This window comes from Mesoplodon densirostris, chromosome 16 (assembly GCF_025265405.1).
Source record: "Mesoplodon densirostris isolate mMesDen1 chromosome 16, mMesDen1 primary haplotype, whole genome shotgun sequence".
NCBI classification, from domain to species: Eukaryota; Metazoa; Chordata; class Mammalia; order Artiodactyla; family Ziphiidae; genus Mesoplodon; species Mesoplodon densirostris.
Window position 1 is genome coordinate 26,139,877 of NC_082676.1, and position 71,305 is coordinate 26,211,181.

A 71,305-nucleotide genomic window follows, 5' to 3' on the forward strand; every position below is an offset into this window, starting at 1 on the left:
GGATATTGCCGTGAACATGACAGAATGTGTCGCTGCTCTCAGGGAGCTGAATGTCTAGGAAATAGGCAATGGCAAGTAAACAAAAAATGCTATCATTTTGGATAGTGACAAATACTGAGAAGAAAATGATGTGATAGTGATGGGAGCCTTTTACATGGGGTGGTCAGAGAGGGCCTCTCTGGAGAGCTGATATTTAAGCTGAGACATGAAGGATGAGAAGGCACCAGCCTTGAAACAATTTGGGGGGACATTCCAGAGAGAATGTTCAAAGTACAAAGGCTCTGAGATAAACATGTGCTTGGGGTATTGAAGGAGCAAAATAAAATTGTGTAGTTGAAATATAGTTAATTAGAGAGAACATGCTAGGAGAAGTAAATAGTAAGAAATAAGTAAGTTGGAGAAGTAAAAAGTAAGCAGTAGCCAGATCATGCAGGTCCTAGGACACAGCAGGAAATCTGGATTTTATTGCAAAGGCAATGGCAAGCCACTGGGAGTTTTCAGCAGAGGAATGATGTGATCTGAGTTAAGTCTTGTTTTTTGTTTGTTTGTTTGTTTTGTTTTGTTTTGTTTTCTTCCTGCTGCACTGCACAGCTTTTAGGATCTTAGTTCCCCAACCAAGGGTGGAGATCGAATCTGGGCCCACCTCAGTGAAAGTGCAGAGTCCTAACCACTGGACCGCCAGAGAATTCCCATGATCTGAGTTAAGAAAACAAACTCTCTTAGGCTCTGTGTGGGAAATAGTTGGTAGGAGACTAGGTTAAGGGCAAAAGCAAGGAGGCCAGTTAGCAGGCTATTGCTGTCCTTTCTGATGAGATGACAATGGCCTGGGCTAGAGCTGCAGCAGGAGAAGAACAGGAGAATGGGAAGTGGATAGATTTGAGACATTTTGGAGTTAGAGCTGACAAAACTTTGCTGATAGACTGAGTGTGGAGATTGAGGGAGAGGAAACAAAAAAAATGACTCAGTTTCTCCTAGTGCAACTGGGAGGATGCTTGGGTCATTTACTGAGATGGGCAAGACTGGGCAGACACAGGTTTTGGGTTAGGATGTGTACGAAGAAATGAAGAGTTCTGTATTGAGTTAGAGACGGTCGATAGGTACCCAAGGGGAGGTGCCCCATAGACAGTGGAACTTATGTCCAGGGGTTGGGAGGGGGGTTCTGTGATGGAAACGTGAATTGGGAAGTCTTTAACCTATAACGCAGCGCTGTCCAACAGAAATAGAAAGCGAGCCACGTAAATAATTAAAATTTTCCCAGTAGCCACACTGAAAAAAGTAAAAAGAAACAGATGAAACTAACTTAAATAATATACTCATTTAAACCAATAAATCCCAAATATCTCAGCACGCAGTCAATGTAAGAATTATCGAGGAGATAGCTGGCATTCTTTCTTCGACATCCGGTGTGTATTTTACATTTAGAACACATTTAGCTAGCACTCGCCACATTTCAAGCGCTCAGTTGCCACCTGCCGGCTAGGGTTTACCGCTTGGTTCCACTCACCAGTGGAGGGTTTTCAAAGCCAGGAGCTTGGACCCACCCGGACAGTAGAGAAGACGCACTTCCGCCGGATGGGGCGCCCCGGACGGAAATTGCGGCGGAACGGAAGTTGCGCGTGTGCGTGCGCAGCCGCAGACAGCTGAGCCGGGAGCTTGCCTACTGAGAGGAGCTTCAGCGGCTGGACGCCAGGCCTTCGGGCAGCGGTAGGTGAACGGAGCGCCGGCGGAGGTCGCCTGCGCCCTCTGCCACGCCCCACGTCTGGGACTGGAGGGGCGGCGGTGCCCCGGGAATGCGCGGTGTTCAAGGGGAAGATGGCGCGGTGGTTACAGCGCGGACCCTGGAGTTAGACTGTCGGGGTTCGCACTCCAGCCCCGCTTCCTACTCGTTTGTGACCTTGGACAAGTCAGCCCTCTTTCCTCCGAACCTTAGCTTTGTCACCTGTGAAGTGAGGATGATAGTAAAACCTGCCTCACAGTTGCTGTGAGGATTAAATACGGTAATCCATGGAAAGCGCTTAGCACCACGCCTGACACATTGTAATCACCCAATGAAGTGGGATGCTTTATTGTTTATGTTGAGATGAGGCTATTGTCTCATCGTTATTGTCGACTACCAATTAATGTGGGCCCCCACCGAGGCCCCCTACATTGTGCTATGCAAGCATTTTGTTCGTATTGTCACATTTGATCCTCACAACAGACATGGAGATAGGTGCTGTAATAGGTACCATTATTCCCATTTTACACATGAGGAAATGGAAGCTCCCAGAACGTAAGACGCTTCCACGTGCCCAAAGTTACCTGGCGAGGCAGCAGTTGGGTCAGACGCCGTCTCTCGCGTCTTAACCACAATGCTCTATACCCACCATCAAAGGAGGTGTGGGCTGCGATTGTGCAGTCACTGAAGACTTACTGTATGCCAAGTTAGGTTTTAACATCTTTAATTCTCACAACACCTCTGAGAGGTGGGTATTATTTTTATCCTTATTTTACACATGTGGAATTGGTGGCTCAGAGGTAGGAATTTGACTTTCCCGAGGTCACACAACAAGTAATGGGCAGAAACGGGTGACTTTAAAGTTCACACTAAAAGTCTGCTGTTCTCTGTCACTTGAAAGTAGGTTGGCATTGCTCCTGCCTAAAGTGCTGGTAGCATGTACAGCAGGTGATCGGGTTGGAGAAGTAACAGGCCATATCTGCTCATTTTACATGTATAGCACCTGCCATGTTACTAGAATGGGAGATACTAAGAATATAGAAATGAATGAGATTTGTTCCCTGCTTTCAGAGACCTCCGGCTTACAAGGGATAAGCAGTAATTAACAGCAAAGTGTGATGAGTCTTGTGATAGTCATAAGGAGGCTTTGGGAACCTAGGGGAGGACCCCTAGACTTTGGCGGTGGTGGCCAGGAAAGGCTTCCAGGAGGAAGCAGAGACCTAAAAGTAGTGTAGGAGTTGGCCATGTCAGTTAAGCGAAGATACACCAGCCAGAGAAAACAGCATGTGTAAAAGCCTAGAAGCTAGTGAAGATCAGTACAAAGTTGTCTGGTATGGCTGGAGTGAGGTAGTCAGGCTGGAGATGTGGGGTCCATTAAGAATATGTGGTGGAAAGTAAGTCTCCACCTTTTGTACTTTGAGTCACCTAGGTTCCTTCCTGGGAGGCAACCACTGTTTCTTATGCATTCTAGAGATATTGTGTGCATTTACAAATATGTACCTGAATATTCATGTCTTCTTTCCTACACAGGTTTGTGGATGGCCCGCTATATCTAGTATAGCACTTTGCTTCTTTGCTTTTTTGTCATGTATAGATTCGACCTAACTTTCTAACGGTTGCATCTTATTCCATTGTATGGATGTACTGTGACTTATTTAACTAGTCCCCTATGGATGACATTTAGATCTTTCCCGTTTCTTTGCTATTAGAAACACTGCTGTATCAAATATCCTTATGCATAGGTTATTTTGCACATGAGTCTATCTGTAGGATAAATACCTAGCAATGGAACTGCTTGGTCAAAGGGTTTTTGTATGTTTTTTTTAAAATTAATTTTTATTGGAGTATAGTTGACTTACAGTATTGTGTTAGTTTCTGCTGTATAGCAAAGTGAATCTGTTATACATATACATATATTCACTCTCTTTTAGATTCTTTTCCCATGTAGGTCATTACAGAGTACTGAGTAGAGTTCCCTGTGTTATACAGTAGGTTCTTATTAGTTATCTAGGGTTTGTGTGTTTGTAATTTTGACGGAAGGTGGCAAATTGCTCTCTGTAAAGGTTGTGCCATTTTCCATCTCTCTCCCCCAGCCATATGTGAGAGAGTCTGGGTGGGAAGTTTGAAGGGCAGTAATCTGAGACTCTTGGAGGTCGAAAGTAGTCACCGACCAGGCATATGGTGCCCCCATGTTAGATACTTTCCTTTTGAAGGAACCCAAAAGAAGATGCCCTCAGTAAATTGTTTTCACAGTGTGGGGAGGCGGTGTAGCAAGGTGGCTAGGGACACAGGCTTTGTTTTAATAGAGACCTTTATTTGAATCACGACTCTGCTGCTTACTGGCTGTGGGAGCTTAGGTAAGTCCCTCAGCCTTTCTGTCTATTTCCTCCTGTCTGAATGGGGATAATAATAGTGTCTGTTGCCTATGTTACTCAGGATGCTGTGAAGGTTTAAAGAGCTGATACACTTAAAACCCTTGGAACTGTTCCTGGCACAAGGTGCTACTTTGTTATTTTGTCAGGGCTTCTCATTTCATCTCTACCACCCCTTTGTTTTGAAAACAGACTACCTGGATTTGCGTCTCATCTCTGGCACTTCTTTGTGTGATATTTGGCAAGTTGCCTCAGTTTTTTCACCTGTAAAATATTATAAACGGGACAATATTATTAAGAGTACCTTCTTGGGTTTTTGTGAGGATTAAATGTATTAATACACTTGGAAGTGCTTAGAGCAGTGCCCTGTATATAGTGTTCAATAAATGTTGGTGATGTCTGTCATTCTCTTGCAGTCTTTGGGCTGTTTTAGTGCCATGCATCCTTTACAGTGTGTCCTCAAAGCGCAGAGATGTCTGAGGTGGGGGCCCTTGGCCTCTGTGTCCTGGCTGCTGCTCAGGACCTGCAGGGCACACAGTGGTGTCCGCAGCTCTGCAGGTCCCAGTCCAGAGAGGCGGCAGGAGGATGGAGTTTGGAAGGATTTCAGCTCCAGGCTGGCCACTGGACCGACTTTTCAGCATTTTTTAAGAAGTGCTTCAGTTCCTCTAGAGAAACCGTCTACTCCAGATGTGGAGGACCCACCCCCATATCTCACAGTGGATGATCTTTTAGGAAGGCAGAGAAAAGGTTGGTTTTACTTTACTTCTTTTTGAACTTCCTGCTTTACTCCTTTCCAGTATCCATAGTCTGATTCCATCTTTCTTTATTTTTTTGGCTACGTTGGGTCTTCATTTCTGCACTCGGGCTTTCTGGGCTACTCTTGATTGCGGGGTGCGGGCTTCTGATTGCAGTGGCTTCTCTTTGTTGCAGAGCATGGGCTCTAGGCATGCGGGCTTTGGTAGTTGCAGCACGCGGGCTTCAGTAGTTGTGGCACGTGGGCTCAGTAGTTGCAGCGTGAGGGCTCCAGGGCATGCAGGCTTCAGTAGTTGTGACGCATGGGCTTAGTTGCTCCGTGGCATGTGGGATCTTCGCGGACCAGAGCTCGAACCCATGTCCCCTGCGTTGGCAGGCAGATTCTTAACCACAGCGCCACCAGGGACGTCCCATAGTCTGATTCTTAACAGGTCTTTTATTACAGACCTGGCTTTGGAGGGTTAACAGAGTGGGAAGGCTGCTAAGTTATGGAATTGTCAGACTCTACCAAGTAACAATAATATAAAGGAATTATAGTTTTGGTACACGCAACTTGTGGGTAGAAGTCCTGGGTAGTCCTCTTTTTGGTTACCTTTGGAAACCCTTATGATCTCTATTCTGATTTTTAGATCATCCTAAGTTATAAGGTAGGTTTCATAATTGGTGCTGTAGAAAATCATTATGCTTAGGCAGAGGTTTTCTGAGAAACATAATGCACTCAGTTAAAATGCCTTAAAAAAATGTTTGAGGGCTTCCCTGGTGGCACAGTGGTTAAGCATCCGCCTGCCAATGCAAGGGACATGGGTTCGAGCCCTGGCCTGGGAAGATCCCACATGCTGCGGAGCAACTAAGCCCATGCACCACTACTACTGAGCCTGTGCTCTAGAGCCCGCGAGCCACAACTACTGAGCCTGCGTGCCACAGCTACTGAAGCCTGCATGCCTAGAGCCTGTGCTCCGCAGCAAGAGAAGCCACGACAATGAGAAGCCCGCGCACCACAACGAAGAGTAGCCCCTGCTCACTGCAACTAGAGGAAGCCCGCACACAGCAATGAAGACCCAACACAGCCAAAACAAACAAACAAACAAAATTTTGAAGAGACATTAAGAGACAACCAAACCTCTCCCATTTTGCACTGTTTCAAAAAACAATTTCCCTTTATAATTCTTAATGATTTGGTTGCAGTCATATGGTGCAAATTATTTGTAATGTACTATTTTCATTTAATATTCTTCCAAATAGTAGTCTTCATAATTAAATTTAGAAACATTGGTGCAAAATATCACATGCTGTACCATGATGTTTTCCAGTTGTTGGGACATTAGGTTGTTTCAAAAATTTTTATATTATAAATAACACTATAATAAGTGCCTCATATATATGTATACAGATACATGCATATATAGATAGCTTTGCTTCTTTAAAAATTTTTTTCTGGAATAAATTTCTAGGAGTTGAATTGGTAAATCAAGGAGTCTGTATACCTTGTGACTCCTGCTCGGTATTTTGTAGTCCTTTAAAATTTGTTGTTCCCTTCAGTCTCTCCCTGACATAAGTTTGGTGTTTTCTTTTTTTAGACAAGGGAAGTGAGCCAAGGAAGGTTTAAAAAAAAATCCTGATTGTTTCTTTTTTTAAAAAAATTACTGCTCTTTTCTATTGGTTTTCATGTGATTATCCTTCAACTTTTAACTCCATTTAGAATTTATTTGGGTTTGTGGATTAAAATGCGTTGGTGGGCGCAGGGGTTGAAATAGGAATTTAGTTTGAAGGGTCTTGCTATGGTGTGAAATTGAGGTTCTTATAACTTTATGCAAATGTGTTTTATGTCATGTTAGCCATGCTTGCTTTCATTTAAGACATTTGAAGTTACTGTAGGAAGTTGCCTCATTTTTATTTTGTGGCTTTATGTACCCTCTGGCCACTGCTGCTCCCTCCAGAGTCTGGAGAACCTCATTTTGAGAAGGAGGAGTGTAACATATGGATTTTTTTAAATAAATTTATTTGTTTTATTTATTTATTATTTTTGTCTGCGTTGGGTCTTCGTTGCTATGCATGGGCTTCTCATTACAGTGGCTCCTCTTGTTGCAGTGCACGGGCTCTAGGCACGTGGGCTTCCGTAGTTGTGGCTCGCGAGCTCTAGAGCATAGGCTCAGTAGTTGTGGCTCACGGGCTTAGTTGCTCCGCGGCAAGTGGGATCTTCCTGGACCAGGGCTCGAACCCATGTCCCCTGCATTGGCAGGCGGATTCTTAACCACTGCGCCACCAGGGAAGACCTAACATGGATTTAAATTTATTTCCCCCCAGGTTGATAATTATTGTCAACTAGTTCTCCCTTTTCTAATTGTTTTTATAACCATATTTCCTGATTCTCAGGTGCATGTTTTCTCCATTTTTAAATGATACGGCTTGTAATTGGTGTGTGTATATAATGTAGTATTTCTTTTGTTCTGAAAGGCTGTCATTAATTTGGGGGTACATCTGGCAATTAATGATGCCTTAGAATTGAGGCAACAGGGGACTTAGCGGCTAACCAGTTGCCTCAGGTGTTTCTGGGGCATTTGGGGAGGAGACCTTTTGAGACATGCGGTCCCTTTTCATCTGCCTACAGTGGAATTGCCCTCTCATTGCAGTCTACCTTGAGACGTATGGCTGCCAGATGAACGTGAATGACACAGAGATAGCCTGGTCCATCTTACAGAAGAGTGGCTACCTCCGGACCAGTAACCTTCAGGAGGTACACACATTTCCTGCTTCCCCTTGTTTCCTGGGTGAGATTCTGAATGTTTGCCAGTTCTTGGGTGGAGTTCCAGGAGCAGGCTGTGGCCTAGTGAGAGTGAGTTCCCTTGAGGAAAGTGTGCAGTGTGGGACCAAGCTGTACTTTTGTTGCAGTTATTTTTGAAACTTTTAAGGTGGTGCTCACCTTCAGGCAAGGAGCTAGGTTAAAAATGGGCCATGAGGAGGAGCGGAATGGGGAGTTAGTGTTTAATGGGTACAGGTTTTAGTTGGGGAAGTTGAAATAGTTGTGGAGGTTGATGGTGGTGATAGCTGCACAGCAGTGTGAATGTACATAATGCTACTGAACTGTACACTTAAAAATGGTTAAAATGGTAAATTTTATGCTATGTGTGTTTCACCACAATCTGAGAAAAAAAAAAAGGGCTGTGGGCAGTGATTCTAAAAGGTTAATTTCAAAGATCATAATTTTCTTTTTTTTCCTTGCTCTCCACCCAGGCTGATGTGGTCCTCCTTGTCACATGTTCTATCAGGTGGGAATTTGTTCTTTACCTAGAGAGTGAATATATCTTATATAATAATGCCAGAGCCAACGGTGCCAGGCTGGCCCTACCTATGGAGATGAGCCAGTGGATTTGCAGTTTTACACCAGTGGAGATAGTAATGATAGAACGGTCAGCATTTGCTAAGCGTGTACTGTGTGTCAGGTCTTGTACTGAGTACTATACGTGCACTAACTAATTCTCACAACAACCCTATGAGGTAGGTGCTGTTATCAAACTCATTTTATTGATGAGGAAACCGAGAGTGTGCTGAGTTGCCCAGCTTTTCCTTGGGTTTTTCTTGTAGCCAATGGCACATGTTTATGATGTACCTCACATCATAAGGGCTAGGTACCGTCAGTGGTCAGGGACAGGGTTCTTCTGAACAGAGATGGGTGGCATCCATCAGAAGTGAGCATACCCTGTTTATTACTTGTTTCTGTGTGCAAGGCATGTTGGTGTTATGTTTCCTCAGCTGGCTATACTATCAATTAATCCAACATTTTTGTTCTAAGGGTCTTTGTTGCAAGACATTGGACTAGGTTCTTTGAGAGATTCCGAAATGAACCCTTCCTCCATGGAGCCTGACTTTAAGGAGTCTGGTCTGATATGGGAACTAAGACTCATACACAAATAGTTCTAACATCTGGCAGAAAGCACTAGGTAAAAAAAATCAAACAGTATAAAGGAGAAATTGCTGAGTACAGGGAATAGAATAGTTAAAGTGACAGGGGAACAAACTCTCCAACAGAGGAGAGTTAGGGAGGTCTTTGTGGAGTAGATTGTTTTTGAATTTGGCTTAAAGGCTTGTCAGGATTTGGAGATGTGCAGGGAGGGCATCATTCTAGGAATAGTTTTGGCCACACTGCATGGGTTTCAGGATCTTAGTTCCCCAGCCAGGGATTGAACCTGTGTCTTTGCAGTGAAAGCGTGGAGTCCTAAACACTGTACTGCCAGGGAATTCCCATTCTTCCCATTGTCTTGCTCTTTTAGATTGCTTTGTAGTTTATTTTCAGGTTCAGGTCTACCTTTTTTGACCTCTGTAGGGAGAAGGCTGAACAGACCATCTGGAATCGTTTACATCAGCTCAGATCCTTGAAGTCAAAACGGCTCCGCTCCCGAGTGCCTCTGAGGATTGGGATTCTAGGTATCTGGTAATTTGCAGATTTTGTGAGTTTTGTGAGACTTGGGCTCCATGTAGCTTTATATGCTAGGGTTTCCCTTAGAGGCTGGATTCCCAGTGGTGAAGAAATCTTATACATTCAACTCTTATACTTAATGTCAGAGGCTGTAGGATTAAATGAGATAAAGCTCATAAAAGGGCTTTTCTTAGTGCCTTAAAGTAATAGGTACTGTACTCAGAAAGTGATCTGTCCTTACTAGTCTGATGGGGCTCATGGTGGCACAGAGTAGTGGATAGGAGAGAGTTTGGAGTCTGAAGGGACAGCTTGAATTTACCACGTAGGCACCTTTTTTTTTTTTTTTCTTTTTTTTTTTGCAGTAGGCAGGCCTCTCACTGTTGTGGCCTCTCCCATTGTGGAGCACAGGCTCTGCGGCCATGGCTCAAGGGCCCAGCCACTCCATGGCATGTGGGATCTTCCCAGACCAGGGCACGAACCCGTGTCCCCTGCATCGGCAGGCGGACTCTCAACCACTGTGCCCCCAGGGAAGCCCCACGTAGGCACCTTTTATCTTGACTCCTGAAGCATGCCCAAGTGAAGATCTAATTATTCACTGACCAGTATAATAGCCACTAGCCACATGTGGTCATTTAAATTTAATCACACTTAAATAATATTAAAAATTCACTTCTTCAGTCTCACTAGCCACATATCGACTGCTCAGTAGCCACACTTGACTAGTGCTACCAGTTTGAACAGCGTGGATACAGCACATTACCATTGTCTTAGAAAGTTCTATTGGACATCTCTGGTATAGATAGCTGGGAGGCATATTTCAAAAATAAATATTCTGTACCCTCATGGTCCCAGAAGTTAGTCAATGTACTTAGCCTTAAAATAGACTGTGTCCATTGTGGAATAGTTAAATTAATTCTTCTTGATGATGGGTCAAAACACAGGTTGGAGCATATCCTTTATTACACAGATTAATGTACTAAGTGATGCAGGAGGATGGAAAGATTAGCTAGAATGTTTTGTTCCATTCCAGTTCCTTCATTATAGAAGCCCCTGGGTATATATCTGTTAGGAATATCAGAAATCCCCCAAATAGTTTTTTTCTTTTTTTTTTGCGGTACGCGGGCCTCTCACTGCTGTGGCCTCTCCCGTTGTGGAGCACAGGCTCCCGACGCGCAGGCTCAGCGGCCATGGCTCACGGGCCCAGCTGCTCTGCGGCATGTGGGATCCTCCCGGACCGGGGCACGAACCCGTGTCCCCTGCATCGGCAGGCAGACTCTCAACCACTGCGCCACCAGGGAAGCCCAGTTTTTTTCTTTTAATTGTTGTAAAGTGTATGTAACATAAAGTTTACCATTTGGACCCCTTTTAGATGTACAGTTCAGTGGTATTAAGTACATTCACATTGTTGTGCAGCCATCACCTCCGTCCATTTCAGGAATTTTTTCATCTTCCCAAACTGAAACTCCACACCAATTAAGTAATGACTCCCCATTCCTCCCTCACTTCAGTCCCTGGCAGCCACCATTCTACTCTCTGCCTTTGTGAATTTTACTGCTCTGGGTACTTCATATAAATGGAACCATACAACATTTTGGTGACTGGCTTTTTTCACTTAGCATAATATCCTCAAGGTTCATCCAGGCTGTAGCTTGTGTCAGAATTTCCTTCGTTTTTAAGGCTGAATAATATTCCATTGTATGTATATATCACATCTGTTTATGGACGCTCGGATTGCTTCCACTTTTTGGCTATTGTCAATGATGCTGCTATACACGGTTGTACATCCAAGAATAGTTTTTAAACCAGTGTTTTTAAAGGTTTTTTTTTTAATAAAATGGGTTTTTAAATTGTATAGTTTTACTAATAGTGGTATTCTTGATTATGGAAGATACCAGCGTAGATGGATAACTCATTTCTTATAGGTTTTAATAAGTATTATGGGCAACAAGAGGGATAAAGTGTGTAAGTGCAGTTGTATATAAATAAGTTTTATTTTAATAAATAAGTTCCTGACACAAAATAGTTTTTATTTGTAGCACCAAGTAATTTTCAATTGAAAAAAGAGGTGGTTCATGTCTAGAAAGGTTTTTGGATGGTGGTTTCATTTTTTCCAGGCATTTAATTGAATTGCTATAGAGCTCTTTTCCTGTGGTTTTCTTATATAGGAATACGCAGGTTCCAGAGGTATAGAAGTGTTGGGCAAATTTGAGGGATGATGCTAAACTCCTAGAGAAGTTTCTGTGACCTGGCCTCTGATCCAGCTGGAGAGAATGTGTACTAAAAAGAAGTGAGACGAGATGAATTTAGGAACAGGTCTTAGCTTATCTCTTTTCCCTCCCAGGCTGCATGGCTGAGAGATTGAAGGAGGAGATCCTCAACAGAGAGAAAACGGTGGATATTTTGGCTGGTCCAGATGCCTATAGGGACCTTCCTCGGCTGCTTGCTGTTGCCGAGTCAGGCCAGCAAGCTGCCAATGTTCTGCTCTCTCTGGATGAGACCTATGCTGATGTCTTGCCAGTCCAGATGAGCCCCAGTGCCACTTCTGCTTTTGTGTGAGTCACTGACCAAGAGATGGGGAGTCAGCTTCTCCTTTCTTACTTTTAAAATAACATGTTAATTTTATTACATTAAAAAAATTAATGCACATAGTACAAAAAACTGAAGACAAAAGATGGTATAGTAAGACTCCCTCACACCTGTCATCCTCAGTCTCCTAGGCTACCTCTCAGAGTCAGCCATGTTAGGAGTTTCTTATATAATCCTTTCAGAGGTATTCTTTGCACATGCATTCATGTATATAATATGGAATCTTTCCTACCCTCCCTTCTATACTCTTATTATTTTTTTCACTTAAAATATCTAGGGCTTTTAGGATCTTTTTTTCCCCTCCTCTGATCTTTTAAGTTAAAAAAAGAAGATCTGATGACAAAATAGTTCATGTTTGTTGAAGAATATGTGGAAAGATAGAAAAACATAAAGAAGAGAGTAAGAATTACCTATACTCCTACCAGCTAATGATAAACACTATTAGCAGTTTGGTGTGTATGACTCTGTTCTTTCTTCTGTGTTTGTATGTGTATGCTTATTTATATTTATTTATAAAAATTGGCTCTTGTTGTACTTGGTTTTATAACCTTTTCATATTTAAAATAATGTACATTTGTTATGTCATGAAATTTTCTCTAACATATTGGCAAATAGGCTTATAACCTATTTTTGTAAATGAAGTTTTATTGTAATACAGCCATACCCATTTGTTTATATATTGTCTGTGGCTGCTTTTGCCACTACAATATCAGAATTGAGTAGTTGTGAGGAGGATGAGTCTCTACTGTATAGTCTGCAAAACCTCAAATATTTACTCTCTGTTTTTTTACGGAAAAAGTTTGCCAACCTCTCATTTTAATGGCTATCCAATACTCTGTTGTTGGAATGCTTTATAAAAATTAATAGCTAACATTTATTTAACAGTCCTTCAGTGAACGTCTTTACTATACATCTTTCCATCATTTCCTTAAGATAAATTTAGGCTTTCATATACATGTGCAATGAAAGAGGGTGATGTAACTTAGATACTTAGCATTTGGATCAGGAATGAGTGAGAGATGCAGAACCTTGTGTTTTAAATCCAAGGTCTCCATTCCTAATACATTCTTTATAATATTTATTTTTTGGGTCTAGATTTAAAGAGTTCAAAAATATGTAAATATAAACAGTAGAAAGTCCAAGTGTGGTACATCTGCAACCCGTTCCTTCACCACTGCAGTCCCTTAGGGTAACCACTGCATCCACCAATTACAGTTTGGTTTATATCCTGTGATTAACACATAATAATTTTTTTTTTTTTTGGTTGTGTTGTGCAACTTGTGGGATCTCATTTCCCTGACCAGGGATTGAACCCAGGCCACGGCAGTGAAAGCCTGGAATCCAAACCACAAGGCCACGAGGGAACTCCCCATAATAGTTATTTATTTTATTTTTTTTTGTGGTACGCGGGCCTCTCACTGTTGTGGCCTCTTCCGTTGTGGAGCACAGGCTCCAGATACTCAGGCTCAGCGGCCATGGCTCATGGGCCCAGCCGCTCCGCGACATGTGGGATCCTCCCGGACCGGGGCACGAACCCATGCATTGGCAGGCGCACTCTCAACCACTGCGCCACCAGGGAAGCCCCCCATAATAGTTTTTAAAGATAAAAAATGTCTGCTTTATTGCTTCTTAGATCTCCGATTGGTCCAGTGTGAGCCTGTTGCCAAGAGAATTCAGAGCCAAAGGATAATGCCAAGGGAGCTGCTCCTTGGGTTGGACCAGGCCATCCTGCTCCTGTTACTAAGTTCTGGTGCTTTCCTCCCCAGGTCTGTCATGCGAGGCTGTGACAACATGTGCAGCTACTGCATTGTTCCTTTCACACGTGGCCGGGAGAGGAGTCGGCCTGTTGCCTCCATTCTAGAGGAAGTGAGGAAGCTTTCTGAGCAGGTGAAAAATTCTCCAGCCCTTCTTACTGTGAGCGTGTTTGTGGGAGGATGAGGACAGCCTTTTTCTAGTTTTGCAGCCTGTGCTCTCTCTAAGCTGTACAAGTTTAGAACCATACCTGGCCAGAAGGAAATACCTGGGTGTACATCTTGGGTTTGCTGCCCAGGAATTATAGGCAGATGCACTGAGAGGTTCGCTTGGGTGGCAGCACAGTAGAATGGAGAGAGCATGAATCAGATGATTGTGAATTCTGGCTCCACCATTCTCTGGCTTGATGCCCTGGCATAGGTCACTTAACTCTCTTCTTCAAAACACAGTTTCCCCATCTATGAAAAGAGGGTAGATACCTTCTTTGCTAGGTTATTGGAAGGACTGTTACTGGAAGGACAGTTGTTACTGGCACTTAGTAAGTTTTCAGAGAATGATTTATTAGTCTGTCTTTGTATTCTAGGCTATTCCCAAATCTCTTGTTCATTTTATCACTGAGCCTGCTCACTGGTTGAGGGACAGAGGTTAGGTGAGGGTAGTGAATCAGATCAGAGGCCAGAGGGGAGATACCTCCTGCCTTCCTCCTATTGGGAGCTGGTCCCTCAGCCCTTGAGGTCTCTCCCTAACCCTAGACCCTAATATTCCAGCCCTGCAAAAGAGGACAATAGGTGGGAATACAGAGCTTTTCTTCCACTTGAGTCTTTGTGTTTTCTTACTTGCTTGGCTTAGGAACCATGGGAGGCTAGCCCCTGCTCCAGTTCTAAGTCAACAGTTTGCCTTTGTTTGTGCACTCTGGCACGCTGTCTTCTCTTCTCCCGTCCCCAGATTCTCAGTTCCCTGATTTGGTCTCTGGCTGCTCACAGGCACTGTGAGTATTCTTCGTACCTTACCTCACCCAGTGCTATCCAAAGTGGTCCAAAGTGGTCTCCTTCCTCTCCCCTTCCAGCTCCCCAACAGTACCAAAACTCACTCCTTTGGGATGGAGACGGTCTGTTTAAATAGACTGAGGTGATGGCAAAAACCCCCTAACTTTTCTAGGGTATTTGCTTATAAAAGAAGGAACTTAATAACATTGAAGTGAATCTTAGTGAATTCAAAGGCATTGACTTATGAAAAATTAAGATTCTGCATTGTGTGTGTGTTTTTTGAAATTAATTAATTAATTTGGCTGCATCGGGTCTTAGTTGTGGCACTCGGGATCTTTGTTGTGGCATGCAGGATCTTTTGTTGCGGCTCGTGGGCTTAGTTGCCCCGCAGCATGTGGGATCTTAGTTCCCTGACCAGGGATCGAACCTGTGTCCCCTGCAGTGGAAGCGTGGAGTCCCACCCACTGTACTGCCCGGGAAGTCCCTGAAACTTAATAATTGTTACATTTTGCTATATTTACTTTATTTTGTTGTTGTTGTTAAGTATCTCAGAGTACAGCATGACATTTCACCCTTAAGTAATTGTGCATCCCTAAAAAAAAAAAAGGATATTTTCAATACCATTAATTCCTCTAGTAGGATTAACAAAAAATGCTAAATATCTTTTCATTTTAGTCCACTCCTATTCAGATTTTCCCAATTGTTCCATAACTCTTTTTTCATTTGGTCATTACATCTCTTTATATGTGTGTGTTTTACTTAGTTTTATATCTTACTATCTTTTAAAAAAATTTTCTGGTTTGGAATAACTTCAAACTTTTCTGTAAGAAAAGTTGCAAAGATAGTTACCTCTAATGTTAACATCTCACTTAACTTTGGTACATTTCTTACAACTAAAAGATTAGCATTGGTATATTATTGTTAACTAACTTCAGACTTTATTCTGGTTTTGCCAGTTTCCCCACTAATGTCTTCTTTCTGGATCCAATCCAGGATCCATGTTGCATTTAGTATATCCTGTTTTTTAAGCTAACATTATGTCACAACTTGTAAAAAATAGTCTTTATGGAGACTCGGGTTTTGACAGTTAAATGCATTGCATGGTCCTGGAGTGGGATTCTAATCAGGGGAAAGAAATGTTAAAAAAAAATTACATATGGGGCTTCCCCGGTGGCGCAGTGGTTGAGAGTCGGCCTGCCGATGCAGGGGACACGGGTTTGTGCCCCGGTCCGGGAAGATCCCACATGCCACGGAGTGGCTGGGCCCGTGAGCCGTGGCCGCTGAGCCTGCGCGTCTGGAGCCCGTGCTCCGCAATGGGAGAGGCCACAACAGTGAGAGGCCCGCGTACTGCAAAAAAAACAAAACAAATTACTTATTTTAATGTGATTGTGATGTCATTGCCTAAGCAAGTTTGTATCCTGTCTGTAATAGTGTGAACATTTTCTCATGTCATTAACAGCTTTTAATTTATTTTTGTAGTTGTGTGGCCTTCCTTGGTATGGATGCACTATGATTTACTTGTAGGACAGCAGCTTTCAAATTGCTTTCAGTTCTTCCTCTGTTAAAACAGTGCTTTGTAGAAGTACATCTCTATGCATTAATCTTTGTCCATCTTAATAGTTATATCCATAAGATAAATTTCTAGACATGCCGTTGATAAAGATTAAGAAAAAAGTTATGAAGGACATAGTATGGACAGTTGGTGAAAATTTGGCTTATGGAATGTGGCTTAGATAATATCAATATTTCTGATTTTGATAATTGTCCTGTGACTACTATTATATAAGAAAATATTCTTATATGCTGAAATATTTAGAAGTAAAAGAGTATGATGTTTGCAACTTATTCTCAGAAGACTTAGAAAAATTTGTGCTTGCGTGTGTGTGTGTAGAGAGAGAAAGTATATACATGAGGTGTGAATATGAATAATAAAGAAATAGGGCACAATGTTAACAGTTATTGAATCTGGGCAAATAGTATATGGGAGTTTTTTTTTTTTTGAATTAAAAAAATATTTATTTATTTATTTGGCTGTGTTGGGTCTTAGATGTGGCATGTGGGATCTTTTCATTGTGGCGCATGGGCTCTTTGTTGCGGTGCACGGGTTTCTTTCTAGTTGTGGCGCACGGGCTCCAGAGCACTTGGGCTCAGTAGTTATGGCACGCAGGCTCTTCAGTTGTGGTGCGTGGGCTCCAGAGTGCGCGAGCTCAGTAGTTGCAGTGCGGGCTTAGTTGCCCCACAGCATGTGGGATCTTAATTCCCTGACCAGGGATCGAACCTGCTTCCCTAGCATTGGAAGGCGGATTCTTAACCACTGGACCACCAGGGAAGTCCTGGGAGTTTTTTATACCATTGCAATTTTTCTGTAAGTTTGAAGTTATGTCAAAATAAAATTATAAACAATAGTCTTTATAGAAACCATTATTATTCTTCTTTCTGAACTTTTACAATGCAGATTTTCAAACAGACAGGTTGAAAGACTAGTCTAATAAACATGATTATTAACATTTTGTCATATGTCCTTTATCTGCCTATCTCTGTAGATATATAAATACATTTTTTCTGAACCATTTGAAAGTAAGTGGTAGTCATCGGGCCACTTTGCCCTGCATCCGTCAGTATGTGTCTTCTCAGAATAAAGAATTTTCCCCTTCATAACCATAATACCTTATCATTTGTAGGAAATTTAACAATTAACTAATATTCTCTAACATGCAGCCCCTATTCAAAATTTATTAATTTATCCAAAAATATCTTATTACTGTTCTGTTTTCAAACCAAGATCCCATCAAGATTTGTACAGTTTTGTTTGATTGTATTATAATATTTCTTCAAACTCTCTTAATCTAAAACAGTCCTTTCACTTTTTTGTTGTGTGTCTTAAATGATGCATTAAACATGTCTGGGTTTGTCTGATTGCTTTCTCATGTTGTCATTTAAAATATTCCCCTGGGGCTTCCCTGGTGGCGCAGTGGTTGAGAGTCCGCCTGCTGATGCAGGGGACACGGGTTCATGCCCCGGTTTGGGAAGATCCCACATGCCGCGGAGCGGCTGGGCCCGTGAGCCATGGCCACTGAGCCTGCGCATCCGGAGCCTGTGCTCCGCAGCGGGAGAGGCCACAACAGTGAGAGGCCCGCGTATCACAAAAAAAAAAAAAAAAAAAAAAAATATTCCCCTGAATTCTGGTAAACTGGAAGTTAGGTGTAAAAGCTTGATGGGATTTAGACTAAATGTTTTTGGCAAGAATACTTCATAGGTGATGGTTATATAACATTCAGTGGACAGAATGGTGTCATAATTTGATTTTGGTGTTATAAATTAACCATTATTATTGAACATGGGGCTTGAATCCAGCTTTTTTGCTATTCTAAAAAATGCTTTGAAGATTTTTTACATAAGGTTTTATTCTGAAGTTCATTTCTTCAGACAAGATGCCCAAGCATGAAATTATTGGGTTAAAGACAAGAGTACATTTATGGATGGCTCTTGGTAGGTTTAGCTAATTTTAGTCAGTGATTTGGTATGAAGCTGCCAAACATGTTTTAAAATTGCTTCCAGTGTATTTATTTTCCCTTTTTCAGGGGCTGAAAGAAGTAACACTCCTTGGTCAGAATGTGAATAGTTTTCGGGACAATTCAGAGGTCCAGTTCAACAATGCAGTGTCCACCAACCTTAGCCGTGGCTTTTCCACCAACTATAAAGCCAAGCAAGGGGGCCTTCGTTTTGCTTACCTTCTGGATCAGGTCTCCAGAATAGATCCTGAAATGAGGATTCGTTTCACCTCTCCCCACCCCAAGGACTTTCCTGATGAGGTGAGTATTGAGAGTTTAGTGTGTCGAACTGACATCAGTATCCTTAAGCATGCCAAAGGCTGCAGCCAGTAGCATGCGGCAGAGGCATCCGTCCTTAGAGGATCAGGGGATCCTGTGGTGTATTACTATATTGCCCTCTGAATCTACCCATCCTTTGGAAAGATTTGAAGTCTCCCAAGGGGGTGGCAAGTAAAGGACTGATATTAAGACCACCAGTGGGACCATGAGGGCTGTGCGGAGAGAGGTTTTATTACAGGATGTTGTGGGAAGGACAGGTAGGGGGGCAGTGTGATGCAGTGTGAAACAGTCTAGACTTTGGCCTCAGAGCTGAGTTCAGTCCTGGCTCTTCCACTGCTTTACCAGTAGGGCTGACCTTTTCAACTTGTCATCTTTGTTTGTAAAATGGTTAATAATCACTTCCTGCTTTGGGTTATTGAGAAATAGATATAACGGGTGGAACGTACTCGGCAATGTGCTTGGCATGTAGTATGTAGTTCACGTGTGAAACCTTTTTTTGGAAGGTTTTTTTGTGTTGGTGAAATGTCTGTCTTTTGGCCCCACCCCTACTTTTTCCCCTCTGTGTTATTTGTCTTATTGAGTTGTGAAAGTTCTTTATGTATTCTTTTTTTTTTTTTTTACGGTACGTGGGCCTCTCACTGCTGTGGCCTCTCCCGTTGCGGAGCACAGGCTCCAGACACGCAGGCTTAGCGGCCATGGCTCACGGGCCCAGCCGCTCCGCAGCATGTGGGATCTTCCCGGACCGGGGCATGAACCCGTGTCCCCTGCATCGGCAGGCTCTCAACCACTGCGCCACCAGGGAAGCCCTCTTTATGTATTCTTGATAGAAATCATTTGTCAGTATATTTTTTTCAGGTATTTTCTCCTAGTTTTAGTTTCTTTTTTTTTTTTTTTTTTTTTTTAAGATGTTGGGGGTAGGAGTTTATTAATTAATTTTTGGCTGTGTTGGGTCTTCGTTTCTGTGCGAGGGCTTTCTCTAGTTGTGGTGAGCGGGGGCCACTCTTCATCGCGGTGCGTGGGCCTCTCACTGTCGCGGCCTCTCTGGTTGCGGAGCACAGGCTCCAGACGCGCAGGCTCAGTAGTTATGGCTCACGGGCCCAGTTGCTCCGCGGCATGTGGGATCTTCCCGGACCAGGGCTCGAACCCGTGTTCCCTGCATTAGCAGGCAGATTCTCAACCACTGCGCCACCAGGGAAGCCCCCTAGTTTTAGTTTCTTGATGATATCTTTTAAAGTGGCTAATTAGTTGGTAAGCTGGATGAAACAAATGCTGTTTTTCCTTTCTGGTCTGTGTTGGCATTACCCCTGTATAGCCCCATGGCTTGAATCTGACCTCTGCTTACTTTCTTCACTCTTTGAAAGCAGAGATGCCATCAGGTGAAATGTCTGGGACAGACAGAACATGGGTTGAGCAAAAGTAAAGATTTTCGGTAATTTATGTGTTTGGTTTAGTCAGCCTCTTAATTCTCAAAAATTAACCTTGGTGGAAAAACAGTTGGGGATGGTATTCCTTTCTGCAAGATTCTTTGGTGAGACTTTGATGACCTTTAATGTGTTCTATTTGATCAGGTTCTGCAGCTGATTCACGAGAGGGACAATATCTGTAAACAGATCCACCTACCAGCCCAGAGTGGAAGCAGCCGTGTATTGGAGGCCATGCGGAGGGGGTCAGACTTGCTTGGGCCAGGGGGCGGGCATCCCATACCTTTCCATGTTTCCTTAAGGACCAAGCAGTGTCTAAGAACCTAGTGTAGTGTGTGGCACACAGTAGCTACTCACTAAATATTTATTACATGAGTAAACCCATGGACATTATAACTTGCTTCTGTCCATTCTGTAAGTATAGACTGAGGACTAGATCACTCATTTCATTTGTTTAGCATGTGTTTTATTAAGCACCTACTGTGTGGCACACTGAGATTTTAATCCTTTAGCTTTTAACATTAAAGTTTTTTAGGTCTTAGAATTTAAATATAGCTCCATGTGTTCACTCACTTTGGGAATAGTAAGTATAGCAAAGATAAGACTGAAAGGAGCATGTGACAAATGGCAAGCTGTATGGAACTAGTAATTTCCTTGTATTCCACATTGGCAAAGAGTTTTAGAGATATTAAATGTTAATTTGTCTTCATTTCTTAGTTAAAACATCTATTTAGAGTAATTTGTGTTCTTGAATTAAAATTTTATAGGCTCTGGATTAGGTTATAGTACAGGATTTGAATCAAAAGGACTCTTCTGGATACTTACTCTTGTACTGTCCTATGTGAATGAGAAGTAATTACATGTGATTAGTTCATAGTGTTATCTTCTTATAGCATTCATTTAAAGAAGATTGGTTCATCTAAGCTTTTTCTTTTTTTTCTTTATTGCAGATATTCAAGAGAAGCTTATGTGGAATTAATTCATCATATCAGAGAGTCTATCCCAGGTACCTTTAAGAAACATATTTTGCTGAGCACATTATTCTACCAGTGACCCCAGTCTTCTTGGTCAGATATAGGCAACACCTGTGATAGTACATTGTGTCACCTTTCTCACTTCTTTTGCTCCTCTTCATTTCTCTCTTTCTCTTCTTTCTAATTTTTTAATATCTTGGTCTTGCTAGATATACTCAGAGGTGTGGATTAGCTTGTGGCCTCAGGTACTAAAGAGATTCCTTTTCTATAGTCTTTGTGTTTCTGAACATATGAGAGAAACCTTGTTCCTGCTCATTAGCTGGCAAAGTTATAGTCTAAATTACTTCTGATTTGGGAGCAATTGATATCTTTAAAAATGTGTACTTAGAGATAATTCCTTTCTTGTTATCATAACCCTTACTCCCCTTTCTCTTTTCCCTTTCTCCAAATAAAATTACTCTGTAAGTCTTGTAGTTTAGATTTGTTGATAATGTCTACATTGTTTTACAAATTTCTAATTATTGTAACTTGTGTTCTGTACCAATACTTTCATTTGGATGGGGCAGGATAGTGTGGAGGTTCTCTGGGCTGCAGTTTCCTCATCTGTAACATGGAGTTAATAGTACTCACCTTATTGGATTGTTGGAATAATTAAATAAAGTGTGTTGGAACATTGTGTTTAACTTCAAAAGTATATGTTTGGATGAGGTACTGAAACATTCTGCATGATAGATCGCATGCTGGGTCACACAAACCACGGTAAATTTAAGAAAACTGAAGTCATATCAAGCATCTTTTCTAGCCACAACATTGTGAGATTAGAAATCAACTACAAGAAAAAAACTGTAAAAAACACAAACACATCGAGGCTAAAAAATGGATTGCCGAAGAAATCAAAGAGGAAATCCAAAAATTCCTAGATACAAATGAAAATGAAAACATGACGATCCAAAACTTTTGGGACACAGCAAAAGCAGTTCTAAGAGGGAAGTTTATTTATTTATTTAAAAATTATTTATTTATTTTTATTTGGTTGTGCTGGGGCTTAGTTGCAGCAGGTGAGCTCCTTAGTTGCGGTTCGCTGCCTCCTTAGTTGGAGCACGCGGGCTCCTTAGTTGTGGCATGCGAACTCTTAGTTGCGGCCACAACATGTGTGTGGGATCTAGTTCCCTGACCAGGGATCGAACCCAGGCCCCCTGCATTGGGAGTGCAGAGTCCTAACCACTGTGGCACCAGGGAAGTCCCTAAGAGGGAAGTTTATAGCAATATAATCTTACCTCAGGAGACAAGAAAAATCTCAAACCATCTAACCTTATACCAGAAGCAACTAGAGAAAGGAGAACAAACAAAACCCATAGTTAGTAGAAGGAAAGAAATCTTAAAGATTAGAGCAGAAATAAATGAAATAGAGACGAAGAAAACAACAGAAAAGATAAACTAAACCTGGTTCTTTGAAAAGATAAACAAAATTGATAAACCTTTGGCTTATATATAAGAATATAAGGGAAAGGGCTCAAATCAATAAAATTAGAAATGAGGGAATTCCCTGGCAATCCAGTGGTTAGGGCTCCTTGATTCCACTGCAGGGGGCACGGGTTTGTTCCTGGTTGGGGAACTAAGATCCCTAAGATTCCATATGCCATGTGGCACAGCCAAAAAAAAATGAAACTGAAGAAGTTACAACTGATACCACAGAAATACAAAGGATCATAAGAGACTACTACAAGCAACTATATGCCAATAAAATGGACAACCTAGAAGAAATGGATGAGTTCTTAGAAAGGTACAATCTTCCAAGTCTGAACCAGGAAGAAGTAAAATATGAACAGACCAATTGCAAATACTGAAATTGAAACTGTGATTTAAAAACTTCCAACAAGGGACTTCCCTGGTGGCACAGTGGTTAAGAATCCGCATACCAAAGCAGGGGATGGGGGTTTGAGCCCTGGTCCGGGAAGATCCCACATGCCCTGGAGCAACTAAGCCCATGTGCCACATCTACTGAGCCTGTGCTCTAGAGCCCGCAGGCCACAACTGCTGAGCCCATGTGCCACAGCTGCTGAAGCCCACATGCCTAGAGCCTGTGCTCCACAACAGGAGAGGGCACTGCAATGAGAAGCCCACACACTGCAACCAAGAGTAACCCCTGCTTGCCACAACTGGAGAAAGCCTGCACACAACAACGAAGACCCAAATGCAGCAATAAATAGATAGATAGACAGACAGACAAACCCACCCCCTAAACTTCCAACAAACAAAAATCCAGGACCAGCTGGCTTCACAGGCAAATTCTGTCAAACGTTTAGAGACGAGTTAACACTTATCCTTCTTATCCTTCTGAAACTATTCCAAAAATTTCCAGAGGAAGGAACACTCCCAAACTCATTCTGTGAGGCCACCATCACCCTGATTCCAAAACCAAAGATACCACAAAAAGAAAATTACAGGCCAATATCATTGATGAACATAAACGCAAAAATCCTCAACAAAATACTAGCAAACCGAATCCAACAGTACATTGAAAGGATCATATACCATGATCAAGTGGGATTTATCCCAGGGATGTAAGGATTTTTTTTCAATATCCACAAATCAATCAGTGTGATATACCACATTAAGAAACTGAAGACTAAAAACCATGTGATCATCTCAGTAGATGCAGAAAAAGCTTTTGACAAAATTCTACACCCATTTGTGATAAAAACTCCAGAAAGTGGGCATAGAGGGAACCTAACAACATAATAAAGGCTATATATGACAAACTCACAGCTAACATCATACTTAAGGGTGAAAAGCTGAAAGCATTTCCTCTGAGATCAGGAACAAGACACTTATTCAACACAGTTTTGGAAGTCCTAGCCATGGCAATCAGAGAAGAAAAAGAAATAAAAGGAATCCAGATTGGAAAAGAAGAAGTAAAACTGTCACTGTTTGCAGATGACATGATGCTATACATAGAAAATCCTAAAGATGCTACCAGAAAACTACTAGAGCTCATCAATGAATGTGGTAAAGTTGCTGGGTACAAAATTAATGTACAGAAATCTGTTGCATTTTTATACACTAAGAAAAGATCAGAAAGAGAAATTAAACAATCCCATTTACCATTGCATCAAAAAGAATAAAATACCTAGGAATAAACCTACCTAAGGGGCAAAAGACCTGTACTCTGAAAAGTACTATAAGTACTTTAAGTACTATAAGTATAAAGTACTTATATACTATAAGACACTATAAGATGAAAGTTAAGAAACTATAAGATCAAAGAAATTGGGGCTTCCCTGGTGGCGCAGTGGTTGAGAGTCCGCCTGCCGATGCAGGGGACACGGGTTCGTGCCCCGGTCTGGGAAGATCCCACATGCCGCGGAGCGGCTGGGCCCGTGAGCCATGGCCGCTGAGCCTGCGCGTCCGGAGCCTGTGCTCCACAACAGGAGAGGCCACAACAGTGAGAGGCCCGCGTACCACAAAAAAAAAAAAAAAAAAAAAAAGATCAAAGAAATTGAAGATGACACAAACAGATGGAAAGATATACCATGTTCTTGGATTGGAAGAATCAATATTGTCAAAATGATTATACTACCCAAGGCAATCTACAGATTCAGTGCAATCCCTATCAAATTACCAATGGCGTTTTTCACAGAACTAGAACAAGCAATTTTAAAATTTATAATTTAAATTTAATAATTTATAATTTAAAATTTAAAATTTATATTGAAACATAAAAGATGCCGATTAGCCAAAGCAATCCTGAGAAAGAAAAACGGAGCTGGAGGAATCAAGCTCCCTGACTTCAGACTATGCTACAAACTTACAGTCATCAAAACAGTATGGTGCTGGCACAAAAACAGAAATATAGATCATTGGAACAAGATAGAAAGCCCAGAAATAAACCCACACATCTATGGTCAATCTGTGACAAAGGAGGTAAGAATATACAATGGAGAAAAGACATTCTCTTCAATAAGTGGTGCTGGGAAAACTGGACAGCTACATGTAAAAGAATGAAATTAGAACATTCTCTAACACCATACACAAAAATAAACTCAAAATGGATTAAAGACCTAAATGTAAGACTGGATGGATACTATAAAACTCTTAGAGGAAAACATAGGGAGGACACTCTTTGACATAAATGGCAGCAGTATTTTTTTTTGGCCATGCCACATGGCTTGAGAGGTCTTAGTTCCCCAACCAAGGATTGAAACCAGGCCATGGCAGTGAAAGCACCAAGTCCTAACCACTGGACCACCAGGGAATTCCTGCAGCAATATCTTTTTTGGATCCACTTCCTAAATTAATGGGGATAAAATCAAAAGTAAACAAATGGGAGCTAATTCAATTTAAAAGCTTTTGTACAGCAAAGGAAACCGTAAACAAAAAGACAAGCCACGGAATGGGAGAAAATATTTGCAAACGAAGCGACCGACAAGGAATTAATCTCCAAGATAGGCAAACAGCTCATGCAGCTTAGTATCAAACAAACAGCCCAATCAAAAAATGGGCAGAAGACTTAAATAGACATTTCTCCATAGAAGACATACAGATGGCAAAAGAGCACATGAAAAGCTGCTCAACATTGCTAATTATCAGAGAAATGCAAATCAAAACTATGATAAGGTATCACCTTACACTGGTCAGAATGGCCATCATCAAAAAATTTTCCAACAATAAATGCTGGAGAGAGTGTGGAGAAAAGGGAACCCTCCTACACTGTTGATGATAATGTAAATTGGTACAGCCACTATGGAGACAACCATATGGAGATAGCCACTATGGAGACAACCTCCATATTGGTACAACCAGTATGGATGCTCCTTAAAAAACTATACATAGAGCTTCCATATGATCCAGCAATCTTACTCCTGGGCATATATCCCAAGAAAACCATAATTTGAAAAGATGCATGCACCCCAGTGTTCATTGCAGCATTATTTACAGTATCCAAGACATGGAAGCAACCTAAATGTCCATCGACAGGAATGGATAAAGAAGATGTGGTACATATATGGAATGGAATATTAGTCAGCCATAAAAAAGAACAAAATAATGCCATTTGCAGCAGTGTGGCTGGACCAAGAGTTTACCATACTAAGTTCAGTAAGTCAGACAAAGAGAAATAACATATGATGCCAATTATAAGTGGAATTAATAAAATAGATAATCAACAAGGACCTACTGTATAGCACAGGGAACTCTACTCAATATTCTGTAATAACCTAAATATATGGGAAAAGAATCTGAAAAAGAATGGATATATGTATATGTAAAACTGAATCACTTTGCTGTACACCTGAAACTAACGCAACATTGTAAATCAAATATACCCCAATATAAAATAAAAATTAAATTAAAAAAAAGTTAAAGCAGGACAAATTTGAAAATATGGACTCCTACTGTGTCCCTAAATCCAATATTTGAAGTGAAAAATACCTTTTCTAGCACTGAGGGGAATGTAGACTGAGAAGCCAGGCTCTGGCATGGGAACCTTGTTGATGAGCAGGCCTTTACCTCCTTGCTCTATAATAACTGTTCCGTTTTACTTGCACACGGGTTGGCTAGCTCCAGGCAAGGCCTTACAGTCTCTATCCTTCCCTCTGTAATCCACAGGTACCAAAGGCTTCTCTTAAAGGTAAGCAGCAGTGACATGCTGTCTTTTGTTGTGTGTCACAGGTGTGAGCCTCAGCAGCGATTTCATTGCTGGCTTTTGCGGTGAGACGGAGGAAGATCACCTCCAGACAGTGTCTTTGCTTCAGGAAGTTCAGTACAACATGGGCTTCCTCTTTGCCTATAGCATGAGACAGGTGAGCCCTGGGCTGGAGGAGGAGCTACTTCTATGCTGAGACTGACATCATTCCCGACCAGTTTCTGGTCGATTGTGGACAGCTGGGAAGAAAAGAAAGTGGCAGCGAGGCTGTCCTTGAGAAACCACAAGGATCTTACCATTCATTTCTTTATTTTTTCTAGTAAACGTGTCTACCTTTTTATACAGTTCAGCAATTTGAGATGAAAAACAATTGTGCTAATATTCCTCTTCATTAGAATATTTAAAATTATGTTTAGGTTGTTCAGAATTTGAAAGTGGAGGGAGGGGCACTATTCTCTTTAAAAGAAACCGAAAATCTTTAATATGCAGAACTTCTTTTTTGGCCAACAGATGTGATTTGTTTTACAGAGGCTCCTTGTTGCCCTCCTAGCCATCCTCAGCCATTTTTAATTTCCATTTTTCTCGGCCAAGTGAACCCTACTTTAGAGTTTCTCCTATAACACAGATTCCCAGGAAAGCAAAGCAGAAGGAGATGAGAAAGAAAAGGAAGAGTAATGCATATTTCCTGCAGAGAGGGGATAGTTCTGGTTGTCTGCCATTTTCTTGATAGTAGGGATGAATTTGCATGGGTCACTTCTCATCCCCGCAGTCACCTCAAGGGCAGCTTGCCGTGTGTTTGGGCTGGAGGCTGAGGGGTCTCTGTGGCCAGGGAAAAGCTATCTGATGAATGATTGAACCATCACTGTCACTCAGCTGTCATCAACCAAGCTAATTCACATCTTTTAAAGCCCACTACCTAGTATTCTGTAGACAATGTAAGTGGGCCAATGTGTATATTGACGTCTCTTATAGAATTGTTTCAGGGATGAAGCATCAGAAGAGTTGTTGGGTTCCAATTCGCTTCATCTCTGTGGACGTCACAAATATGCAAGAGAAATTTTTTTTAAATAAATTTATTTATTTATTTTTGGCTGTGTTGGGTCTTTGTTGCTGTGCGCGAGCTTTCTCTAGTTGTGGTGAGCGGGGGCTGCTCTTTGTTGCGGTGAGCAGGCTTCTCATTGCGGTAGCTAACCTTGTTGCAGAGCACGGGCTCTAGGCGCGCAGGCTTCAGTAGTTGTGGCATGTGGGCTCAGTAGTTGTGGCTCGCGGGCTCTAGAGCTCAGGCTCAGTAGTTGTGGCACACGGGCTTAGTTGCTCCGCAGCATGTGGGATCTTCCCAGGCCAGGGCTTGAACCTGTGTCCCTTGGATTGGCAGGCAGATTCTTAATCACTGCACCACCAGGGAAGCCCAAGAGAAATTCTTTTTAATGCTAGAGTTGGGAAGTGAGTTTTCAGTGTGAGGTGGAAGCATATCCTATGGGCATTGAATATGAGTGTTTACTTTGGAGTCTAATTCCTAGATTAGGGTTAAGGTCCTAGAGGCTTAATCAAGTAGCATAGTGGATGAGAACAAGCACTCACATTGTGCCTTTCCCATTTAATAATGTGTGACCTTGGGAAAAGTTTTTGCTTTCTTCATCTGTGAAAAGGGATAACATTAATACCAACCTCATCAGGTTATTTTGAGGATTAAGATAATATATATAAAGCACTTAAAATAGTGTTTTATAATAGCTAAGTGCACAGTAGAGGTTAGTTGTTAATAATAAGACAGAATAGAGTAAACCCTGTAAGAGAATTCTGTTTTAGAATTCTCTACCCATTCTTCATTTCCCTCTGGATATGGTAGTTCTCTTAAAGGCAGATTGGTTTGAATGTCCAGACTTTGGTGTATAGACTTCCACTTTTGTCTGGCTCAGTGGTTCTCCAACTCCATTATGAACTTGTGTACCTAAAGATATATATAAACGTGTGTGTGTGTGTATATTTATATACATAAACATGTATGTACACTATGATTTTGGATGATTTAAAAGCTTTTCAAGGATACATTTTCTTTTTCTTTTTGACTGGGTAAAACCTGAGTGTGGTATAAAATTCAAAAGGTCAAAATAGTATGCAGTGCAAAGGAGTTGTTTTTTCTTCCTGGGTTGCCTAGTTTTTCAGTTCCTTCCCTGAAGGCAACTGCTCTTAGCAACTTCTTCTTTAACCTTCCAGAGACATTTCATGTATTTATAAATATATTTATATATATACTTTCTACATCAAAGTTATTATACATGTTGATCTGTGCCTTGCTTATTTCTGTTCAGAGTATATTTTGGAGAGCAATCATATCTGTATCAAATCTCATTCTTTGTCACAACTGTGTAATATTCCATTGTGTAGATAAACCATAATTTGTTTTACTGGTTACCTATTTTTTTTAATAAATTAAAAAAAATTATTTACTTATTTATTTGGCTGCACCGGGTCTTAGTTGTGGCACCTGGGATCTTCAGTTGTGGCATGTGGGATCTTTTAGTTGCAGCATGCGGACTTCTTAGGTGCACCATGTGGACTCTTAGTTGCGGCATGCATGTGGGATCTAGTTCCCCGACCAGGGATCAAACCTGGGCCCCCTGCATTGGGAGCGCAGAGTCTTACCCACTGCACCACCAGGGAAGGCCCTACGGGTTCCCTATTGATAAACATTTACTATGCTTTGTATCTTGTGTCTTTATAAACACTGCTGCTGAGTAACCTGGTATATGAATTATTTAGTGTCTGTGTTCTATAAATATATCAAGAACAATTTTTATTTATTTATTTATTTTGCGGTACGCGGGCCCCTCACTGCTGTGGTCTTTCCTGTCGCAGAGCACAGGCTCCGGACACGCAGGCTCAGTGGCCATGACTCATGCGCCCAGCCGCTCCGCGGCATATGGGATCTTCCCGGACCGGGGCACGAACCCGTGTCCCCTGCATCGGCAGGCAGACTCTCAACCACTGCGCCACCAGGGAAGCCCTCAAGAACAATTTTGAGTCTATGATTTTCATGTGCTAAATTTAGAATTTAACCCTTGCAAAAACGTGTCTCCACTGCATAGTTACCTTTTTCTCTTAGAAGCCCCAAGAGTTAGAGAACCCTTGTGGCGTGGCTTGAGTTCCTATACATGTGTCTGTAAATTGCAAATTGGATGAGCATGTCTGCCTCCGTGCTTGAAGAACGGATTCTACAAGTCCGTGGTGACCTCCATCTCTTTTTTTTTTTTTAATAGAAGACACGGGCATATCACAGGCTGAAGGATGATATCCCGGAGGAGGTAAAATTAAGACGTTTGGAGGAACTTATCACTGTCTTCCGAGAAGAAGCAACAAAAGCCAACAAGACCTTTGTGGGTTGTACCCAGCTGGTGCTGGTGGAGGGGGTGAGGCTATGTGTGTATGCATGTATATATATATATATATTTTGTTGTTGTTGTTGTTGTTTTGTTTTGTTTTGTTTTTTAGAGCACAGTATATCTCCCTTTATTTAGATCTTTGATTTCTTTTAGCAGTTTTCTTTTTTTTTTTTTTTTTTTTTTTGCGGTATGCGGGCCTCTCACTGTTGTGGCCTCCCCCGTTGCGGAGCACAGGCTCCAGACGCGCAGGCTCCGGACGCACAGGCTCAGCGGCCATGGCTCACGGGCCCAGCCGCTCCGCGGCATATGGGATCCTCCCAGACCGGGGCACGAACCCGTATCCCCTGCATCGGCAGGCGGACTCTCAACCACTTGCGCCACCAGGGAGGCCCTCTTTTAGCAGTTTTCTGCATATAGATCCTGTACATGTTTTCTTAGATTTACATCCATTTTTTTTTTTAGCTATTGTAATTGCAACTATATTTTTATTTTGGGTGTCCATATGTTCACTGTTAGTATGTAGAAATAATTGGTTTTTGTATTTCTATCTTGTATCCTCTGATCTTGCTTAACTCAATAGTTCTAGGAGTTTTTTGGGTAGGTTGCTTGGGATTTTCTTTGCAAGTTATCATGTCTGTTTTTCTTTCTTCCTGTTGTTCCAGGGTTCCTTCTTTTTTGTTTACTTTTTGCTTAGAGAACTCCCTTTAGACACTCTGGCAGCACATTCTCTTTGTTTTCCTTCATCTTAGAGTGTTTTGATTTCTTCTTCATTCCTGAAGGATATTTTTGTATTTAGTGAAAGGATTAGTGAAAAGTATTTCTGCTCCACCTTTTTGGAAACACTATTATATGTGTATTTTTAGAAACAATTTTATTGTTTGTTTTCAGTCCTTTTAAAAATCACACTTTCTTAGAAATGTAGTGCGTTTTGGAAGTTTGGGGTTCTGTAGTCTTCTGTGGTCAAGCTTGGGAACCTAGTCATCATTTAGAGCACTAAATAGATGGGATAAGGGGTGAGTTAGGGCACCTAACCTTCTGTGAAGCTGCATGCTTTGGCTATTGAAGAGGAGAGGAAAGAGAGAGATAGGGCTCTTTGTGTGACTCCTCACAAGTCCAGGTTTGAGAAAGGAGAGTCCTGCTCCATGCCTTAGGATATGGCAGTGTCAAAATCAGCAATTGCTTGGTATTTGTGTTTGTTAGGACTCTCTGGTAGTGAGTAACAGTGGGAAACTTGTTCAAGCCATTCAGTCTAAGCCAAAAATAATTCTGTGTTGTATAAGACTTCAGGAGTGTTTTGTGGAGCCCAAAGGCAAGAATACTGCCAGGTGTCTGGAAGGGACTGTACCCAGTCTGGGAAGCCCTTGAGGCTCAGACTTTCTTCTCTCCTCAGACCAGCTTTTCCTGATTCTTGATCTGTGTGGTAGAGTACAGCAGCCCTATAGTTCCTGTGTTTCATGGTGTAGTTCCAGTTTTTCACAGACCAAAGTTGTGTCTTTCAGCTCCAATTCAGATTCCCAGGAGAGGGAGTCCGATCACCTCAGCTTGGGTTAGGAATCTTCCTGTGGTCTGGTCTAGTAGCTGCTGATGGTTGGTGATGCTGAGCTGATGAAATACCTCAAAAGTGTTTGCCTCTATAAATGCTTTGTTATTTAGGGTGTCACTGTGATTCTGGAGACCTGTACATGAACATGTCTATTAGCAATCCACATTTTATCCAGTAGGAATTAGGTCTTATTGTATGCCCAGCTCTCCTCACACAGGGTCTGGTACAGAATAGTGTACCTGTCTTTTGATTGAATGAATAAGTACTCAAAGGTTACTAATTTTTTGTCCAACACTTCATCAACTCCACAGAGAGCCCATGGTAATTAAATGAACCAAAACAAGGGTTTTTTTTTTTTTTTTAAATACATCCAGCATAAGCCAGTACTCACCTGGGGCTAGAGAATAAATGAATTTTTCAAGGTCAGCATTGGAGTCTTCACTTTTTCTTAGGAAGACTTTCTTTCCTCCAGTCATGGCCAGTTCATTTATTTATCTATTTATTTTGGCTGTGCTGGGCGGCATGTGGGATCTTAGTTCCCCAACCAGGGATCGAACCCGTGCCCCTTGCAGTGGAAGTGTGGAGTCTTGAGCACTGGACCACCAGGGATGTCCCATGGCCAGCTTCAAACACAGGCTTGCTGTATTCAGTGTCAGAGAAGGTGATAACGTCTGTATACTGAGCATTTACTATGTGCCAGAAGCTGTACTTTACAGTCATCAGCACAATGAGTCCCACCACAGTCCTTGGGGGTAGTGCTGTTATTACCTCACTTTTGTAGATGAAGAAAGGAGACTCAGAGAAGTAGGAATCACTTCCCCAAGGTCACACAGCTAGTGTGGCAGAGCCAGAATTTGACCCATATCTGTCTCATTCTGTAGCCTATAAGTACCCCCCGACCTTTTCAAATTATGGAGAATCTAAAAAAAAAAAATAGGTATAGAGAATATAGTGAATGCCCACGTACCCATTAACCAGCCTCAGCAATTTGTTAATACAGTGTTAATCATGGCTGATCTTGTTTCATCTCTACTGCCCCCACTGAGTTGTTTTGAAGCAAGTACAAGACATATATTGTTTTGTCAGTAATTATTTCAGTATATGTCTCTAAAAGATGACTCTTTTCTAAAATAGACATAATGTGACTATCATATTTGAAATAATAGACAGTAGTTTCTTAATATTATCAAATATGTAGTTGATGTTCCAATTTCCCTCTTTGTCTTATAAATGTTCTTTTATAGTTGGTTTGTTCAAATCACGGAACATGAACACTCTCTCTTTTAAAAAATTTATTGTAAAACAATCACAAACTTGTGGAAAAGTAGCAGTATAGTACAAAGAACTTTTTTCTTTGAAGCTTTTGAGAGTAAGTTGCCCTGATGCCCCCAATTCCCCAAATACTGCAGTGTGTATTTTGTGAAAACAGGAGCATTCTCCTATATAACTGTAGTACAACCATCAGAATCAGAAAATTAAGCTTGTTCGATTACTACCATCCAGTCCTTAGACCCCCATTTAAATTCTCCACTTGTCTCAGAACTGTCATTTATAAGAAAAAGATTTAGTTTAGTATTACATGTTGTGTTAGTTGTCATTTTATCACTTTTTAGAAATTTGATGTGTCTTGGCATGGTTTTCTTTTTTTTTTTTTTTTTAATTTTTATTTATTTATTTATGGCTGTGTTGGGTCTTCGTTTCTGTGCGAGGGCTTTCTCTAGTTGCGACAAGTGGGGTCCACTCCTCATCGCGGTGCGCGGGCCTCTCACTATCACGGCCTCTCTTGTTGTGGAGCATAGGCTCCAGACGCGCAGGCTCAGTAATTGTGGCTCACGGGGCTAGTTGCTCCGCGGCATGTGGGATCTTCCCAGACCAGGGCTCGAACCCGTGTCCCCTGCATTGGCAGGCAGATTCTCAACCACTGCGCCACCAGGGAAACCCGGCATGGTTTTCTTTGTGTTTTGTTTGGGATATGTTGAGGCTACTTAGTTTGTGAGTTTATAATTTTCATCAAATTTGGAAAAATTTCATTTACTATTCTTCAGATATTTTTTCTGTACTCCTCCTTCCTGCCACCCATCGCCTGCCCCCCGTATCTTCTCTCCTTCTCCAGTCACCTATATGTCCAACCACGTGATACTGTGTCATAGGACACTGAGGCTGTTCAGTTTTTTTTCTCTTTTTTATATCTGTGCTTCATTTTAAATAGTTTCTATTTTTCTGTCTTCAGGTTCATTATTCTTTTCTTTGGCAGTGTCTCATTTGCTATTATGTATTGAATTAAAAATTTTAGATCATATATTTTTCATCTCTGTAAGTTACATTTGGTTTTTTAAAAATATCTTCTGCTTCTCTTCTGTGTCTGTGTTCTTGTTTTCTTTTGAAACTTAGTATTTGAGCGTAATTATAATAGCTGGCTTAATATCTTTGTGATAATTCCATCACTGCTATCATTTCTAGGTCTGTTTCTATTGACTGACTTTTTTTTTTTTTTTTTTTTTTGTGGTACACGGGCCTCTCACTGTTGTGGCCTCTCCCGTTGTGGAGCACAGGCTCCAGACGCGCAGGCTCAGTGGCCATGGCTCACGGGCCTAGCTGCTCCGTGGCACGTGGGATCTTCCCGGACCGGGGCACGAACCCGTGTCCCCTGCATTGGCAGACGGACTCTCAACCACTGTGCCACCAGGGAAGCCCCTATTGACTGACTTTTCTCTTGATTATGAGTCACATTTTTCTGCTTCTGGGCATATCTAGTGATTTTTGATTGGATGTTGCACATTATGTTGTCAGACATTACCTTTGAGTGTCTGGTTTTTGTGTTGGGCTTTGTTCTGATAAGCAGTTTTGTTACTTGTAGTTTGTAGTTTTGTTTGATCCTTTCAAGGTTTTTTTTTTTTTTAATTGGAGTATAGTTGCTTTACAATGTTGTTAGTTTCTGTTGTTCAATGAAGTGAATCAGCTATATGTATACATATATCCTCTCCCTCTGGGACTTCTCTCCTACCACCCACCCCTATCCCACCCATCTAGGTCATCACAGAGCACTGAGCTGAGCTCCCTGTGCTATACAGCAGGTTCCCACTAGCTATCTATTTTACACATTGTAGTGTATATATCAATCCTAATCTCCCAGTTCATCTCACCCTCCCCTTCCCCATGTGTCCACATGTCCATTCTCTATGTCTGCCTCTCTGTTCCTGCCCTGCAGATAGGTTCATCTGTACCATTTTTCTAGATTCCACACGTCACACTGGTCAGAATGGCCATCAAGTCTTGTTTTTGATCTTTGCTAGAAAAGTTTTTTTATTCTAGGGATAATTTTGCCTTAGTACTACTTATGGCTCTTCTAGAGTCATTACTGCATGTCCCAAGGAATCAGTGAGGACTATTTGGTGGTAGGTCAGATGATTCCTAGCCCTTTGTGATATCTGGGAGCTAACCAGCTGGCAGTTCCCAGGTTACTTTCTTTGTCTGACATCGTGGATTTTTGCTCCACACAGGGATTTATTATTATTCAGCGAAGACTCAGGGGGCCGCTGTGCACATTTCTACAGCTCTTTTTCTGCTTAGCTCCCTCCTCTCTCGAACTTGCTCCACAATTTCCAGCTATTGCAGGCTCCCTGGACTTTGATCCAACTTTCCTCAATTCAGAGAGAGCCACCATGCTCTGCCTTGAGCTCTCCCTCCCTGCTTTGCATTCTCTGGTCTGGCACATGTCTTCTGGTAGAATGCAGGGATGATTGAAGGGCTCACCCCATTTGTTTTCCTTTTCTTGGGAATCATAGTTTGGCAAATCTGTTGTCCAATATCTGAAAATAGGTGTCTCATATATTTTGTCCAGTTTCCTGGTTATTTAAGACCTGAGGATAAATTTGGTTTTTGTCACTTCATCATGATTGGAAGAGAAAGACTTGGGTATGTTCTGGAAATTAATACCATCATACTGGTTTTAGTATTCTCCTGGCCCAGTCTTTTGCATGTTGTGATGGAGACTCTGGCTTCCAGTCTGCCTGTTCACTGGGACAAGTAACCTAGGCCAGACAACCCCAGAACATTCCTGAGTGATTACTATGAGACTCTGTGAAGTGAGAGTCCTTTTGCCAAGTGTATCACCCCTGTGTCCTTGGCATCAGGCCTGTTGGAGGTCCATTCCCGCGAAACGTAATTTTGTAATCAAAGATTTGTTGATTGAATCATATATTACATTGTCAGAAAATTTTATTGAGCTTCTCTTGTGTGCTATTTACTGCCCTTGTTGGTGAAGCAGCAGTAAAGCGCTTAGTCTTGTGATTCCTTGGTTAAGAAATGCTCTGTGGGGACTTCCCTGGTGGCACAGTGGTTAAGAATCTGCCTGCCAATGCAGGGGACATGGGTTCGAGCCCTGGTCTGGGAAGATCCCACATGCTACAGAGCAGCTAAGCCCATGTACCACAACTACTGAGCCTGCACTCTAGAGCCCGTGAGCCACAACTACTGAAGCCCCGTGTGCCTAGAGCCCGTGCTCTGCAGCAAGAGAAGCCACCGCAATGAGAAGCCCACTGCAACGAAGAGTAGCCCCCACTTGCCGCAACTAGAGAAAGCCCACGCGTAGCAGCAAAGACCCAATGCAGCCAAAAATAAATAACTAAATAATTAAAAAAAAAAAAAAAAGAAAGAAATGCTCTATGGGTCGGACCCCTGGGGATCTGAAACAGACCAAGAACTGATGACTGTGACAGACTCATAACCTCTCCTCTGTTCTTTTGCAGCTCAGTAAACGCTCTGCCACTGACCTGTATGGCCGGAATGATGGAAACCTTAAGGTGATCTTTCCTGATGTAGAGATGGAGGATGTCACTAACTCTGGTCTCAGGGTCCAAGCCCAGCCTGGGGACTATGTGCTGGTGAAGGTAAGGTATCCTTTTGCACTGTTGACTTGCACTGTGAAGTGGGTATTGGATTGGATAATTTGGGGGAATGAAATTTTTTTCTGGAGAAATTCTTTAGTAAAATAAAAATCTCTTCTCAACCTGACCAATGGAAGGGCACTTTAATTGCATTTTAGACTGCTCCAAACTAGGCTTTCTGTTTTTCTTCTCTCCTGCCCTGAAAGGGTTCTTTCTGGGAATTTGGTGAGGTTGGAATACATAGTGGCAAGCAGTTTCCTGCTGCAGAGAGGCCAGGAAGTGTAAGTGATTTGATAGTTCTCTCTGTGAGAGATCAGCATGCCCTTCAAGGTCTCTGGTGCTCCAGGCATCCCTAACTTACATGTGCTCCAGTTTCCTGCATCCCTTCCCTGGACTAACAGGTCTAGTTGAATGGCTGTGGGATTTTCCCTTTCTCCCTCTCCCCATTTCACTGAGGATATTCCTCCTTTCTTCCCTCCTTCATGAGTTTCTTCCTTCTTCTTTTGCTTCCTGCACTACCGCAGGTCTGCTACTGCCATCTTCCTTTTTTTCCTCATGTCCACTTTGCCCCAGAGCCAGAGACTGGCAGGACACTTACTGATGAGGTGGGCAGGAGTAAGACCACTTTTCCAACACTGAGCTTTGAAGCATCTGCAAGAGAGGTGGCGAGAGCGTGACGCTTCTGCTGATGTTGTTCAGTGTTACGTCCTCCACCCCGTTCCTTAGTGCCTTACCCTCTCCTCTGCTTTCTGTCCTTGCTCTTCGTCACCTCCCTCTGGAGTCATGGGAGCCATGGTTCATGGTGTGCAGCTGAGGGAGGCTCATTCCCCTGGCATGTAACTTCTGTAGATTGGCCTGGAAATTTTACCAGCGCTCAGAACTTTTCTGTTCTGTCCATCTAACAGAAACAATGATTTTTCAGGTTGGGGACTTGATGATCCCATTCCTTTCTGGCCTTGTCCTGACTGGGGATTGTCTTACTTTCAGCATTACCTAGAGATTTCCTAAATGGAGTAATTCCTACTAGGCAACAACGTGATTGATCTGGAAACAGTCTCTCATAGGCTTTTCTGCTTGTTCATTCTTTCTTTTTGACACTCTCTTTTTTCTTCTTTGTCTTCTGAATGTTTGCTTCTTTGATTTTCAGTTGCTTTTTCATACCTCTTCCTATTCTCTTTCTACTATAGATAAGGGTTATTTGCAAGATGAGTTTGGTGGTATGGGTTGTAATGTTAGTATGATATTCTTTTGTAAAATGGAAAAATTCCATTTGTCAAGAAAGACAGAAAGGTGATACTTGGGACTCTTTTTTTGTTCCGAAGTGACATAAACCCCACAAGTGAGATTTAGTGAAAGGATCAGAATGAAGGAGAAGATGTGGAACCAGGGGTCTGTTGGATCTTTCTGTCACTTTTCTCATCTTTCTCCACTTAGAGTCCCCGGGCTGTGCTAGAACCATTTCCTTATAAATTTCATTTTCTTGTCTCCCTTTCTTCTATGGTGCTTATTTGGCTAAACTCCAACTTTGGTGGAAGTGGTTATCTGCTTACTCTGCAGCTGCACCCTAGCAGCTGAACATTGTTGGGGAAGAGCACACAGTTAATCTCTGTTACATAGATTAGGTCAGATGATGGGGATTGAAAACTCAAAATACGGTGGCTTAAATAAGGTAGGAGTTCTCTTTGTCATAAAAATCTAGATATAGAAGGTCCAGGACTGGTGATTGTGATGGCTCCATGATCACCAAGGGTCTAGGCTCCTTCTGTCTTTGGCTCTGCTGTGTGTGGCCTCCATTCTCAAGGTTACCTTATGATTCAAGATGGCTGTTCCAGCAGCCATGTCCTAGCTAGTAGGAAGCAGGAAGAAGAAAGGTGAAGGGCTTGGCCTCTTCCTTTTAGGACAGTTTGCAGGAGTTGCACATACTATTTCCACCATGGTAACACACCACGCCAGGCTGCAAAGAAGCTGAGAAGTGTGGTCTTCATTCTGAATGACGATGTGCCCAGTTAAAAATTGGGAGTTCTGAGGAGTTACTGAGGAAGAACAGGAGAACTGCTGGGGGACAAATAACAGTCTCTTCACATAAACCAACTGCACTCAGTTCACATTCATGCCATAAAACTCAAATGAATGGTGCTGAAATCCTAATCCTACTGTATTTCCCCAGTAAAGTAACTTTTCCACCCTCATTCTCCCTACATCTTCACTCACTTATCTAAATCCTAGTCTCAGCTGATGTCTTTGCCTCATATTTCATAGAGAAAATTGATACAATCAGGTGAAATCTCATTGTCTCATCATCATTTCCACCCGCTCACTCACATCTCCACCTGTCCACGCTATCTGCTCAGGTGGGACTGTGTAAGAAGTGTCTGCGTCTTCTGTCACGCTGCTCCTTGTGCTTTTTGCTTCTATGCATTCACTTCCTCTCCAGATTTGCATTCGTCTCCTTTCTTTCTTGCATCCTAAACTTAATGTGGCCAAAATAGAATGAATTCTTCCCACTTTCCTGCAGTTTTCTTCTTTTCAAACCTCCTCCATCTCAGCAAGTGGCACCACTCAGTTGCTCAAACCAAAAATATAGGAATTATCCTAGATACTTACTTTCCTGTACTCCCCATCAGTAGTTCATCTGTTTCAGCTCTACCTGTGGAACATATCTTGGACCTGACCGTTTCTTTCCTTCTCTAAGCCATCATCATTTCTTGGTTGGGAGATTAGAGCAGCCTCCTCACGGGTTTTCTGTTTCTATATTTTGAAAATAAATTATTTATTGAAGCATATCATAAATGTAGAAAATTGCTCACAAGTGTACTATTTGATGAATCATCACAAAGTGACCCTCCCCATGTGAATACCACCTGAATTAAGAAGCAAAATATTTTCAGAACTCCCCAAACCCCTGTCATGTTCCTACCAGTTACTCTTTTCCCCTGCATCCTAACTTCTAATACCATAGTTCAGTTTTCTTTGTTTTTGATATAAAATTGAATCATACAGTGTATATATATATATATATATTCTTAACATCTTTATTGGAGTATAATTGCTCTAATACAGTGTATATATATATATTTTTTTGTGGTACTCGGGCCTCTCACTGTGGTGGCCTCTCCCGTTGCGGGGCACAGGCTCCGGACGCGCAGGCTCAGCGGCCATGGCTCATGGGCCCACCCGCTCCGCGGCATGTGGGATCTTCCTGGACTGGGGCACGAACCCGTGTCCCCTGCATCGGCAGGTGGACTCTCAACCACTGTGCCACCAGGGAAGCCCACAGTGTATATTTTTGATGCATGGATGTTGTGCAATTCATCCATGATTATATTTATCCATATTATATGAATATACCACAATTTATGTATTGGCCATTTTGGTTGTTTCCAGTTTGGAGCAATTATGAATAGAATTGCTACGACTGTGCCCTGTGTTTTAGTGCAAGTATATATTCATTTCTATAGGGTATATGGTTTGGAATTGCTGTGTAACAGGGTGTGTATAATAGAAATAGCCAAAATGGTTGTACCAGTTTACACTCCCACCAACAGTACCTGAGAATTTCAGAGGCTTCATATTCCTGTTTCCATTCTTGCCCTCCTCTAGTCGTTCTGCCCCATAGCAGTCAGTGTGTCCTTTCTAAATCAGATCACTCACTCATCTGCTTCAGCCCCACAGTGGTTTCTCATTGGAGCCAGCATAAAATGCAGGGTGTCCGTGGCCTTTTGTGATCTTCCCCAGCTACCTTTCCAACCTCATGTCCCCTTTACTCTTTTTATTCTCTTTCCTCTAGTCTTGGTGACCTCCTTTTTGCCCCTCAGACCTAGTTCTAGTGTCAGGGACTGTGCACATGCTGTGTTGCTTAGGAGGCTCTTGATTTTTGCCTGGCTGCCTTCTTTTAAACCTTCAAGTTCTCTTAAATGTCACCTCCTTGAGAGGCCCACTGTAGTGCTGAAAGCAGCTTCCCTCTGCCTTGCTTTTTTCACTGTTTACATTAGCCCATTTTATCTTCATAGCACTTTTTAGTGCCTGAAATAATTTTCGTTTGTTTGTTCATATATTGTCTGTCTTCTCTTGAAAGCTCCTTTGAGGGTAGGAAAAACATCTGTTTTGTTCTTCTTGATATCTCTAGCACTTAGGACAATTCCTAGAACACAATAAGCACTAAATAAATATTTACTAATAGACTGACTCATTCTTATGGTCAGAAATGAGGCCCCTGGTAATTTTGGGGGTCACATGCTTTCAGCTCTCAATTAGAGAAAAAAGAGAGCCTTTCTCACCAAATATTGGCCATAAATATCTTAAGGAGGAATTTGACTGGTACACCCTGGATCACAGCTTACCTCTGGGATTAGGAGGGGCAGGGTCTGTGATAGGCAGCTCACACCTGAACCTTATGGTTGCCTCTGGGGAGAAGCCATCTCCCAAGAGAAAAGGGAGAAGTGGCTGTTTAGGAATGACCTATTTTGGACTTCTTAACTTATATGCATTAGCATTGTATCAAACGTCTCTTCCTCTAAGGATTGGGGGCACAGAGGAACCATGCAGTCTCTGCTGGCCTGTTATCTCCATTAGATTCCTTTTGGTGGCCTCTCCTCTGGACAATTCACATTAAGTCCCTGTAGTTCAGTCCTGGTTACCTTGCCTTCTTCTGACTGGTTTTCTTTCAGATCACCTCAGCCAGCTCTCAGACACTTAAAGGACATGTTCTCTGCAGGACCACTCTGAAGGACTCTGCAGCATATTGCTGACCTGAGTGGTTGGCCTCTCATTCCTTCCCAGCAGGAAGAAAGATATGACTAGTCACTAACAAAAGAGGTAACGAAGCTTTGGAGACAAGCTGCAAGTGGTGAAGCAACTTTCTATGAAATGGAAAATGTATTTCTTTGCTCCTTTGTGAACAGCCTTTACAGTCATTAAATTTACCTAAACTAACGTGGTCTCTTTTTGTCTACTTTTACTTTGTTTTTGCCTTGGTTAGTGTCTCTGAGATTTTCCCTATAGTTTCTGGATTAAGTGTTTCCCAACCCGATTTCTACTGTGGACACCAGAAAACCTCTCTGGTTTTCTCCCATGTACCCTAGGAATTAGAGACTGAAGGGGAGGCGAAGGTGGAGAGAACCATTTGCTTAGCAAAAACTGCTCTAGATCTTTCTGACATTTTGGTTTGATAACGTTGACTTAGCTGCCTGTCTCCTCACTTTATTCTCATATTTTACCTGAGAATTTCCCTCGTGGACCCCTTTTTTAGCCTGTCAGTTCATTCTTTACCTTCAGGTCTGACAGCACTTGGAGTTTAGAAAGCATCATTACCTAATAGTAGGCTCTGAGGAGTCATTTTTGGCCCATTCACTACCAAGATTATGTCATTCTGTGGGGATCATGAAAAAAAAATCCAAAAGATGGTAGTGTAGAATATTTGGAGTCAGAAGGACTTTTGTTGAATTCCCCACTCCATTGCTTCAGAGTTGTGTGAACTTGAGTAGTTACTTTATTATTCTTGTGTGCCTTGATTTTCTCTTGTGACATGGGGATAATAATAAAATGCTTATCTCATATGGAGTTCAGTGAGATTATATTTGTAAAGAACTGAGCACTGTCTATGGAACATAGTAAAATCTTTTTTTTTACTTTATTTACTTTATTTATTTTTGGCTGTGTTGGGTCCTCGTTGCTGTGCGTGGGTTTTCTCTAGTTGCGGCGAGTGGGGGCTACTCTTCGTTGCAATGGGCTTCTCATTGTGGTGGCTTCTCTTGTTGCCACAGAGGTGAAATTACATGCTCCTTCTCCTGGGCTTGCATAGCAGGTAAGAGCATAGATTTTGGAACCAGAGTCCAGCTCTGCTGCTTACAAATTATGTGGCCTGAGACACGTTTCTTAATTTCTCTGTGCCTCAGTTTTCATGCTTGTAAAATGGGGATAATAATCATACATACTTCATCAGGTTGTTGTGGGGATTAAATGAGTTAATTTATGTAAAGTGCTTAGAATGGAACATGGCATCTAGTAGTGCTATTGTTATCTGTTGCGGTTATTGTTATTATTTTTTTTAATTTAAAAAAATTATTTTATTTATTTATTTATTTTTGGCTGTGTTGGGTCTTGGATCTTCGTTGCTGCGCACAGGCCCTCTCTAGTTGAGGCGAGAGGGGGCTACTCTTTGTTGAGGTGCACAAGCTTCTCATTGTGGTGGCTTCTCCCGCCACCTAGCGCGGGTTCTAGACACGTGGGCTTCAGTAGTCGTGGCACGCAGGCCCGGTAGCCGTGACTCGCGGGCTCCAGAGCACAGGCTCAGCAAGCCGTGGCACACGGGCCCATTTGCTCTGCGGCATGTGGGATCTTCCCGGACCAGGGCTCGAACCCGTGTCCCGTGCATTGGCAGGCGGACTCCCAACCACTGCGCCACCAGGGAAGCCCCTGGTTATTGTTATTATTGTTTGTCTATCAGGTGCCCTGTTCTCAGAGCCTTTAGAGAGAGCACACTGAGTATGGATTTTGGAGTGCGGGACTGGGTTTAAATCCTGGTTCTGCCACTTACTGAGCAATGTGAGCTTGGGCAAGTGAAGTCACCCTGCTCAGTATCGGTTTGCACATGTGTAAAAGGGGGTGAGAGGGCAGGCTTTCCAAGGATCACATCGATGTAGGTGGAGGGGTCTGGCACACAGTCGCTGCTCACTACTGTCTGCCACATGCACATCTGTCTGCCTCAGGAGGTGTGCCTCAGCAGGGTCCGGGTTTTGTTTAGTAGTGAATACTAATGACAGCCACATGGCCGTGTCACCTGGGTGGGGCAATGAGCTAAGTGAATCGTCTCCTTTAATCCTCACGGTACTTGTGAAGAAGGCACAGTAATTTCCAGAGTCCACAGTAGGAAAGTCTAGCCAAATGTAACACGCCTCTGTGGCCCAATCCTGTCCCCTGTTCAAGAAATCTTTCCTGAGATCCTGGCCGAGGTGCTGGGAGAGAAGTTGGCAACATACCCACCTTGGGCCCAGGATCCAGCACTCTCAGTGACAATAGCTGAATGAGGTCAGCAGCCTGGAAAAAGGACAAGATGTGTGTTGGCCTTTAGAATCCTGCAGGTCTGTTCTGAACAGGTACATGGGGTGAGAGGGGTGTCAGTGGGATTCAGTGAGATGTAATTGTCCCCAACTGAATGCACCATTGTCATACCACTCAGTCACAGCATGGGAGGAGCCATTCACCAGGTTTCTCATGATTTATCTGGAAAGGTTGACTTTTTATTGTTTCAATGATTTTTTTCCCCAGCATTTTATTGTGAAAATTTCCACACATGCAGCAAAGTTGAAAGAATTTTATAGAGAACATTTATATATGCATCACCTAGATTCTTCTATTAACATTTTCCTATACTTGCTTTATCACATTCATATTCTTCTATCTGTGATCCATTGGTTTTTGAAAGTCGTAAATCATTATAGAAGACACTATAATATATATACAGTAAAAATGAAAGTCCATCTCAACACTTCTTCCCCTTTTCTCCTAAATCCTGTTCTCAGGGGTACCCACTATTGACATTTTGGAGTATATCCTGACAGACTATTTTCTAAACACATAGAAGAATGAATAGATAGGAACATTCTAACCAGATGGTCCTGCACCTTGTTTGTTCCTCAACATCAGTACCCATAGAACAACCCCTTTCTTTTAAACAGCTGCATAGAATTCCACTTTATATAGCCATTACCTGACTTATTTTACCAACTCCCTATTGATGGACACCTAGGTTAACTTTATTTTTCACCCTGTAACAAGTGAAGCTACAAAGAACACCCTTGCACATGTACCCTCATCCACTGGTGTAAGAATTTCTGTAGACATGGAATCACAGGGTTCACTTCTAGTCTCAGAGCTGCCACACCTGTGTGGAAAGGAGGGAACAGTATGGGGAGGCAGGAGCCTTGGCTCCAGTCCTGATCCTACCTGCTGGGTGACTTGGGAAAGTCACTTTCCCTATCTGGGCCTTGGTTTCCCCATGTTAATAATGGAGCAATAACATTAGATCTCTTCCAGATATAGATCTTGGGATTTCATATTTCAATGTTTACTGAGCACACCCTGTGTACCCTTCAGAGAGTATACTGTTCATAGTCCCCGTCCCCAAGCTGGAGAGACAGTGAACACACAAAGTTAAATAAATGAACACACATAAATATACATATGTGTGTATATGTATATATGTGTGTATATATACAACTTCGCATATATAACTTTCCTCATACTCATACACACAGTGAGATCAGTATTTTGAAGGGAACAGAGTAGAAAGAGAGGGTTTTGGGTGGGGGAGAGAGAAAAGGCTTACTTTAGATATTTACATGTGGTGGTCAGGGAGCAGCTCTCTGAGGTGATGACATTTGCACAGAGACCAACAGTGGAGAGAAGAGTGTTCCAGGCAGGGAGACAGCATGTGCAAAGGCCCTGAGGTGAGCACCAGCCCATCCTGTGTGGCTGGAGCGTAGTGGGTGAGGAGACAGAGCTAGAGAAGTGGGCAGGAGCCAGATCTCACGAGGCCCTGGGGCTGCAGAGAGGAGACTGGACTTTATTCAGAGCACGATGAGGAGCTGCTGGGGGCTTCTGAGCAGTGATCTATTTCTCCCTCATGTGATGCCCTCATTGTCCCTGGGAACTTGCTCTTCCCGTTGACTTCTGTGTGTGTGTGTGTGCCTCCTTGCCACCATTCAGGCCACCTCCTCAGAGATGTCTTCACTGACTACAGTGTCCAGGGTAGCTCTCTCACCTCCACCACACACTAGCTGATCCATTGCTCTGTTTATTATAAATAAGATACATTATTTTATTTATCTGTTTTGTTGTTCAGTTTCTATTCCTCCAGTAGACTTTGATCTGTGAAAGGGCAGGGACCCTGTGTGCACAGGGCATGGCACACAGTAGGCTTTCAATACATGTTTGCAGCATAAATGTTATGAAGAGAGGAACAACAAAGGGGTGTTCAAGGAAGTCTTTCCAGAAGAAGGAACTTCTATACTGGGTTCTGAAAGCTGAGTAAGAGTTCTCCAGGTGAGGTCCAGAGAGGGGAAGTGACTTACCTAGGCCCACCCAGGAAGGCACTTATGCCACCTGGGCCTTGGTTTCTTCATGTGAAAAGTAGAGCAGTAAAGTAAGGTACTTCCTTTTCTCAAGCACTCACCGTGGGGTCCTGGAGGTTCACATGTGTCTCCTTGCTGGTGTAGAGGCAGGACAGGATGTCATTGTAGGTTTCCAGTGAAAAGACCAGGTCTGCCAGGCTGCCCGGGGCTAATTTTGGGAGGGGCTTGGGGGCCAGGTGGTCAGGCCTTGGGGCTCTCTGGCCTGGGCTGCAGGGGTCATAAGCTTTAGAAAAATGGAGGAAGGAGAAATTCAGAGGGAACAGTCTCCTCGGCCAAAAACTGGTTACATCTAACATACGGAGGATTCACTGTGTGCCAGACACAGCGCTGAACATTTACAGGCACAATCTCATTTTGACCTCACAACAGCACCATGAGATGGAAACAGTTTGATAGATGAGGAAGCTGAGGCCCAGAGGAGTGAAGTGACTTTCTCAAGATCCTATACATGGTAAGAGGTGGAGCTGGGTTTTGAACCCATGAGCTACACTTCCCTGCTTCTCCCTCATGTAACCCCATTCTTTTCTCCGTGCCTTTGTTAACAGTGCCTCCTTCCTATCCACTCAAATCCTCCTGTCCTCCTGACTCACCTGCTACCATCCCATGGAGGAGAGGGGCAGCCAGCCTCATCCCTTCTCTGGGCCTCGGGTTTCCCCATCTGAGGGGTCCCTTCCAGCTGGGAGTTACACGCGGTCCTGCCGTTCCTTAGCCACCCCACCTGCCCTTTTGTTGGAGCCTAATTTTCACTTGTGAGACATACAGCCCGTGGCCTCTCCACCTGTCCAGGGTTGAGCGGGACTTCCCAGGCTCAGTGTGAGCTCCCGAGGGTGGGGCCTGCCTGGTCTGCCCTTTCTTCTCCCTTCCCCTCTCTCCTCCTCTTTTGCCCACCACTTCCTTCGCTTGCTCCTTCTCCTCTGCCTCCTATTCAGAGAAGCCCCACCGCATTTTCCTCTGTGCCCATTCTCCCCCAGACCAGTGGACATCCCCAGAGGGTCTGCCCTGGCCAGGGGCTGCTCACCTGGACTTTCATCAGGATGGCCTCCTCCGTGAATTCTGTGCTGGTGACATAGTGCTGGAAGTCTTCCGGGCCGGAGATGGCTGGGGCTGCAATGAGGAAATGGAGCTGGGGCTCAGCCTCCCTGGGGGATGGAGGGAAGGGCATGGGGAGGCACTGAAGCAGCGAGAAATTCCTTCTCCCTCTCTGCTTAGCTTTAAGTTCATTGTGGACTGGGCCTCAGCTTGTTGTAACAATGAGCATTTATTGAGCCATACCTCTGTGCCAGGTTTTATGTATTATCACAACAGTCCATTCTGTGAGCCTGTGATTAATCCCATTTTACAGACTGGGAAACTGAGGCTCGGGGGGGAAATGATTTACCAAGGTCATAAGGCATAATGCCCTTTTCCCCCTCCACTAGGAAGTAGGCTCCCCATGGGAAAGCTTTCTCTGTTTTATTTCCCATCATATTTCCAGAGCCTAGAAGAGTTCCTGGCACACAGTAGGGGGACAGCAGATAAGCCCCTTCCTTGGCTGGGAGCTACGAACACAGAGTGATGTGTAACAGGTCTTCCAGCAGCGGGTTGAGCAGGGTTGTGGCCAGGGGACACCCCTGGAGGGAAGGCATGAGGGGGTCATTGTTGAGGTCAGGGCGAGATCAAGGGGCTGTTCCTTGGGGTCACACCCCTCTCTCAGGGGGCGGGGCAGGGGGAATGAGCAACTTACTATCTTCTGTAGGAGGAAGGGCAATACCTCATCCAGGACATCTGTCACCAACCCCAGAGCTTTGTTCACCCAGAGGGGGTCCATCCTAGGGGCGGGGAGAGCAGGTGGGGTCTGAGACACCATGGAAGGGGAGACTGAGGCCAGAGAGGGGAGTCCAGGGCAGGGCTGAGGAAAGCCCCAGTGGGCCTGTGAACAGGGAAGCTCAGGGTGGCTGCTTCCTTCCTCCACTGGTGTCCCTCTCCTCTCCTCTTTCTCCCCTTTTCTGTTTTTTTCCCTTCTTGCCTTCTTGCTTTCTCTCTTCCAGACTTTGTCTTCCTCCACTTTATTTCTTCCTGATTCTCCCTTTCTGCCTCTCTTGCTTTATTTCTCTCTCTAATAAAGGTCTCTGGGGTTTTCAAAGAGGGAGAGATCACACCTGGCAGTGGAAGTTAATGGAAGCCTTCCTGGAGGAGGTGGCTTTTTTGTTAGGTATATTAAGAATCATAAACAGGGCTTCCCTGGTAGCGCAATGGTTGAGAGTCTGCCTGTCGGTGCAGGGGACACAAGTTTGTGCCCCGGTCCGGGAGGATCCCACATGCCGCAGGGCGGCTGGGCCCGTGAGCCATGGCCGCTGAGCCTGCGCGTCCGGAGCCTGTGCTCCACAACGGGAGAGGCCACAACAGTGAGAGGCCTGCATACCGCAAAAAAAAAAAAAAAAAAAAAAAAAAGAATCATAAACAATGGCCACTTTATGTGGCAGATTCTGTGCTAAGTAGCTCACACGGGTTAGCTCATCTCTTCCCCACAACCACCCCATGCTGGCTGAGTTCTGTGATCTTGTTTATTGCTGAGAAAACTGAGGCTCCTGGAAGCCAAATAGCTTGGCCAGGGCTCCTGGTGTTAGCAAGCAGCCAAGCCAAGATTTGACCTGTGTGGATGCACACTTTGGCCATAACATTCAATGTGAAGGCAGGAGATACTGATGGGTGGTGTGTACAGCTGGTGGTCTTGGAGATGACCCTGCCCCTGACACCCTTGGTCACTCTAGACAGCTTAGGCTGGGGAGAGGCAGCCTAAGACTGAGAGTCTCTGGGGAGAGTCTCAGTGAAGGGCTGGGTGCAGGAGTGGTGGGGCGTAGGTACTCACTGCTCCAGAACCTCAGTGCTCAGGTATCCTGGTGGGTGTGGCACTCCTCAAGTACCTCGATGCGGATGTTCTTGGTGACTTTGAACCGCAGGATCCTGTAGGGGCAGCATGTCTGGGCAGGCTCCAAGCCGCAGCCCAAGACTGAGTCCAGAAGTCACAGGCTGGTGGGGCCTGCAGTTGTCTGGAGGGCTCAAATGAAAAACTGGAAGAGTTAATTAAAAATACAGAGTTCAAACTTTGGAAAACCTAAAAGATCTGGAGACTCTCAGCCAGCATCCTCACAGGGCGGCTGATGTGACCTTGAGATGGGCCACATCCTCTCCTGTTTACTGCAGTCCCCACCAGGCCAAGGGTCAAGCTGCATTTTTACTGCACATCATTATAAGGGTGATGATATGTTTATTGTATAGCAGAGAAATATTTCTCTGTGCCCACATCCCTGTGAAGAAAATATTTCTTTGTGCTCGCTTTTCTATTAAAAAGGGAAGCTAGACAAAGAATGCCGCCCTTACTCAAGTTGCCTGGATGGTAAGTGGGATTGGAGTCCAGGCGTGGTGGACCCCAAGGTGAGCTTGAACCAGACCCTCCTTGGATCATCCCATGAAAGCATCTGCCTTTTACTCAGATGCGGCACATGTCCCCTGACATGGAAGTCAGAGGGTTTTATCTCAGCCTCTGCTGCAGATTCACTGTGTGATCCTGGGCAGGTCCCTCTCCTACTCGGTGCTTCAGTTTCCCCATCACAAAAAAGTGACTTTGAAATATGCCCAAGTGGAAAGGATTATTGTAACCCTTTTGGTGACATAGGCAGCAGACTTTTGCTAGCCTTGCATGGCTGCCTGGAACCGAGGGAGGTGGAGAGGAAGCCCCCAGGGCACACACTCACCTCTAGAACGAGAGGTACAGTTTGCTTCGCAATGTGACCTGCAGCAGGCTGTCACTCAGGATTTGTGGGGTGACATCAGGGCCTTTGGCATCTTCTGTGACCAACCTGTGAGTGGGTTGGGAGGTGTTGTTTGTATGGCCTGGTAAGGCCCCTGTGACTCTGTGGAGTGTGTGTGTCTGTATTGGCTAGAATAGGGGCAGACCCCAGGAGGGGTGGGGGCTGCTTTGGGACAACCCCTTCCCTGACCCTCAGCCCACCTGCAGAACACTGGGCTCTAGTTGCAGCCTCTAAGCCTTGAAGACCTGGGAAAGTCCCTTTCCTTCACCAGGCGTCAGTGTCACCCTCTACAAAATGAGGAGAATACAGTGGAGGACCTGTCTGTGCACATTTAACAGGTCTGAATTCAAATATAAGGGTTCTGCAAAAAAGACGCAAGCAGGCAGGAGTCAGAGAGAGCAAGACGGCTGGTGATCCCACCGCCTTCCATTCAGGGACCACCTGCCCTGCTGAGCATCCAAGAAGGAGGACATGAAACTTCTGCTCCCCATGATGGCCTCAGGTCCTCGCATCTCCCTGAGCTAAGAGGAACCCAGAGTTTTATGTACTTTTTGAACATTAGACACAAGCTGGTGACTTACCTGGTGCCCACTAGAGTGGGCAGCAACAAGTTCCAGTGCTGGAGGAAGACCTGGATGAGTTGGGCTCCCCAAAGGCTGTATGCCTGCCTCCACCATGGCACCTTCCAGAGGGTTTTTTTTGTCTTTTGTTTTTTTTGCAGTACGCGGACCTCTCACTGTTGGGGCCTCTCCCGTTGCGGAGCACAGGCTCCGGACGCGCAGGCTCAGTGGCCATGGCTCACGGGCCCAGCCGCTCTGTGGCACGTGGGATCTTCCCAGACCGGGGCACGAACCCGTGTCCCCTGCATCGGCAGGCGGACTCTCAACCACTGCGCCACCAGGGAAGCCCTTTCCAGAGGTTTTTGAAGAATGACTTGGACCATGTGGGGTTTTTCCTACGGCCCTCCCAAGCTGATGCCCTGTGCCAGGATGGGTGAGTAGAGGTGGTGCAAATGCACAGGCAGGGGTGAGTGGTGGCCAGTCCTAGGCCTTAGGATGGGCTGGGGCAGGTGTGGGCCCAGCACCCTCCTCCTAGGCCTCTCTGGGAAGCACCCCTACCCACCCCAGAGCCCTAGCTTTTCATTTCATTTCACCCCCATCAGAAAACTTCTTCTGAACTCTATCATCTTAGGACCCATCTGGCTCTCCCTGCTCATTCTGGGGGAGGGATTCGGAGGCCTACCTGTGGCTACATAGGTTGACCTTGCAGGAACCCCTGCCCCAACCTACATAAATATCATTCATTTATGTTGGTACTTATTTTGCCAGAAGTCTCCAACTCATTTGCCTTCAGGGCCAAGCAGGTAACGTAAAGGGAGTGGAGGAGGTGTCTGGGGACTGACTTACGGACTACAGATCCTACACCAATGATTGCCACGTGGGAGGTCAGGCCACGTGTGGCCAGATCTTTGTTATAGAGAGAGTTGCTATTAGGGGTTGAATTGTGTCTGCCTTCCACCCCCCAATTCATATATATATATATTTTTAAAAATATTTACTTATTTATTTATTTTGGCCGCACTGGGTCTTAGTTATGGCACACGGGATCTTTAGTTGCGGCATGCAGGCTTTTTAGTTGCAGCATGCAGACTCTTAGTTGCTGCATGCGAACTCTTAGTTGCAACATGCATGCGGGATCTGGTTTTCTGACCAGGGATCGAACCCGGGCCCCCTGCATTGGGAGCGTGGAGTGTTACCCACTGGACCACCAGGGAAGTCCCCCAATTCATATATTGAGTTCCTAATCCCCACCTTATAATGTGAACTGATTTGGAAATAGGGTTGTTGCAGATGTAGTTAAGATGAGATCGTACTGGAGTAGAGTGAGCCCCTAGCCTAATGTGACTGGTGTCCTTATAAAAAGGGGAAATTTGGACACAGACAGAGACACAGAGCCAGGGAGATTGCCAAGTGAAGAGGAAGGCAGAGATCAGGTGATGATTCTACAAGCCAAGGAAAACCAGACTGCCAGCAACCCTCCAGAAGCTAGGGGAGAGACATGGAAAACGCCTTGATCTCAGAATTCTAGTCTCCTGAATTTCTGTTGTTTAAGCCACTCAGTTTGTGGTACTTTGTTATGGCAGTCCTAGCAAACTAATACAATCAGAAAATCTGGATTTTTATTAAAACACTCCAGATTTTTATATATTGGCAAGTCACTAAAATATTAAAAAAATACTATGGGAGTTTGCGATACCCAGGTATAAGCTGAATGTGGAGGGTTGGAGGGCTGCCAGGCTAAGATCCCTGATTGAGACTCTGCTTTGTTCCTTGGAGGATTTCAAGTGGCTTCAAGAGGCTTAGGGACAATAAAAATGTACTTGCTGAGGGCTTTCCAGGCTGGAGAAAAGCTCCAACGACGCTGGGGCCTCCTACCCACCCACAAGGTGAGAACACTGTTTCTGAGGGGGAAGAAAAGCTAGAAGGCCACTCACCCACCCAACTGGAGCAGCTCCCCCAGCAGCGGGAAGCTCTGCCCCGAGAGCAGGTCCCAGACCAGCAACAGATCAAACCCACTGCTCTCTTTGGAGAGGCGTTCTCTTACAAAGGGCAGGTGGTCCAGGATGGCGACTCCTTCACTTGTGGCCCCCATCACAGGGATCCTGGCCGCACGGTCCAGGACATGGTGTTTTGAGAGCAGGCCTGAAATGTCTGAGGACAAGGCCCTCCTCAGGGCGGGGCTCACCTTTCATTCAGTCGTTCAACAAAGGCCCACCAGCACCTGCCCCAAGCCAGCGATTTAGACAGTCATTTAGCAACAGGTACTTATGAATCACGTACTCTCTTCTGGGCTCAGGGCCCATGGGGTTCATTCTAGGAGCGGGAGTTGGGGGGTAGGGGCGGGCACAGAAAACAATTGAGCCCTCAGATAAGCAAGCAAGGCAATTTTTGAAAATAAAATGGAGTCGAATTGGAGCATGACTGGGGGGAAGGTCTACTTTAGATAGGGTAGAAATGGAGAGCCTCTCTGAAGGGGAGGCATTTGAGCTGAGACCTGAATGAAGTGGAGAAATCCACTATTGCAAGATCTGGGGAGAGAGCAACGCAGACAGAGGGAAAAGCACATGCAAAGGCCCTGAGGTGGTAATGAGCCTGTTGAGTGTATGAAACAGAAAGATCAGTGAGGTTGGACTGTGTTGAATGGGGAAGGAGGTGAATGGATAAAAAAGAGCTCACAGCCAAGAGTTAGGGAGAGACAGAAAGACAGACAGGACAAGTACAGTATGCTTGGATAAGGCCATAGATGAGGCTTCACTAAAGGGCTGTGGGAACCCAGTGGAAGGAGACTCCTTCTGCTGGGGAAACTGGGACTATTAGAGCTTTGCCTTAAATGGTGAATCAGAATCCATTTTATTGAGAACGGGGGAAAGAATAGCACAAGCAAAGGAAGGAGGCTGGAAAGTCTATAGGGGCGGTCAGGGCAGGTGGTGGTAGAAGAGGCTGGAGAGTCAGGGCCTTGAAAACCAGCCTGAAGAGCTTGAAGCTTCTCCTGAAGGCACTAGGGAGCCACAGCAAGTGTTAGAGCAGGGGAGGGATGGGGTCAGCTCTGGGCAAAGGAAGGCAAATTCTGCTGCTGGTGATGGGGAGGCCAGAAGAGGAAAAGGCTTGAGCAGGGAGGTGTTGTCACCTTCCACCCCTGCTCCTCCCTGAGTTCCTGCCTCCTGTCACCCACCCCTTAAAAATCTATCTGTTTCCAGCTGATCCTTGCTGAAGCGCAAGAAGACTAAGTGCTGGGCCTCCCCTGGGGCCTGGGGCAGCAGCCCCCAGCATAGCAGTGACCCCCAGAACAGCAGCATCCTCCTGGCCAGGACCTGGGGACACAGAGCTGGGAACCCCACTGGCCATCTCACTGGGGAGCCACTGGCTAGCTTCTCCCAGCTCTGCCTCTCCTAGAGCCATCTCTCCAGCTCTCCTTCCCTCGCTTCTCCCTCTCGCTCTAGATCTTCTAGTCCTTGAACACAGCCTTACCCCCACCATCTCACATTAGTGCTTTCGGTTCCTTCTGCCTGAAATGTCCTTCCCTCTCAAGTGGGCTTTCTTCAAATCTGGGCTTTGCCACTTCCAGACCGTGTGACCCTGAGCAAGTTACTTGATCTCTCCGTGCCTCAGTTTTCTCATCTGTAAAATGGGGGACAATCATAGATTGTTGTGGGGAATGCACTCAATAATATGTGCAAAGCACTTAGCAAGGAGTGTGCCCAACAGCTGTTAATGTGGCTGTGCAACATTGTGAGACATTAAAACCATGGAGGTTTCTGAATCTTGAGGAAGACAAGGGTTGGGGGTCGTGGGGGAAGCACCATAGTGGCCAGGGTAGGCACCTGGGGGGCTTAAAGCCATGGCTCTTTACCAACTAGTAGGGAAATACTTCAGTATTTCAAACAGTACATTTGTACTGGTTCCTGCCTGCTGAGCCTCAACCCAGGTGGCCAAATTGGCATAGCTGGGACCCCAGAGCCTGCAGGCAGGGGGCACTCCAGGTGGGCAAGGGTGTGCTGCCAGGAGATGCAGCCTTTGGAACTGCAAGGCAGAGGCCAGCTGGGTACAGACACGTCCAGGGCAGATGCCAGTGTAAGCAGGGCCCATTAAGGAGCCACCACATCCCCACCCCAATGCCCATGAAGACACTACCCAGAGGGTAAATGCTGCCTCTGGGCAAAGCCCCCAAAGTGGCTGAGCCTACTCTGGAGTGCCTGAGAACATCCTGGCATTGTCTCAAATCAGCAACATCCAGTTTTTTTTGCTTGATGGCAGGAATTCAAAACAGTGATTAAAATGGGTCCTAAAAAAAGAGAAAGTTTCTTGTATGTGAATTTTAGACTGGGAAATTTGTACTCATGGCATTAACTATTCATATTCTGCTACCAGACTGATCTTAAATTCATCCACTACTCATCCAACCAGTGTTTAGCCAGTGCCCATGTTAGGCACTTTTCTTAATCAGTTCACCCAAGTCAGGTCTCTCCTCCCTTCCCGCCCTTAGTACTTCACACTGTCCCCCAGCCGTCTCCATCTCGTACCAGTCTTGAATCATACTGGCCCCGACTTTTACTTGAGTCCTTACTATGGTAGCAGGCTCTATGCCGAGAGCTTTACAAGCTTTGTTGCATTATTGAATCCTTACCATAACGGTCTGGGATCATTGATAGCAGGCCTATTTTACGGAAATGGGCACAGATAGGAGAAATGGCTTGCCCAAGGTCACACAGGTAGTGGCTGCAGAGCCTGGATTGGAACCCAGTTTGGCTGAGAATCTATGCACCACATCACCACATTATTGTAGGTACTTAAGAAATATTTGCGAAATGCCCATGTTAGCTTCCTTGTCCTTACCTCTCCAAGAATAGGGCTATCCAGAATCTCTCCCGGGCCTCTGTCACTAGCTTCTCAGAAAGATACAACTTTTATAACCTGAGCTCTGAAGCTCGTGTGGGTGGAAACATGGCAGGAAGTCCAGCCTCCTGGCTGGTTTGTGCTCAGCGGAGCCCTTCAGAGGAGGAAGGGGTCCTCTTGGCACCGGAAGGCTAGGGGCTTCTGGCCAAAACTGATGGGGCTATTCACTGGGGTCCTAGGGGTAGGCTCTAGTCCTAGGCCAAAAGACCCCAGGGAGGAAGTAGGAGGGGGCCTTGTGGTTTTGGGGGTGGGCCCTTTCCCTTAGGAGCCACATCAGTGCTATGGAGCCTGGGGCAGGGCCTCCAGCTCTCAGGAGGGGCCCAAGGAGGCTCCTATTGCAGGATGTAGCAGTCACAGGACCCAAGGGAGTTAGGATGTATGTTGGGGTGTGTGTAGAGGACAGCAGGGGTAGAGGCAGGCCTGGGAGGGGCCCAGTGGCCACACTGTGGCCACTCCCCATGCTCTTTCCATATATGACACCCATGCCATGCCTCTGCAGCCAGACAGGTCTGGGTTCAATCCTCACTGTCACTCAGTAGCTGTGTAAATGTGGGCCAGTTACTTTCCCTCCTGAGCCTCATTTTTCATGTCTGCAAAAGGGGAATAATAATCCATCTATGCCTTTTGGTATTGTGAAGATTCATTGGGGCAATTCATGTAGATGTTCCAAAAAAGTTGCTTATTTTAATTTCCATTTTATAGATGAGAAAATGGAGACTCAAAGAGGTTAAGTGATTTACTCAAGGTCACACAGCATGTCTGGCAAAACTGGGATTTGAAATCAGGGCCCAGAGAGGAAACTGGCCATCCAGTGAAAGGGAAATTTGGTGTTACTATGTAATGCAGCTCCAAGACCTCGAGTCCTCACTCCCAACCAAACTGCTCTGCAGATGTCCTCTTCCGTGAGAATCTTGACGCCACCATTGTGAGTGCACGTAGCTGGCTGTGTCAGCATCCACTCCTTCATTAACTGCTGTCCGGTGCAGTCATCTCAGTGGTGGGCAGGACTCACCTCTAGGCAGCTTTTAGATTTTCCTTGTGGATAATTCCTTTCCCTTTCACAGTCAGAGATGTGGTTAGGGCAGGTGTTAAACTCCATTCTTGGGCTGGAAGATGGCACAGAGGGGCTGATGATGAAAGGGCTGGTTCTGGAAGACAGCAGCTCTGCAGGAAATGCTAGGGCAACGTTAGCTACTTGCTCCCAATGCAGAGGGCCTGGGTTCGATCCCTGGTCAGGGGACTAGATCCCACATGCATGCCGCAACTAAGAGTTCGCAAGGCACAACTAAGGAGCCCATGAGCCGCAACTAAGATCCAGTGCAATCAAATAAATAAATAAATAAATAAGTCAATGGCTGATATTAGTATGGTTTGGTGCCATATTTCAGATGGGATGTACTTATTCTAGGATCTCAGCATCATAAAATCATGGACGTTTTGGTTGGAAGATGCTTTAAAATTTGGCAGGTCCCCCACATTTTTGTCAGTTGGGTCTCAACATTACTGCCAAGTGCTGTCCTCCTGCCTGGGCAGAGGAAGGCTCTAGGGTTAATTTCCTCATCCGAGTCACTAGGGGCTGGTGCAGGATATTGGTGGAAGCACAGAGGTCTCCCTTCCCTTCCAAGATCTGGCCTCTCTAAACAGGATAGGAGGGAAGATTTTGGCTGGAGCACCATGAATTCTGTATGTTTACCTCATGGACTAATCTCTGCTGAGAGATGGGAGATTTCCTGGGGGTCTCCTCCATGAAAGGGAAGCCCTGGGAAGGACACAGAGAGGTACAAGACATCATTATTGTCTGTCTCTGAGCCCCAGTCTATTCATCTGTAAAATGGGAAAGTTAACCCACAGGAAGTGTCTAGTACTGTACTGGGAACTGAGTAGCCCTCAGGGAATAGAGGCTGTTAGTTGTCACTGTTATTTTGAGGAATAGAGAACAAACATATGGATACCAAGGGGGAGGGGGGGTGGGATGAATTGGGAGATGGGGATTGACATATATACACTATTGATACTGTGTATAAAGTAGATAACTAATGAGAACCTACTGTATAGCACAGGGAACTCTACTCAATGCTCTTTGGTGACCTAAATGGGAAGGAAATCCAAAACAGAGGGGATATATGTATACGTATAGCTGATTCACTTTGCTGTACAGTAGAAACTAACACAACGTTGTAAAGCAACCATACTCCAATTAAAAAAAAAAAAAAGAAACCTGGGTCACTGTCCTGCTGTGGATTCAGGTGGGAGGCTGGGGCAAGTGGGTGAGGCTTGGGCCCCCCCCACTTCACCAGCTCTGTGTTACTTGAGTTCTAATCTGTAAGACAATAATTCCTGCAAGGCAGGAAGGGTTACTGAGATATCACTTGGTGCTTTTCATTTGCTGCTGCTGCTAAGACTCAGAGGGAAGCAGAGGATTTTTCCCTCTCCCAGCCCAGGAAGGTGCTGGAATCTTGGAGTTCCGGATCTGCGGCTCCTGCCTCAGGGGTGCACGGATGGCTCCTGTGTTTCAGGGTGCAAATCGGAAGGGGCTGGCACAGAAGACCACCTCTCTTCTTCTTTACGGGGAGTGGAGACTCTGGGGGAGTGATGAGGGAGCAGAGAGTAGAGGGAGGTGGTGCGGGGTAATGGATAGGGGCTGCTTGGTAGTCGTGTTGATCTGTCAGAGCCTCAGTTTCCTCACTTGCCAAGTGGGAGCACCATAGGAGAGGCACTGGGTGAGTGAAGGTCTGTAAGACCCTTGGCCTAGTACCAGCAGAGCAAATACTTGTCTTGGTTTGGGTTCCCTAGAAACAGAACTTGAGACCAGGATTTGAGTGCAGGTAGCTGATAGGGGAGGTGATGCCAGGAGACATTGGTAGGAGAGGGGGAAAGTGAGGCAGGGAGGGAGACAGCCCATAAAGGTGTGTATCAAGCAAGTGACCCCATGGGCACCTGGGGCTCAGTCCCTCTGGGGTGCTGTGGGAGCCAGTGTGGAGTTGTTCCCTGCTCCCAAGGGGTGAGGAAGCAGGGTTATATATTCACCACCCTCCAGGAAGCCCAAGAGGTTGTGGGTGGTCTGAACCCAGGAGCCATGGCCATGGCTATTTTGGGGAAGTGCCCCAGTGTGGCCAGGGCTCCAGGCTGCTCACCTCTGACAGGATCCTGTGGGCTGGGATGGAGATCCATTCATCGGCGCCAGATGGGACCAAAGAACGGAAGCCCTGCCCTACCCTCCAGACTCCTGGGAAACTCTCACAATAGAACGTGGCATGACCCTAGGGGGCCAGAGGAGACGTGCGCCAGAGAAGATGGAGATGGACTGTCTCAGCTCCCTTGTGAGTCGGGGCTCAAAACCCAGGTTTAATACGATTTAGAAAAATAATGGAATGTGGGATGTGGACCACAAAGCGTGGCTGGGGGTCGAGGATGCATGTGGGGAGCTGCAGCACAGGGCCCGGCACTCAGCAACTGCCCAGCGAGTGCTCACTGACCCCAGTGTAAGCACCTTCTGCAGGGTCTTGTCCTGTCCCTCTCGGCCTAACCTGTAGGAGTCCTGTAGGAGAAACTCCTTCCTGGCTGCCGTTCCACGTTGCGAGGTGTTCTTATGGATTTTTTTTTTTTTTTGCTGTATGCGGGCCTCTCACTGTTGTGGCCTCTCCCGTTGTGGAGCACAGGCTCCAGACGCGCAGGCTCAGCGGCCATGGCTCACGGGCCCAGCCGCTCTGCAGCATGTGGGATCTTCCCGGACCGGGGCACGAACCCATGTCCCCTGCATTGGCAGGCAGACTCTCAACCACTGTGCCACCAGGGAAGCCCCTTATGGATGTTTTTACTGTGAAGCTGAGTAGCGTCTTTTCCCAAAACACCCGCCTGTCCCTTCCTGCAAGGCCCCTCATGGGTTGTGAGCTCTGTGTGCTGGGATGGACCCAGGGTCTGGAGGACAGGGGCCTTATTGTCTGTCCTGAACCTGCTGGCATCAGGAGGGCCAGGGAGACAATGACAGTCATGTGCTGTCTAAGTGGGAAGGGACTTCAGTGATAAGGCCCAACATCCCAGAGTCCAGGTAACAAGAGTGACCATGACATCACCCACAGATGACATTGTTTGAGCACATCCCACGTGCTGGGAACTGTTTTCTCTCATTTCATCCTCACCACAGCCCTCCAAGGTGGGGACCAAGATTCTCCCCATTTTACAGAGAAGGAAGCTGAGGCCCAGAGAGGGGGAGCCATAGTTTAGGGTCAAGCAACCACTGAGGGGTCCAGGCCAGAACTCAAATCCTGCCTCCAGAGTCACACTGTTCAGCGAGCCCCCGACCCACCATATCACCAAGATCAACACAAAGTGCATACCCACCAGAGAGGTTGTCCTACCATAGGTGGTCTAGAAGCTGACTTGGAAGGCAGGAGGGGGCAACTGGCTTTTTTATTCCTGTCGCTCAGGGAGGTGGCCACAACCTTGGACCTTGTCCACGTGTGTTTTGATATCACCAAGACATGGCTTGGACACGGCTCAGATTGGCTCAGATGTGCCTGAACATGACCTAGATGTGGCTTGGATGTCCAGTCCCTAAGCCTGCCAGGGGCAAAATGACCCCTGAGTTGGGACAAAGACACACTCCAGACTGCAGGAGTCACAGACAAGTTTATTTATTGCAGAGAGGGCCAGTCTACAGAGCTGGCTTCCACACTCCTACTGAGACCCAGCGTGCATGGAAGGCCGCCGTGCAAGTCTTCACTGGGAGAGAGGAAAATGGTCTGAGGTTCTACGAGAAGGCCGGGGTGACCACAAGGCCATCCTGGAATTGGACGAGAAAAGTCAAAAAAAGTTTTTTTTAACATTCTGCCCTTTTGTGGTTTATGCTAGTTTATCCTCCACAAGGTGACTGCTGGCATTGGGGGTTATGACCCTGAACTCACTCATAAAAAATTCTTGAGAGGGTCAGAGCAGGAGCGTCTGTGTGTGAACAGTGACACCATGCAGGGGCCTGGGGCACAGGTAAAGTATCTGGGTGCAAAGTCTGGGATTATATAGGACTGTTGTCCCCAGGCCCAGCAGATCAACAAAACTCCCAAGAAGTTTTGGAAAATGCAGATTCCTGGCTGTATCCATTGGGTCCCAGGCAGCTAAATTTTTAACAACACTCTGCCTTTTTGGAGGAAACGGTTATACAAGGAATGTAACCTATTAGATTTCCCCCAACATTCTATTATGATAATTTTCAAATATACAGAAAAGTTGAAAGAATTTTATAGTGAACACTTGTATACTCATCACCTAGATTCTACCGTTAACTTTTTTAAAGCCATACTTGTTTAATCTCGGATCTATCCTTTTTTTTTTTTTTTTTTGGCCATGCTGCACATCTGGTGGGATCTTAGTTCCCCACCAGGGATTGAACTCGGGCCCTTGGCAGTGAAAGCACGGAGTCCTAACCACTAGACTGCCGGGGAATTCCCTCAAATCTATCCATTTATTCATTCCTTTGACTAGATTTTAAAACATATTATATTGTAAGGCTATAAAAAGGATATCGGTGTGCTGCTAGTCCAAAACAAATGAATAGAGCAAAACAGGAAATTTGGAAAAAGCAGATCCAAAGGGTGAAATGATACCTTTCTGACCCAAATTGAAAATGATGCTTTGCAACTTGATTAAAAAAAAAAAAGAGGACAGTTGCTAAATGCCCCCTAATAAGAGATACATGAAATATACTAAGCTCCAGCCACCCAGTTGGATGGACACCTGTTGTGTCCGTCCAACATGAATTAAATGCAGTATGTGTCTTAGATAAACTGCTTATATTATAATTGAATCATTGTATGTAGTTCATTAGTGCATGGCCTGTATATTTAGACATCTGCTGGTGTTATGGGTGAGGAACCTGGGCTCAGAGAGGCCAAAGGATCTGCCTGGGGGCCCCTGGCTAGAGAGAGAGGCAGGGTCAGCATTTGAACTGGTCCTCTAGTCCCTGAGTCTAGACCCAGCCTAGGTACCATACACAATATGCTGTCATAATTCTCCATCAAAGCCAGCTGAAGCATGGACACAGTTTTTGAGGGTGGGCAGCTGAAAATGAGTCAAATGTCAACTTGCCTTTGAAGCCAGTTAACAAAGCCTCCTACCCTTCCCTCTGCCAGGTGGGATGACAAGTAAGATAGAAAAGGCTGGAGGTTTATGACTCCAGGCTAGGACAGCCATCCTCTTCCGCTTACAGATGAGGACATGAGGCCCTGAGAGAGAAGGGACTTGCCCAAGGTCCCCCATAAGTGACCAGAGGGGCCAGGATTGGGGAGCAGCACCCACCTCCCATCCCTGGGCTCTCCCTGCGACGGTATGTTTAACCCCACTCACCTCTGTCAGAGACCACGAAGCTGCCTCAAATCCCAAGGCCTTCACCATTGACACTGAGATCCCGGATCTTAATTTGCCTGAAATCACAAGTGTGGTCAGAGAATGGTGGGCCTGGGGTGGGATTGGGCAGCCGTGGGCAGGCTCACAGTTCCTCGACCTGGCACCCCCGACTCAGACTGCCCCTTTTGCCTCTCCCTGTTCTCCAGCCCTAGCGTCCACCCAGCCTCATCTCCCCGTTCTTTGTCTCCAGCCCCAGCTTCTGGCTGCTCCAAAAGGTACCCTCACATCCTCTCATGCTCCCGCTCAAGAGCCATCAGGGCCTCCCATCATCCACAACACGTGCCTATACTTTGAGATTTCTTACTCTAAGAAAACAAAGACATGACAAAAGTCAGAGGTTACCAATTCTCCCCACCCCCATGACCTGGGGCTCGACAAGAATAATTCCAACCTTTTCTCTTGGCTTCCTCCACTACTGACACAAATAACGATGCCAACAACAGCAAAGGCTAAGAACTGTTGAACACTGACTGTGTCAGGCGCCCCCTCTCTGCCCCCATACAAACATCTTCTCCTTTATGCCTCTGAGGAAGGTGCTCTTATTTTCCCATTTTACAGAGGGAGAAACTGAGGCTCAGGATGATAAGGCAGCTTGTCCAAGGCCAGGCAACCAGCAAGAAGGGGAATCAGCACTTAAGCCCGTGTCTATCGGAGGCACATCGGGTGTGCTCTAGTTGTCTGTTTCCACCTCTGTCTCCTGCTGTCAGCCCTGTGAGCCTGGGGCATTGCCATGCATGCCTAGGCTCTGGCATGAGTGAAGGAATTGGGCTGGGATGCTGGAGATGGGAAAGCTCATTTCCAGGTGGATGACCTGGAAGGCTTCCTGGAGGAGGCAGAATTAGAACTAGGCTCTGAGGATAGGTAGAAGATAAATGAAAGGGGCCCCAAATGGAGACACAGGCAGGAGAAGTAAAGCACCTGCCCTCAATGCCCTGGGGACCAGGGGGATGGATGGCAAAGGGACGCACCGTTCTCGTTTGGCAGCAGGACGGAGGCAAGGATCTTGGTGATGATGTCTTTCAGAAGTTCAGGCTGTGAAAGAGAAGGGGCCCCATCACCCTGGCTGAGAATCTGAAGTCCTCCCAGCCATTGCTAGGATGGGCACAGTCCCGCCCTGTGGCGAGGGCAGCTGGTGCAGATGCTGAATCTCAGGTTCCTGACTGGTCAGAACTGCAAGGGCTCCACGGACAAGACAGGCTGTGGGGGGAGGGGTGGGGCACAAACCAGGTGGCCCTAGATCCAGCAGGTAGGGGACTGGGGTACGTTTGTGGGATGCATCCCTCGCCCCCAATCTCAAGGGCTCCACCGCCCTGTTTCAGCAGAATTCTCCAAGGAAATTTCATCCTCTTTCCCGAGTTTTTTGACTTCTCAAGGGAAGCCAGAAGTCCTGATTTTCATGTGGAAACCTCCCCATTAAAAAATATTTGTCAAAAAAAAATTAAAAGTCAGAACAAAAGGGTGGAAAAATTTACCCATCTCCAAAACATAGAAACAAATACCCCACCACAGCAGAAGACAGGATTCAGCCAATTTGAGATCTCTGATTCAGTCTGACTCAGGGAAACTGAGGACTGGGGGGAAGGGGCTGCCCAGGGTCACCACTGAGATGAGTCTATATGAGCAAAATGAGATGTGAATAAAGGAGATTTGTTTTCTGATTTAGGGTCAGAACTTTACAGAAGGGAAGTCTGTGTGTTTGTGAATGTGTGTATTCTCAGCTGTGTCTGGCATACAGTAGGTGCTCAGTAAACACCTGAACCAGGAGGTCGGACTTTGAGGCTGAGATCGGGGAGGCTGGCCAGCTCACCATGGGGCTGCCCGTGGGGACCTTGTTCAAAGCAAATCCTGGGCAATGTCTGCTTCTGAGATGGACCATCCTCGGCAATCCCCTGCATACCCAGGAAAAATCTGTTCATACTCACATTGAACAGGCCAATGGCTGAGTTCATCAGGTGAATCTTATCAGAGCTGCAACAGAAGATGCCCATGAGGCTGGTCCCTCGGAGTCCCATTCATTCATTCACCAACTACTTACTGAGCACCTATTATGCACCAGACACGGTGCAGGCTCTGGATGTACAGCAGTGACCCAAATAAAATCCTTGCTTCATGGAGCTTACATTGTAATGCATGGGTGAAGCGGGGGGGAGATAGCAAACAAATAGTTGCCCAAAGAGCAGGCAGAAAGATCACCCCCAGGAGTGAAGAACGTGGTGGACTGAGGAGCTCTTTCTCCTTCTAAAGGGGGTACCTAATTCCTAGCTCCACTCTTTGTTGCCATGTAGGAATGCAGGCCATGGCGGCCAGATATTCTGATTTGTATGTGTTGGCGACTAATTTATATTAAAAAACCTAACCCTATGTGGGCTGATGAAAACACATCCATGGTCTTGATTTGTCCCAGGAGGCTCCAGTTTGCAACCCCTGAACTCCCTTTGGGGCAGCAGGAGGGTGGTGGGATGAGGGGAGGACAGGCAGGGGTGTAGGAGGCAGTGGGAGCCATGTGCTGCTGGGCTGGGCTCCATGGGGGTTCAGCATCTGGGCATGACTGTCACTGCCACTTTCTTGGTGTCCCAAATGGGCTGCCCCAGGCCGAGGGGATGGTGCTGGGCGGCCCCTTCCCGCGTGGCCAGGGTCAGCCTGCCCCGTGACTGCTGCAAGGCCATGTCCCTCTCTGCTTTCTCTCACACTCAGTCCTTGACAGTGGGACAGTCCTGGCAAGGCAGCCTTTCTGCCTGTCCTGAAGCAACCTTCACTCACACTGTCACCCCAGAGGCTCAGAACACTGGGTGTTTAAAGAAACCAGTGGTCACCAGACAGGACTCATTTTCATCACCAGAATCTTCACAGTGATTTTCATGTTTACCTGATTTTGTAAAAGTTGAGCATAAGTAGGTCATCTCTGGTGTAAAACTGAGCTTCTGATGTGGCTTCCTGCAACAAGAGAAACCCAGGCCCCATTTATTTAGAGGATGTGTCAGGTGTAGAGTGTGGGGTTCTGCAAGGAGGCTCTGGGGCCAAGCTGACACCGTCTGAATCCCAGCTGTTTGCTGTGACCTTGGGAAAGGGTCTGACCTCTGTGGGCCTCAAATTCCTTCTCTCTTGGGCTGATACCTGTACCCCCTCCCCATTGAAGAGACTGCACAGAGGATTACTGATCATGACAATGATGCCAGGAGCCAATACACACGGAGCCCTCACTGTGTGTCAGGCGGTGTTCTAAGAGCTTTATCTGAGCATCTCCTTTCATCCTCACGACTCTTGTGAAGTGAGTCCTATTATTACCCCACTGTAGAGGTGAGGAAACTGAGGGGCAGACAGGATGGTAAATCTCAACCGGTTATTATTATTGGAAAGGTCAGAAACTAAGCCAGGCCTCAAACGCAGGTGCCGAAGACATCCATCATCTTGACCCATGGGCTGGGGTGAGCCCAAGTGCCAGGCTCCAGCTCCAGGGCAGCTGCACCCAGAGAACAAACTTCTCCTGCAGGCCTGGGCTTGGTGACCTTTTGAAAAGTGCCTGCCGTTGGCCATGGAGGGGAAGTCCCCAGGGAGTGAGGCTGGCCAGGGGCAGTCCACTTCCCCTGCTGGTTGGGGGCTCAGAGTATCCTCCCACACAGGAAGCCAGGGCACTGTGCATCCTGTAGTTGTGTGAATGGTGCCCACTGACGTGGCGCGTGGACAGCCTGCACAGGACATGCAGAGACCCTCCTGTAAGGATAGTGTAACGTTAGCCTCCAACAACCAGGTGATGTCCAGATTCCTCGGCCTCACTTATCCAGGGCCCAACCATGAACCTTGCCTCGTCTCTTTCTTCTCCCTGTCCTCTGTAGCATGCAGCTGGTGGCCCACTCAGATCCATTTTTTGGGTGGGGCATCCATCCTTCAGCTGCTGAATGCTGCTGCTAACAGTGCCCAGCCATCCCCTTGTCTGGGGAACTGCCCTTGCTGGAGCGGAGCGGCCTTGCTGGGAGGTTATGCTGTGCTTTCTCTGGGGGCAGTTATGGCCAACAACTGAAAGACAAGGGGGAACAAAAGTCCAACCTTCTTGTTTCAGCCTGGGCTCGACTCTGTGGTGCCACCATGCTCCAGAGCTCTCTGTGGGGTGAAGCAGAAGCGAGCCTCCAGCTGAGACCACATCCTTGCTCAGTCCTTCTCCGGGGAGCTCTCCCCCAATACATCACTTTTATAAGAGTCTTTGTCTCGGGCCTGTTTCTAAGGGCCCCATCTAAGATACTTTCCTACTGGGCTTGCCCTTTGATGACTCCCAGCCCCATACCTTTACGCACAGGGTTCCCCTATATAGAAGCTCTGAGATCTGACCTGCTGGGGTTACCGCAAAAATCAGTTAAGAACTTAGAGCTGATTTAGTTCTGTTCATATTTCAGAAGAGGAATTACCCCTTTCCCCCTCAGGCCTGTGGTTTGGATAGAGCCAAACCCAACCCCCCACTCCTGTGTGTTTGTGTGTGTGTGTCCCAGCTCAGAAAATTTACATATTTCATTTTTCTGGCCACACTGGTTGGTTCATGAGTGGGCACTTGACCCTAACTCAGCCAATGAGAGTCAGGTTTGGAAGTTCTGCTGGAACTACTGGGAAAGAGAAGCTTTTCTATTGGGGTTGCCAAGCGGATAGGTTATAAGCCTGATGTAGCTTGGGGGCACTTCCATGAAGGGATAACCTGCCTGAGGATGAAGGTAGCACAAAGAAAAACAAGGGAAGAGAGAAGAGTGAAGATGACATTGCTTGAACACCTGGATCCAGCTATTCCTGAAGCTATCTTGACATACACTTTTCAGTTATATGAGCTAATACGATTCATTTTGTGCATGTGAATTAAATTTCTGCCCAAAGATCCTGACTAATAAAGAGCTGGGCCCCCAAATCTCCTGATTCTTGGTTCAGAATTCCCTTCCCCTCTCCCTGTGAGATAAAAAGAGTGGTGGAAAGGTTTAGCAAAGCAAGAGGGGTGAACAGGAACAGTGGACAGGGGCGTCCCCCAGGTTGCTGCTAACGTCTCAGACAACTGAACTCACAATGCCCAGGGTGAAGAAGGGGCGGTGAGCTCCACTGGTGGCAAATACTTCCAGCATGATCAGTTGGGCCACCTTGGCATTGCCCTGGTCCACAAGGAGCTCTGGGGTCCCCTGAGTCAGGATCTCCACGATTTGTGTGGGCCCCAGCTGATTTGCTGCCTGAAAGGACATCAGACACACATGTGACCTCCCAAGTGCCCCACCATGGCCTGCCGGCCCCATGCAGCCCCATGTGGTCTGGCCACTGTCAACCTTCCTGGACTCCCTGCTTCCTCAGATCTTGGAATAGACTGTTGCTCTCCCCATCTCACAGCCTTTGGTTTTGCTTCTCCCTATATCTGGAATACTTTTCCCTACAGGGAAGCCCTTCCTAATCTCCCAGACTCTATCAGGTACCCCAGTAGTGCTCTCATAACCCCTAGAATCTGTCCTTTGTCACCACACTTGTAACTGAATTATCATCTGTGTAATTATTTGATTCAGGTCAAACTGTCCTGTTAGATTGAAATATCCGTGAGGACTGGGACCAGTCTGTTACAGTCACCAGTGCTCGAAGGACAGAGCAGTTCCACACATACTTTACTCCCCAGAGGCCAGTAGACAGACCACAGCAAACACCCTTCAGGCTGCAGATGGCAAGTGGACCAACCTTTTCACTGATCATCTTGATGCTTGACTTCAGCCTGCGGGCCATCTCAGGAAGCTAAGGAAGAGAGGAAGCCAGAGCAGGTCCGCTGGAGGGGAGAGAGGAGACACACCTCCAGCAGCCCCACTGCTGGGATCCCCCAAACCCCAGAAGAGCCGGGAGGGCCTGGTGGTCCAGTGCACATGTCTGTCCCTGGTGGGAAACATCCCCTATGTCAGTGGCTGTGGAGAATGAAGTCCCTGCCGGCCTGGACAATTTTTTTTTTGCCTCTCACTGTTGTGGCCTCTCCCATTGCAGAGCACAGGCTCCGGACACACAGGCTCAGCGGCCATGGCTCATGGGCCCAGCCGCTCTGCGGCACGTGGGATCTTCCCGGACCGGGGCACGAACCCGTGTCCCCTGCATCGGCAGGCGGACTCTCAACCACTGCGACACCAGGGAAGCCCCGGCCTGGACTTTTATTGTGGGTTGATGGTGCTCGTGGGTCTGTGGGTGGCCCCTGTTCTCAGAGGACATAGAGAAGTGACCCAATTCTTACTATAGTCATGAATGTGGTTGCTGCTGACCATTCCCCTTTTCTTGTCATTCCAGCCCCTCACCCTGACTTCTAATCCCCGAGAGTTTGGCGATCTGTTGTCTGTCAGCTGACCTGAAGTCCTGTCCCACTCCCCTAACTTCGGGCCAACCCTATCCCCTTCTGGGCCTCGGTTTCCCCATCGGTCACCCCGGTGAGGTGGCACACTCCAGTTGACTAGGGGTGGTTTTCTGCTGTGCTGGGTTGATCAGGATTCTGCGGCCGTGTCAGCATCCAGGGTCAACAGGAAGGCCCCGAGAGATGAGTGATGTCGGCCATGGATGTCGGTGTCCTGCAGTGGATGGCGGTGGTGCAATCACCATCCCAGGGCCAGTCAGAATCTAAAATGCCCTTTGGACAGGTCTGTTATTTGGTAGAGGAAGCAGGCGTTTCAGGCTCCAGGAGAGCAGAACGAGGACTGGCGCTGGATGTTACAGGGAGGTTTTCAGCTTTGGAGTTTTATATCAGAGGCAGGGTCTGTTTGAGAAGGGAGTGAGCTCTCCATCACTGGAGGTATGTAAGCTGAGCCTGACAGGTGGTGCCTGCTTAGGGGTCCTTGTGTCCCCGTTGATTCAGGAAATCCCCATGATGCGGCAGAGGTGGCTTCACGCTCTGTCCCATGCTGAGGCTTACCACGTAGTCCAACAGGACCACGAGTTCTTCTGGAGGGAGCAAGGCAGCTACTGCAGCATTCACCACATCCTTCCTCATGGTGAGGCTGAAAGGGTTGTAGTATAGGGAGGGCAGATTCAGGGAATCCACACTGTCATTGAACAGCTCAGTCACCTTTCCTTCCAAGTCCACCAACTTGGCCTAAGGAGACACAGAGCAGAAAGTTGTCTGGGAACTTTAACTCCACGACGTATCCAGTAATAACCTAGAAGGAAATGACACCATTCAGCTTGTTTCCCTTTTTGCATTGCTGCCAGGAAACTCAGCCTGGCATTCAGTGCTTTGCTGTAGATGATGACTTATCTCGGGTGCCTAGCAACATCTACTGCACTTGCACCCCTCAGGTAATCTCTGATTTTTAAAAAATCTAGATGTCTTATGTGGCATTTAGGTTTCAACTTCCCAGATACCTCACAAACCTTTAGATGAAGGGAAAATTCAAGACTGCAACAGAATGGATGGAAATGTTTGATGCTGCTGTTTTCCAAGGATCCATGAAAACAGGTCTGAGATTCACGCTGCCTTGCTTGAACTAGTCCCTGAGGGCGTCCAGCCCCAGTGTGGGTGGGCGGCTCCACATTTTATAGAGAACCAATGGTTACTGGTTTCTTGACAGGCCCCATGCAGCCTCATTTCTTCCTCTCCTTGGTGACCATTGTTATTACATTTTACAGATCAGGAAATTGAGGCTTAGAGGGGTGAAGAAACTTGCCCAAAGTCACACACCAGGGAGCTGTGGAGCTGGGAGAGAAACTTAGGTCTGTGTGATACTCAATGATGTGTCTCTATCCTGGGCTCTTGTTCAAGGTCACCAGATATTTGAGGAATGGAAGGGGCTTGCCTACGAGAAAGGCCAAGAGCCCCACACACTCTGGACCCTGACTGGAAAAATCAGGGTTGGAGGAAATCAGGTCCCTTGGGTCGATGTTCTGTGTGTGGCCTGTAGCTTCCAGCTGCCGATTTTTCTCCATCAGAATGGTTTACATGGGACATGTTCAGCCTGCTGAGATTCTTCTCAATCAGCCTGTGTGTCCTAACTGTGACTGGCGTTTTTCTCTCCCCCAAAACAGACCCGTGGTGTCTGACCCTTGGGGGTCAGAGAACGGCAGTGATGTCCCCACTTTCTCCTTGAGGTCCCATGACACTCACCCCCAGGATGAGATGAACAACGTTATGGTCGATGGCAGGAGACATAAAGTCAAACTCCACATGGCCAGAGTTGAAAGAAACAGGCACTGCTCAGGGAGAAGAAGAAAGTTCTGTGAGGGTGGAGGACAGTATTGGATGGGTTGGCTTGGGGCTGCTTTTGGCTGGAACAGCATTATTGCATGAGGTGGAGTAAGGGGAGGGGCAGGTGTAATAATGATGTTGATAAGGACCATGATAAAAATGATGATGGGGCTTCCCTGGTGGCGCAGTGGTTGAGAATCTGCCTGCCAATGCAGGGGACACGGGTTCGAGCCCTGGTCTGGGAAGATCCCACATGCCGCAGAGCAACTAGGCCCGTGAGCCACAACTACTGAGCCTGCGCATCTGGAGCCTGTGCTCCGCAACAAGAGAGGCAGCGATAGTGAGAGGCCCGCGCACCGCGATGAAGAGTGGCTCCTGCTTGCCGCAACTAGAGAAAGCCCTCGCACAGAAACGAAGACCCAACACAGCAAAAATAAATAAATTAATTAATAAACTCCTACCCCCAACATCTAAAAAAAAAAAAAAAATGGTGATGATGATACTGACTGACATTTATTGAGCTTATATCAAGCACCAGGTAATGTGTTAAACCTTTACTTGTGTTAGCTCATGGAATCCTCACAATAACCTTAGGAGGTGGGTCCTACGATTACCCTCATTTTACAGATGGGGAAACCAAGGCTCTCAAAAGTGAAGTGACTTGCTCAAGGGCATACTGTGAAAGGATCTGAACCCAGTCGGTCCTATGCCAACGTTCTGGTTTGGAACAAAACTGACCTACTGCTTATACCTGTCTACCTCCCCCACCAGACTGATCTGCACCCACCCCCGTCCCCAGTGGGGCAGGGTCTGGGTCTGTGCTAGGGATTGCGTGCGTTTGCCTTGGGATCCCCCACTTGGCCGCCAGATGGCGGTGGCGTCTCATGTGCCCGGGCTGTTGGGCGGAAAATGGAGAGGACAAGGGAGGGGCGCAGAGGCGGGAGGGGAGCTGGTCGTTGGTCTGCCTACTCCTGGGGGAGGCCTCCTGCCCTGCCCCTGGGGAGCAGGGGAGCCGGACAGACTTGGGTTGGAGCCCCAGCAGCCTTGGCTAGCCTCTTCCTGCCTCTGAACTTCAGTTTCCTCATCTTAAAAAGGGGATAGAGGGCCTCCCTGGTGGCGCAAGTGGTTGAGAGTCCGCCTGCCGATGCAGGGGATACGGGTTCGTGCCCCGGTCTGGGAGGATCCCATATGCCGCGGAGCGGCTGGGCCCGTGAGCCATGGCCGCTGAGCCTGCGCGTCCGGAGCCTGTGCTCCGCAACGGGGGAGGCCACAACAGTGAGAGGCCCGCATACCGCAAAAAAAAAAAAAAAAAAGGGGGATAGAGTAGTATACCTGCCTCATAGGTTGTACAGGACTGGTACCTAGAAAAGTTGGCTCAAATCTGAATTAAACCAGACTTGGAACTTGAAGAATTGGGTTAAAACCTTCCCTTATCACTAATTTCCTCTGTGGACTTGGACAAATGATTTCATTTCTGAGCCTCAGTTTCCTTATCTGTGAAGTGGGGTAATGATCCACTCCACTTCATGGAGTTGTCTGAGGAGTCAGTAAGACAGTGTATATAAAATACTCAGCCCAAGGGCTTGGCCCAAAGCAAGTGCTCTATGGGTGCTGAATGCCTATTGATTCCATTCTCTTCTTTCCACTCCTCTCCGGTGGCTTTGAATGAACCTCTTCAGATCCCAAAAGAGTAGATGGTAGAATTTTCTTCTTCCCACCAATCCCCTCTCTGAGGGGTCCAAGAACTCAGAATTTCACTGTGAGTGATCTGAGGATACAATTTATTTCTTCCCTAGTAACCCATAGTAGTCTCTGATCATCCATCCATCCATCCATCCATCCATCCATCCATCCATCTATCCACCCATCCAGCACACATCTGTAAGCACCTCTGTGCCAGGCAGAGAACCTGCTATGTATCTGGAACTTTCCCATAAACTTTTTTTTTTTTTTTTTTTGCGGTATGCGGGCCTCTCACTGTTGTGGCCTCTCCCGTTGTGGAGCACAGGCTCCAGACGCTCAGGCTCAGCGGCCATGGCTCACGGGCCTAGCCGCTCCGCGGCATGTGGGATCTTCCCGGACCGGGGCACGAACCCGTGTCCCCTGCATCGG

The 71,305-nt window shown here is 45.7% G+C and overlaps 2 protein-coding genes and 1 pseudogene across 2 annotated transcripts in view; 1 reads left to right on the plus strand and 2 right to left on the minus strand.

Moving 5' to 3' along the window:
- The first annotated feature begins 4,591 nt into the window (after positions 1 to 4,591).
- CDK5RAP1 (CDK5 regulatory subunit associated protein 1) lies at positions 4,592 to 41,193 on the plus strand. The gene is given in 14 exon segments (XM_060120480.1): positions 4,592 to 4,719; positions 4,722 to 4,836; positions 7,473 to 7,576; positions 8,074 to 8,108; positions 9,164 to 9,264; positions 11,598 to 11,808; positions 13,609 to 13,729; positions 18,162 to 18,392; positions 19,979 to 20,076; positions 20,782 to 20,837; positions 26,476 to 26,606; positions 29,710 to 29,859; positions 36,124 to 36,264; positions 40,929 to 41,193. Coding segments are annotated over 14 exon segments (1,620 nt in total). The 5' UTR covers positions 4,592 to 4,674; the 3' UTR covers positions 41,010 to 41,193.
- Positions 41,194 to 42,702: 1,509 nt separating this feature from the next.
- On the minus strand, positions 42,703 to 53,039 carry LOC132476915 (uncharacterized; annotated as a pseudogene).
- A 6,347-nt stretch (positions 53,040 to 59,386) lies between these two features.
- BPIFB1 (BPI fold containing family B member 1) overlaps positions 59,387 to 71,305 on the minus strand; it is a 22,595-nt gene continuing 10,676 nt past the window's right edge. Inside the window, exons 7-15 of the mRNA XM_060078443.1 lie at positions 69,113 to 69,198; positions 67,925 to 68,104; positions 66,721 to 66,774; positions 66,072 to 66,230; positions 63,902 to 63,969; positions 62,958 to 63,003; positions 62,004 to 62,067; positions 60,976 to 61,052; positions 59,387 to 59,419 (exon numbers count right to left, since the gene is read on the minus strand). Coding sequence (XP_059934426.1) covers positions 59,387 to 59,419; positions 60,976 to 61,052; positions 62,004 to 62,067; positions 62,958 to 63,003; positions 63,902 to 63,969; positions 66,072 to 66,230; positions 66,721 to 66,774; positions 67,925 to 68,104; positions 69,113 to 69,198 — 767 coding nt within the window. The remainder of the gene's footprint in view (positions 59,420 to 60,975; positions 61,053 to 62,003; positions 62,068 to 62,957; positions 63,004 to 63,901; positions 63,970 to 66,071; positions 66,231 to 66,720; positions 66,775 to 67,924; positions 68,105 to 69,112; positions 69,199 to 71,305) is intronic.